General features: G+C 42.3%; 1 long non-coding RNA gene across 3 annotated transcripts; it reads left to right on the plus strand.

Annotated features, from left to right (window-relative positions):
- The first annotated feature begins 12803 nt into the window (after positions 1–12803).
- On the plus strand, positions 12804–52919 carry LOC118881218. Of its 3 annotated transcripts, XR_005016472.1 has the most exons (5): positions 12804–13172; positions 19453–19562; positions 45348–45405; positions 46876–47127; positions 52814–52919. It is a non-coding gene; the product is annotated as an uncharacterized LOC118881218 (long non-coding RNA). The 3 variants fall into 3 exon arrangements; XR_005016470.1 differs by lacking the exon at positions 52814–52919 and having other exon boundaries at positions 46876–47257; XR_005016471.1 differs by lacking the exons at positions 19453–19562; positions 45348–45405; positions 46876–47127; positions 52814–52919 and adding exons at positions 14553–14718; positions 16008–16397; positions 16782–16973.
- Positions 52920–72089: the final 19170 nt, after the last annotated feature.

Below are 72089 nucleotides of genomic sequence, written 5' to 3' on the forward strand. Positions count from 1 at the left end.
AGTTTGTTCTGTGAGTCTGCTTCTTTGTTTTATTCACTAGTTTGCTGTATTTTTTAAATTCCACATACAAGTAATATCATATAGTATTTGTCTTTCTCTGCCTGACTTATTTCACTTAGCATAATACCCTCCAAGTCCATCCATGTTGCAAATGGCAAAATTTCATTCTTTTTTATGGCTGAGTAGTATTCTACTCAGGGGGGAAGGGACAGAAAACGAGATCAGAGGTGTGATGAGACCTCATTGGCAGACTTTGAGCAGGGGAGTCACATGACCTAACTTTACATTCCTGAATGTCACTCCGGCTGTCGTGAAGAGTAAACAAATGAAGACATTCCTTGTGACTCTGAAAGTAACAGAATCATGGAAGAAATGGCCAGAACTGCCCCATTCAGGTCTAGCACAGCAGGTAACAGAAAGCTTCCATGTTAATGGTCTGATTTTGAATTACACTTTCATCTCCATGACTATTTTTTAATGCCTGTCCCCCAGTAAATGGTTAGCTCTGTGAAGAAAGAAGTGACTTGCTTGTAACTGTCTCTCTAGTGCTTAGAACTGTGCCCGGCACATATTAACACTGAATAAATATTTGTTGAGTGAATTAGTATTTTTGAAGCCAAAGTTTTTGTTGTTGTTTTCTTTTTGTTAATTGTAGTAAAATAGACAAAAAAATTTACCATTTTAACCATTTTTTAGTGTGCATGTCAGTGGCATTAAATACATTCACATTGTTGTGCAACTATCACCACTATTCATCTCTAGAACTTTTCACATTCTAAACTGAAACTCTGTACTCATGAAACAATAACTCCCGTTATCCCCTCCCCTCCTACCCTGGAGGCTCAGAGAAATTGTAACCTCCCAAGGTCACACAGTGTGAAACGGCAGTTTGGGATTGGAGTGCCGTTTGGTTGGTGGAAGGAAGGTATAAGAGATGTGAACGATTTGCTTTGCATCTTTCAACACACTCTTGGCATTTCATCAAGAAGGAGCTTCTTTCTTTTATAAACTTTGTATCCTTAAATCATATGTTGACGGGATTTGGCCAGGCAAGTAGGACAAAAAAACCACATTTACAGGACAGAGGTGCTAAATAGCACATATTTTCCCTTTAGAACATGAAAATAATAAAAATCAGTAGGCATTAATTCCCTCCTTCCTATGAGCAAGAATCCTGGAATCCTGAGTTCATTTTTACCTAACAGCAACTTCAGGGGATCCAAAGAGTCATCCAAGGCCACCAAGACTGTAAAACTCCTCTGAAATGCACATTAATTACTCAGACTCACCAAGAGTTGTTGACCAAATTAAGTAAGACAGACAATTAAGCAAACTGAGTTTTCAATAAGTACAAAAACAATTTGCCAGTGCTTCACAGATAAGTGTCGACTGGATTAACCAACATTTATTTGGGTGCATTTTGCCTTTGTTTACTTGCCATCCATTCATTCCATAAATATTTATTGAATGCCTGCTGTGTGCCAAACACTAGGTACCTTACGTACATCTCAGTATATCTTCCCAACAGTCTTACAATGCTATTATTATTATCATTATTCCATTTTACAGATGAGTAACCTAAGGCTCAGAGAGATAAATGCCTTTTCTGAACTGATAATTGGTGGATACCATTGTACCTATATGTGGCTGAACCACACTGACTCCATTCTGTCAGCTCCATCTTAGGCCCCCAGTCCTACCGCCTCCCCTGTCTGCAGGACTGTTAGCCTACTCCTAAGGAATGCGCCCAAGCCAGATAAGTTCCCTATCAACTTTTACCCTTGCCTCCATCTGATATGAGAACTGGAAGAATACCTTTGCTGCACAGATGGTTAATGGTCATGAGACCCCTCCCCACCCTTTTGAGAAGAGAAGTCCCTGGTTCCTCGGTTGTGGAACCTGGGATTCCAGGTTGGAATCCCTTCTCACTTGGTAGTCAGATTCTATTTTTAGCTTTGGCCCCTTTAAGTCCCCCTGTACCCCTTTTGGTGGCGTGCGGTGCAGCTGCAAATGCCTCTGGATCTTCACCACCCCTTCCTGCCTGTATGTAAGTTACCCACAATAAACTTCGTAATCGCACCTTATGGAGTTGCCTGCTTCATTTTTCAGTCTCAAAGTTCCTTCCCAGTTCGAAGGATATTATTAAATATCTCCACCTTCTAATAAACCCATAAGAACAATGGCATAGGACATTTGTCATCCAGAAAGTCTCAGAAAAATCTACAATATGTAAAATCCACTAATATCAAAGCGAGTTCTCTTTCAAAAGGCAAGGAAACTAACACACTTGAATCACATAATCCTTCAAACACACTGCGGGGAGATGTTATCCTCTATCCCATGCAAAGGAGGCATCTGAGCCAGAGAGGTTCATTTGTTCATTCCTTTCTTCCTTCACTCATTCATCCAACAAATACTGAGCACTCCCTATGGGTCAGGATTGTTCAGGGTGCTAGGGATACAGTGGTGAACTCAGGAGTCCAAGTCTCTCATTTCATGAAACTCAGTTTTGTCTTTCAGTCCTCCCAGCCCAACTCCAGCCTCCCTGTTCTTACTTCCTCCCAATCCCACAGTAGCCCCCCCAGCTGGCCCCAAATTGCTAACGGTATGGGTGTGTTCTTCCCTCCCTGGCCTCACTGCACTCTTCAGGACCAAACATTAGATTTATGATAAACATGTACTACTTCCAGTGATTTGACAGCCTGTCACCTCCCCACCACCCTGGAGGAATTTCACTAACTTCTTCAAAACCTAATTCAGAGCCCCAGAGTCTGACCTTCATGGTTTGAAGAGTTCAAGGAGATTGTGTCAGTGGAGAAAAAAAATAAGTTTTTAAATTTAAAACACTTTGGGGGGGGGGGGGGATATGGGGATATATGTATACATACAGCTAATTCATTTTGTTGTATGGCAGAAACTAGCACACCATTGTAAAGCAATTATACTCCCATAAAAATAAAAAACAGGGCTTCCCTGGTGGCGCAGTGGTTGAGAATCTGCCTGCCAATGCAGGGGACACGGGTTCGAGCCCTGGGCTGGGAAGATCCCACATGCCGCGGAGCAACTAGGCCCGTGAGCCACAATTACTGAGCCTGCACGTCTGGAGCCTGTGCTCCGCAACAAGAGAGGCCGCGATAGTGAGAGGCCCGCGCACCGCGATGAACAGTGGCCCCCACTTGCCACAACTAGAGAAAGCCCTCGCACAGAAACGAAGACCCAACACAGCCAAAAAAAAAAAAAAAAAAAAAAGAATGAGCGAGACAGGCGGGTGTGTGTGTGTGTGTGTGTGGTGTGTGTGTGTGGTGTGTGTGTAAAAAAAAATACAAAAACAAGTACACCTGCAACTAATATAACATTGTAAATCAACTACACTTCAAATTCTTAAAATAATAAATAAATAATACAAAACAATATGAAAAAAACAAAAATAAAAAACTGAGATATTAAAAAAAAAAAACACTTTGGGAGTTGTCTCCTCAATAAGTTCATGGCATAGGAAAAGGGCAGAGGGAAAGTAAGGACTCTGTTACTTTACAAAGATTCAAGAAACACAATAGCCAAATGCCAGGGTGTGGACCATGTCTGGATCCCGATGGGAAAACCCATTATAAAAAGATATGATGGGGACTTTCCTGGTGGCGCAGTGGTTAAGAATCCGCCTGCCAATGCAGGGGGCACGGGTTCAAGCCCTGGTCTGGGAAGATACCACATGCCATGGAGCAACTAAGCCCGTGTGCCACAACTACTGAGCCTGTGCTCTAGAGCCCTCGAGCCACAACTACTGACCCCTCGCACCACAACTACTGAAGGCCGTACGCCTAGAGCCCGTGCTCCGCAACAAGAGAAGCCACTGTAATGAGAAACCCGCGCACCGCAACAAAGAGTAGGCCCCGCTCGCCGCAACTAGAGAAAGCTTGCACTCAGCAAGGAACACCCAACGCAGCCAAAAAAAAAAAAAAAAAGATATGATGAAGACGATCCAAAAACTGAACTATAAACCAGGTGTTACATGAGATTAAGGAATTATTGTTGATTTGTAAAATGTGATGATCACGGTAGTGATATAAGAGAATGTCCTTTACTTTGTAGAGATGTCTCTTGAACTGTTTAAGGGAGAAATATCATGCTGACTGGGATTTGCTTCTTTTTGTTCTGTTTTGTTTTGTTTTTGGCCATGCTGCGTGGCACGTGGGATCTCAGTTCCCTAACCAGGGATCAAACCCGTGCCCCTGCAGCGGAAGTGTGGAGCCCTAACCACTGGGCAATCAGGGAATTCCCAGGATTTGCTTTAAAATAGTATAGCAAAATATAAAGGTGAATGAAATATGCAAGAAATTAATAATTGCGAAATCTAGAACAGCACTATCCAACAGAACCTTCTGCAGCGAGGGAAATGTTCTATATCTAAGCTGTATGATATGGAAGTCAGGAGACAAAGGTGGCTGCTGGGCCCTTGCAGTGGCTACTGAGACAAGAAACTGATTTTTTTTTCCCAAGTAGTTTAAGTTTAGATAGCCACCTGTGGTCTATGATGGCTATATGAGGTTTCATTTATGCTCTCTACTTTCATGCATGCTTGAAGATTTTTATAATAAAAATTTATAAAAATGACTTAGCAAAAGACCACATTTTGTCCCTGGGTAACCTTGGGCGTGTGGCTCATTCTCTTTTAGTTTTCTCATCTGTAAAATGGGTATTCTTAACTGCTGCCCTCCTCATGCTCTATTGTAAAGCCTGAAATTTCACGTGCTGCCTTGGCCTGTTTGAGCCTCACAGGGCCCCAAAGGCCTTACTGTGGGTTCCCCTGCTGTTGCCATATATGCCCTCTTCCAGAGGGAAAGGCTCCCCACCTTGTCACTCAGGGCAGCAACCCAAGGGTCCCTAACCCACACCTAAACTGTCTCTATAAAACAAGTACACCTGTCTTAGACAAGGAGGCAAGGAAGCCCCCCAGTTCTAATGAAGACCTCCAGGCAAATTTGCAGAAAACCAAAACGGACTGTATCTTCTAGCTGTGCTTATATGACAGGAACAAGAAGGCTTAACCACAAGAAACCAGTATAAGCTGCCTGAACTTCAAAATTGGGACAAAGTTTGCTCTACATATCACTACCATCTCATTGTGATAAAATCTCCACCTGCTGGTGCCACATTGGTTCAGCCTGTTTGGACCCAGATACCAAATGGCCAGATAAGGCAGAAAAGAGGTGTGAACTGCATTCTGGGAAATCCCCACTCATTTCCACGAATCGGATGACAAAAGACTCCCGCCCCCAATAACCTCCTTCATCCTTTCCTATAAAAATCTTGTCCCTGCTTGTAATCAGGAAGAAGTTGTCTTTAGGGCATGAGCTCCCCTTCTCCATTCTCTGGCCATTGAATAAAAGTCTGTCTTGCTTGCACCAAACTCAGTTTCCTTATTGGCAGTTTGAACCTGAGCAAGGAAGAACTCCCTGACCGAGCCAAGAGGGGTGTCGGTTCAGCTAGGGCCGCACAAGGAGGGCCTTGCACTCATTCGGTAACAACCTGCCTAGTTCCCCTGTTGCTGAGACAGCTGCACCACACTCAGTCTGCTGAGTGAAACCCTAATGGGTTTCACTTCCCTGCTAGCCCAGGAAGTCAATCACATCCTCCTCAGGAACCAGGGATCACCTTACCGTCCTGTTACTACCCAATCTGCCCACCATGGTCCTTGCTTGTTCACTCAGAGAAAAACCCCCCTATGGCCCTGCAGGGCATGCAGGGTCCTCCTGCCCCGGGGCTGTAAGTACATGTGTGACTCATAAACAGCTGTCCATCTCATCTGTGCAGTGTTGCCTTGTTCTGCGTTCAGGCAATTTCATATTATTTAGGGTGGGAGATTCCCTCCCTCACCAGTGGAGTGACTAGAAGACAATCAGAATACCCCTCCCCCATCTAAGAAGGTATTTTTGAGGATTACTTGAAATACATACACAAAAGTGCTGTTTAAATCTCAACACATGAGTTAAATGCAAGGCATTATAAGTTAGAATGCAAGGGATTGTAAGTATTGCTCTTGGTTTTGTTAATTCTCTGGCAATTGAAAAAAGAATTCTCAGACTAGTATAGTAATACTAACTGGTGGGTGAATAACTTGCCCAAGTTTATTATTTACACTTTATTATTTAACTTTTTGATGGTCAAATAGAATTGTATCACGCATTATATTCTCGAAGCCGTGGTTTTTTTCATGCCACAATAAATCATAAACATATTTTCACTGCGGTTTAATCCCTCTTAAGAGCCCTACAATGTTCCAATGCGTAAAAATATCTTAATTCAACCAACTTCCTAGTCGATCTCATTCATTTCCAGGACTTTAAATATCATCTAAGTGGCGCTGGTTTATGAATGTATGTCTCTATCCCATTCATTCCTAAGTTTGAGATTCGTACACGCGACTGCCTGATTGCCCTCTCCACTCTGATATGTCATAGGCATCACAAACTTATTGAGCCCCAAACAGAACCCCTAATTTCCTCCAGTTTCTTGTATCCAACTGTTTCATTCTGCGTTTTCCCTCATTAATAAGTTAAATGAAATTCTCACACATGTTCACTATGCATTTTATAAAAACTATGCTTTTCAACATTTTGAGAATTACATTTTAACAATCATCATGAAGATATGGTAATCACCACTCTCCTATATGTTACTTTTTGTACTTTTCAGATTATTTCTGGAAAGGAAGGCGTTACAACAGTCCATGACTCCCTCCTTCCCAGCCGGGGAATACCTGGAAATGAATGGCCTCCACCATTCATTTCAAGACTTCCTTGAAAATAGGCTAATGGTATTTACTAGAAGAAAGAGACCAGGGAGAGCTTATCTCTAAAATAATTTTAGCAGGATGTACCTGGCTTGTCTAGATTGCTTACTGAGAGTAAACCTGGAATTTGTGGGCAATGACTGGCTAGAGAATAGGAAGTCATCATGCAGACATTTCTACCTATGTAATTAATGGAGGATAAAACTGGGAAACCACAAAGCCAAAATTGCTTCACCTGAGGACAATGATCCATACCCATCACTGGGAACTCACTGATTAATCCAAAACTAACCCAGAACAACTAGGAAGCTGTAGCTGACAGATGTGAGCGCCTTCATAAAAGGAATGCAATGTTTGTGCCTACATCTTGCTTGCAATCTTTAATCACTAGTAAGGATAAGCATTAGATTAGATGTATGATTCACTTGAGGTTGATTTGACTCGTCAGTTCTTTGTGCTAATATAATTTCCTTAAGAAAATTTCCCAAAGTGAGAATTACTTAAAATTCTCACTTTGAAAGTGAAAACTTTTTAAACTTGAAATTGATTTTTCGGAAATAGAAATTTTGACAGTGGGAGAAAAGGCATGCACCATGAAAATTCTGGTCCATGCTGTGATGTTATCCCCACTTCAGAGAGTCTTGTCCACTTTCAATGATACCAACAGAGCATGAGTGTGCCCCCTTCACACACACGCACACACCAGCTCCAGGCTCAGTATCACCTTTGCCACCATGATCAGGGGAAAACAAAGGCGTCTCATTTCTGGAATAAGAGTGATCAGACAGTCTGGGGAAGAGAACTCAGCCAAGTCCCCCCAAATTATGATGCCATTTCCTTGGAGGGGGTCAGAAGAACACATCAACAGTCTATCAGCCATTTCCCTATATCCGCCTTCCCAAAGGACCTAACAGTAGGCACCTGTCAACTGCTCACCTCAGTCACACCTGGCAACAACTCTCGGAGAAACCAGACATTCAACAAGAGTAGAAGCCTTTGAACCAAGTGTAAGAGACGTAGGCACTGTAGATACCAGAGCCCTGGAATACGGGCTGGGGCCCTGGAGCTCTCTTGGGCGTGCCATTTCACTTCTCTGGGATATACAATTCCAGGGACTGTTGGTCAGAAATGAAATGAACTTCAGAGACAACTCTGCCAGCTCTCCGATTTTATAGGAGAGGAAATCAAACCTCAAAGCACTTAAGGTTCTTCTTTTCTTCATTCAACAAGTATGTGTTGAGTGGCTAATGTATTCAGTGCCGGGCTTTGTGTTAGGAGGTGGGGCTAGAGAAGAAAACAAGACAGGATTATCCCTGACCTCACAGAGCTTAGTCTAGTGCTGGGGATGGGGAGGTATTTCTTCACATAATTTCAGGGACCACTTGGAGAATCTAATGAACTCTCTTCTCAAAAAAATAAGTAACTGGGGGCTTCCCTGGTGGCGCAGTGGTTGAGAATCTGCCTGCCAATGCAGGGGACAGGGGTTCGAGCCCTGGGCTGGGAAGATCCCACATGCCGCGGAGCAGCTAGGCCCGTGAGCCACAATTGCTGAGCCTGCGCGTCTGGAGCCTGTGCTCCGCAACAAGAGAGGCCGCGATAGTGAGAGGCCTGCGCACCGCGATGAAGAGTGGCCCCCACGTGCCGCAAATAGAGAGGGCCCTCGCGCAGAAACGAAGACCCAACACAGCCATAAATAAATAAATAAATAAATAACAAAAGTGATTAAAAAAAAATTAAGTAACTGTACATGCACATGCCCCCACATGAACACAGTTCAGCCTATACATTCTGGTAGATTCACTGACTCCTAGAAGCCAGCCCATCCACGGATCCCCCAATTTAAAAATCGTTCATTAATGCACAACACGCTGTCATTGCACTAAGCCATTATATTTCGAATCCTTACACCAGTCCATCAAATAGAAATTAATAGTCTCATTTTACGGAGGAAGAAACCAACATGCCAGACTTAACAAACATGCTCAGACCGCACTGCACGCCTCTGTTACATCACATCGGTTCTTTGTGCGCAGGTAACAGAAATTTGCTCTGGCAAATTCATGAAGAAAAGGAATGAATGGAGAGGATGTTAGGTAACTTTAAGAACCAAAAAGAAGGCTATGGAATTGGCCTCAAAACAGTAGTAATTCGGGCAGCTCCGCAGCTTTACTTTCTTCCCCCAATCTCTGAATGACTGTTGTTAAAAAACAACAGGCCAAAATGGAGTCGCTTATGCTTTCCCACGTCACCAAACCAAGGCTGACCTTAATCACAGGTTCCGCTCTCCCAGAAATGGAGTCTTAAACCAGCCACTCAGGAATCGCCTGGTCAGCACTAGTGCTATCACCGGCAGACACTGTTAACAACTTCCGGGAAAGAAAACTAGAATCTGGGTAATAAAATAAAGTCTAACCTTTTGTTTTTCCTTTGGGCTTAGTCTAGTTTCACTTGCTCACAGGGTGCTGCGTGCAGAGGCCTCACGCCCGGCAACTCCGACCAGCGTTCCTCACGGGAAATGGCGGCGCCCGCCCCTCAGCAGGACGGACCGTGCGCAGAAGCGCTGCACACGGCACCTCGACTCAAGATGGCGGCTGCGGGCTGTGCGCAGAGAGGCTTCGCCCGGCACTGGGACCTGGAGCCGTGAGCAGCGCGCCTGCGTCAGACCTGGGGGAACCCCGCCCCCTCCCGGCTCCAAAGCTGCCCTGCCCACAGCCTTCTGGGGAGAGTATGTACTCAGAGCTCAAGTCTCTCCTTTCTTTGCTCCACGAATAAAGCTTTTCTTTGCTTCTGAACCAAACTTGGTCTCGGTCTCATTCTATTGGCTCAATGGACACTGGACAGAAAGAACGCTTGTTGGGGACCGATTCAGGAGGGTAATAGGTCATCTGCCTGATAGACCCCCGTCATCCCCTAAAGAAAAGTGACCTCGCAATAACCAACCCACTTTTTGCCTCGTATAACTTCCTTGTTCCTGCTCCCTTCTGCCTATAAAAGTCTCTCATTTTGTACAGCTGCTCAGAGCTCCTTTCTATCTGCTAGATTGGATGCTGCCTGATTCTAATTGATCTTTGTTCAAATAAACTCTTAAAATTTTTAATATGCTCTAGATTATCTTTCAACACTGTCCTCAAAATTTAGAGCCCTGAAGCATTGACAAAGACTCTCTTTTTTTGGTATTTTATTGAAGTATAGTTGATTACAATGTTGTGTTAATTTCTGCTGTACAGCAAAGTGATTCAGTTACACACATATATATATATATATATATATATATATTCCTTTTCATATTCTTTTCCATTATGGTTTATCACAGGACATTGAATATAGTTCCCTGTGATATACAGCAGGACCTTGTTGTTTATCAAAGACTCTCTTCTTCACCAAACTTGTCAGGCTCCTCTGACCGCTCTTTTCAATGAGGTCTCAACCTTCCGGGCTCTCGTGCTCATTGCATTGCCTGGTTTTAGCAGAAATCCTGTCAAGTCAATTTAGCCAGACTCTCCACCCTCAAAATCTGATCAAATTCCTCATCTGCCACCATTCCCCAGGTACTATCTGATCACCTTGGGCTATCTTCAGCAAGATTACTGTTAGGTCAGTTTAGCAAGAATTACCCTACCCTCTTTAGTAATTTTCCATCCACTGACCACTCCCCTCCTTAGCTCCTTGGCTATAAATCCCCACTTTTCACGTTGTATTTGGAGTTGAGCCCAATCTCTCTTCCCTACTGCAAACTCCATTGCAGTAGCCCCTTGAAGAAAGTCTTTGCTATTCTTCTTTAGTAAGTGTCAGAAAAATGTTTTTTCTTTGACACCATAGAGTAGATTCCCCCGGGGTTGGCTCATGTGACCACATGTGGCCAAGGGACAGTCCTTGCAAGGCTGTGTACTGTGGGAGAGCAGATTTCTGAAAGAAGTGGGATGCATTAACTTTTAAACCAAAGTAGGGAGGCCAAAAATGCCAACAAGTTTATTGTAAAAATGGCAGGTGTAGAATCATGGTTTGTAAGCAAATCTGACCAGGGTATCTTCACCCTCTTTTCCATTTTCTGATTTGAGCAGAAGTCAGGCTCATTGGTAATCAGTCAACATAAATAATCAATGCTTCTCTCTGTCCTGAATTTGTGATTCAATTATCCTAATGATGTGCCAGAAATGTTTAGCCATCTCTGACCTGCGAGCTCTCAGAAAGTAAATATAAAGCCAAATGGATTGTTAGGCTGTGTCCCCGGCCTTGGATGAGTCTAATGAGTATGCAGGTGTCATGGAAGAATGTAGTTTTGCCTTCCCAGCATCAATCCCTCCTTCTTCTGATAACAGCATCCTGACTCCCCTGCTCTGTCCTGACTCCCAAGAGGGAGTATAAGACCCAGACTTGGCCAACCAGAAATACTCAGCATTAGTCCCAGGACTGAAAACATTTGGGAAATTATTGGGAAATACATATTTTTTCCCAGGTTTGCTAGCCTGGAAAGGAAAGACTTGGGCTAATAGTTGTTTATTTCACCACTTAAGCACCTAGATCCAGCCAGGCCTGAAGATCTCTAAACTTTTCAGTTAGGTCATTCAATGCTATTTGTGTGTGTGTGTGTTAATATTAAGTTTATCACTTGGAAACAAACAAAAAAGTCTAGTATAAAGGTGTTCTACCATGTCTAATCATGTAGTGATACCAATGACTTTTTGGTAGTAAAGGTGTTTTGTTTGCTTTTTGATTAACCACATAATATAACATAGACACAGAGTAAGAAGAAAAACACAAGACAGCAAAATGACAAAGACAGCCACATTTGTACCCCAGCTGACACTTTCCCTGTTCCATCCCTCTCTGTTTCCAGGCTCCGTTTATATAGTCACCCGATATTATCAGGATACTGGGTTATGTACCATTCACAACTTTGAAGCATAGGAATATACCACCTATTTTAAATAAATTAACAAAATTAAATAACTAAGGACCCAGGACCTGAATGTATTTTTGTCAAATACAAATGATTTGCATATTAAGAGGCACCTTGAAAGAAGGTGATGCAAAACCCAGTGGAATAAACTAATAATGGTGGAACTTCAGGTGTTCATCTAATACAATGAACTGAATGTTTATGTCCACCCAAATTCATATGCTGAGATCCTAACTCCTGATGTGATAGTATCAGGAGGTGAGGCCTTTGGGAAATGATTAGGTCATGAGGGTGGAGCCCTCATTAATGGGATTGGTGCCGTCATAAAAGAGACCCCCACAAAGCTCCCTTTCCATTATCCATCATGTGAAGATACAGCAAGAAGACGCCATCTATGAACCAGGAAGCAAGTCCTCACCAGACACCGAATCTGCTGGCACCTTAATTTTGGACTCCCCAGCCTCCAGAACTGTAAGAAAGAAATGTTTGTTGCTTAAGCTGCCCAGGCTATGGTATTTTTGTTATAGCAGCCCAAACAGACTAAGACATGTAATATAGAATTATTGCGCACCTACCATGTGCCAGACAAGATGCTGTGACACAAAAATATACAAGTGTTCTCTTCTCTCAAAGAATTTACAACTTCAGGAAGAGATAAGTAATAAAACTGTTACACAGCAGAAAGGTAAGTAATAAAATGAAAACATTTCTTGGACACCTAACCTCTGGGGAGGGAGACAGCCGCCAGGAGAGGTTTCCTCTGGGCCCAGCACATTATTTCTAGCCCTAGCACAGTGTCTATCACAAAGTGATTGCTCTGTAAATATTTCCTATGCAACGAACAAGCTGGGATGACACCTGGGCCTTTCGGGACCTTGGATCTGCCTCCTTGGATGCTGCCCCCCGCAGCTCTCTCCAAAGGGCGCTCCATCAGCCTGAGAGGGGTGCCAACCTGCCCGCTTAGCTTACTCAGCTGTGGTCTCTCCGTGGATCATTAACATCCTATTTTCAGGGCAGTAGGCTCCTGACTCCTAGCAATTAGTCAGAGAGTTTTGCACAAGATAAACAAACACAGGATTGCTTTAGGACAAAACTCAGGTTCTAGATGTTATAGTCTAGGATTTTTGAAGGCTTGAAGAGTGAAGGCTGGGAGTGGGGGTGTGCTCTGAGCCTGGCTGCAGCTATCCTAGAACAATTCCAAAGGAAGCTGAGAAGGTAGAGGCATCGACCAGTGACCCCCTAACTGTGTTGATCAAAGTGAATGAATTACGGTGAAAAGCCAACTCCAGGGGCTGGAGGACCCAGCGCTGATCCACCTGGCAGCACACGTACGTCCAAGAACTCAGCCCGCACATTATAAAGGGTGGGCTTGAGCATTATCAGCCAAGCAGAGAAGGGAAGAAATGGAGTAAGCAAGAGGGGACAACAGCTTAGAGAGGTGAAAAAGCAGAAAACTCTCACGGAACTGGATAGTAGCTTCAGGTATGTAAGTACTGTGTGTGTGTGTCTGTCTGTCTGTCTCTGTTTGTCTGTGTACATGTGTGTTCACTCTTCATGTCCCGGTCAGGGCAGAATTCCCATTAGGCACAGTGGGCACAATACCTAGGGCCCATGACTCTTTAAGTATCTTTTTTTTTTTTTTGGCTGTGCTGCACGGCTCGCGGGATCTTAGTTCCCCAACCAGGGATCAGGGATTGAATCTGGGCCATGGCAGTGAAAACACCCAGTCCTAACCACTGGACAGCCAGGGAATTCCTAAGTACCATTTTTTAATTTTATTTTAAAATCAGAAGAAACAAATGAATATGACAACAATGATTCCAGCCTGGGTTTTATTCACCTCTATACCAACACAGCTATAAAATATTATTTTTATATTTTTTTATGGAGGAAGAGGCCCATGATGGCAAAAGTGCCTAGAACTCATAAAGTGGTAAGGTGCCCACGGCCCCAGTATCTAGAACAGCACACGAGTTGGCAAAACTCAATAAACTGCTGAATGAAGGAGTGAACTGTAAGTGGTCCTGTTTGACTGGAAAGCAGGACAAGCGTTGGATAGAGAAGAACTAGTGGATGACCTTGACTGCTGGTTAAAAAGCTTGGACATGATCTTACGGGATACAGGGAGTCCTGAGAGGTGAGTGACAGTCCGGCTGGAGCTTGCAAAGCCTCCTCTGGCTGTTCTGGGGGAAGGTAGAGACTGGAGGCAGGGCCAGCACTGAGGTGGAAGCAAGGAAGACACTCAAGGTGCAGAAGGCCCTTTTGGTAAAGCATCACTTCCGGCCAGTGTTTCCCAAAGTGCAGCACCCAAACCTCTGCCAGCACTTGGACAATTTTGGGTAGCAAGTTCCCATGGCATCAGACAACCTCCCTGTTCACTCATCTCCCAGTGCCGCTTGTTCCATCAAGGGAAAAGTCTGTTTGGTGAAAGTTTATCTTTAAACCCTCTCTAATCCTGGCTCATATCCCTTTGTAACCGTGGGAACAGGACCAAGGTCTTCGGGGGCAACTGTATCTGGTTATTACTTGATAATGTTATTTCTGTTTTCATCGTATTTATTTGCCAAGTTGTCTTCCGTTTATACCAAGCAATCCTGGATTTTCCATTTATCATAGTGAGATCAAGTTTCTTGCTAAAAGAATTATCTGAATAAATAAAAGGGCAAGTCAATTAGAAGTAACATTATGAAAGCAGTTATGGAGTCTGTAGACAGATATGACTAAAATAAACATCAAGGTGGTACTCAAACGTCTGGAGTTTGGGGAACGTTTTTCTGTGCAAAAGGCGAAACCTGACGTATCGTCCTATGTTGTCTCTCGTTTTCCGCCTCACCAATTGTTCCAGGAATGCTTTTTCTGCAGACAGACTTGCAGGCCTTGGAGCAGAAAGAAGGCACTCCCAGGGAGGCCCCTGGCACACACTCAAGATTCGGGAAGAGGAAGATTTGCCCTCCTGTTTCCACCTCTTCTCTCCTCTCTAGATGACAGCAGACATCCGAGACCAGGACAGTGTCAAGAACTGCAGAGGGTCAGAGATTTTAGCCCTCCTGCCTGCTAACAAGTTAGTCAATCATAGTTTTATGGATATTGGTAAAAGACATGAGACTCCTGCATCAGAAAAAAAGGACAGTTTATTCCTCACAGAAGTAGCCAGAGTCTGAACATTTTTGGTGCTGGTTCCCCCAACCCAAATTCTGACAGGGCATCATGAAGAGGGTCAGATTACAGCTGCACACACGGTGGGTTGCAATATAGGAGAGGACCCCTTGGCTTAGGGAGCCTGAACCTATTATAACAGGCAGTAAGCAAGCCAGCCCTTTGCTCCAGAGAGAGGCATTATCTTAATTATGTTGGACAGTAAGCATGCCTGCCCTTTGACCTGAGGGGACATACCATCTCTATCTTCATTACACAAACATGCTTGAAAAGTCCAGAGCAAAAGGCAGTTAGTGCCTTCTTCATAAGCTGTGAAAAAGAGGCCCATGGAGAAGAGCCTCCCAATAGCCAGCAGCTCGTACTTCATCAGAGCCTTAGCTACCCTCCAAAGCTGGCCCTGTGTAGTAGGCGTATTGGGGTTTGTAGCCAGACACGCATTGTTAACATTTATTGAAAACTTCTCAGGCCCTTCAGGTGCATTGTCTCATGGCAATAGCTCCTTTAGGTGGCTATTATTCCCATTTTACAGATGAAGAAGCTAAGGTAAATAAGGTGTCCAAGATCACTCAGTTAGAAGTGGGAGAGCAGGATTCTAACACAGCCCGGTCTGACTTCAGATTACGGATATCCCTGCTATACAAACATTTATTTCCCAAATAAAGTTAGAAAGCCAGGAATATTTATGCTTGCTTTTTACCCACTACACTCTCCTGCACTGCACTTTTCAAAGGCAAGACTAGTCCAGGGAAAGGCTTTCCTACATTCCAGCTGGGCCCTGGGCCAGCTCCAGTGGTGATCCAGTGGTCTACCTCATCTCCTTATGGATCCTGGCTACTTGAAAGTCAAGGTTCCAGCAGAGCCACAGCCTCTGTTACCACCCCTGGAGCCAGGGATGGTTTTACTTTGGCTCAAGATCAAGGAAAAGACCTGGGTGGGAGCTGGGCATGAGGGTCATAACTGGGGGCAGGCAGAGAAACTGGGGTGCATGGTTGCCTAGCAACTGAGTGAATAAATGAGACTGATTCAATGAGTCATAAATAAAAATGCCTAAATGAGGGAAGAAGGACTAAGATTAATGATGACAAAGCTTCACTCAATCACTAAATACTAATTATGATCCTTTGTTACCTTAATATTCATTTTCTTTCCTGGCAATATCAGCTCCACTTCACAGATGGTGAAATTGCTTCCCTGAAACAGAGCCTGAGATGATACAGCAAGCTGGTGATAAAACAAGTAGTAGAACCCAGGTCTCCCACCTCCCACTGCAAGCTCTTTCCAACAGGCTGCGCTGCCTGTCAGAGCCCTGAGTACAAACCGCTGATGGCAAGAAGCACGGCTAAAACTCAATGGCAACAGGTTATGTGAGATACACCTCCATCATTTCACCTCTCAAGTGATCCAGGCATCAACCCTCTTGGGTCCTTCTCAGCCCTGCAGTGGCTTCTCCATCCGATGCTTACCATCCCCAGAACCCGCCATCACCTTATATACCATCTTCAGCTAAAGACAAAAGAAGATGCTGAGGGTGGGGAGAGTCAGTTCTAGGAGGTGAGCAGGAAAAGCACCGTAAACAAGGGTAAGGTTGTGATGATTTTTAAGCCATTGCCTTCTCCTTAGTAAGAGTTTCTAGAGATTTGGTCATCCTCCCCTCCCAGGTACTGGGAGGGAGACACCCTTACAAATAGAGATTTTTCCCTTGCAAATGTAAATATTTGTTACAAAAGGGTAACTCCTACTTGGTTTTCAGAGTTTTTCCCATGGCTGCTGCTTCTTAGAAAATAACCAGCTTAAAATAGTTAAGATGCCAAAGAGACATATTTTGGGGTGGCAAATTCTGCTCCCCTACATGATCATATTTCTGCCTTATTTCCTAGTTTTAGATGGTTCTCCCTAGCAAGTCTTACCCTTCATATTATTATGTTGTTTTTGTAGATGGTGATGAGGCCCTGTTCCTTGGTCCTCTCAAGGAGTTAAAACCAAGCAGGACCCTGTGGGGCTCCTGGACAGAGAAGACTTTCTGTCCCCCACTTCCTGTTTATAGGGAACAGCCTCCATGACCTCCGTTGAGTTCCAAAGGGCAGGTTCAAACAGTTGCTAATCAAGGGAGAAGCAGCCAAGAAACCACCTGAGGTAAGATTAAAGAGACCAGAGAAGGGCTTCCCTGGTGGCGCAGTGGTTGAGAGCCTGCCTGCCAATGGGGGACACGGGTTCGAGCCCTGGTCTGGGAAGATCCCACATGCCGCGGAGCAACTAGGCCCGTGAGCCACAACTACTGAGCCTGCGCGTCTGGAGCCTGTGCCCCACAACAAGAGAGGCCGCGATAGTGAAAGGCCCACGCACCGCGATGAAGAGTGGACCCCGCTTGCCGCAACTAGAGAAAGCCCCCGCACGAAACGAAGACCCAACACAGCCAAAAAAAACCCCAAAAACTAGAATATAGCATTTAAAAAAAAAAAAAAAAAAGAGACCAGAGAAGCTCATCAAGATTAGGAGATGGACCACCTGAGACGAGATTAAAGGAGTGCAGACCCTGCACACACCCTAATCTTACCAGAAACCCCACCCTTGAACCGCTGCTATAAAACTCCTCATCAAATTCTCCTGGGTTGGGACACACAGTTTCTGGGGCAGGAGTCCGCTTTGTCCCCCTTTGCCTGGCAAAGCAATAAAGTTATTCTTTTCTACTTCACCCAGAACTCTGTCTCCAAGATTTGATTCACCACTGGTGCACCGAGGCCAGACTTTTGGCATCAGAATCCCCAACTATCCCTATCCTGGGCCTTTTCTGTGGTCCCTTTTCCCTGCTGCTACCAAGTCTGTTCAGGATCAAGATGTTGAACTATCACCCCAGTGTCACTGAAAAATTAATTAATAGTCAATTTAAGGGCTTCCCTGGTGGCACAGTGGTTAAGAATCCGCCTGCCAGGGCTTCCCTGGTGGCGCAGTGGTTAAGGATCTGCCTGCTAATGCAGGGGACATGGGTTCGAGCCCTGGTCTGGGAGGATCCCACATGCCGCGGAGCAACTAGGCCCGTGAGCCACAATTACTGAGCCTGCGCGTCTGGAGCCTGTGCTCCGCAACAAGAGAGGCCGCGATAATGAGAGGCCCGTGCACCGCGATGAGGAGTGGCCCCCACTTGCCGCAACTAGAGAAAGCCCTCGCACAGAAACGAGGACCCAATACAGCCATAAATAAATAAATAAATAAATAAACCCAAAGTTAAAAAAAAAAAAAGAATCCACCTGCCAACGCAGGGGACACGGGTTCAAGCCCTGGTCCGGGAAGATCCCACATGCTGCAGAGCAACTAAGCCCGTGCGCCACAACTACTGAGTCTGCGCTCTAGAGCCCATGAGCCACAACTACTGAAGCCCGCGTGCCTAGAGCCCGTGCTCTGCAACAAGAGAAGCCACCGCAATTACAAGCCTGCGCACTGCAACGAAGAGTAGGCCCCACTCGCCGCAACTTGAGAAAGCCCGCGTGCAGCAACAAAGACCCAACGCAGCCAAAAATAAATAAAAATATAATAAATAAATTTTAAAAAATAGTCAATTTAAGAAAGAAATAGAAATTTTTATTAGAGCCAATCTGAGGATTATAACCTGGGAGACAGTCTTTCAGAAAGCTCTAAGGACTGTTCCGCCTATTAGAAGTCAAAGCACAGTTATATACATTTTTGAGATAAAGGGTTATACATTAAATGACATATTGATGGTTTACACAATCCAGATCCGCATGTGCAAAGCAAGTAATGAGTCATCTTGACCCCTTACAAGATTAAGAAGGAATGTTATTGATAGGGACAGAGTAAAGGGACAAAGTAGGTAAATAGCTAATCCCACTAGGGGATTGTAAGTAAAGAAAAAAAAAGCATGGGAGACACCTGTAAGTTAATGATCACTCAAGAAAGCAGGTTTGCTTAACCATAAAACCAAGCAGGCTTGCTTAGCAACAAAACCATGCAACAGAAGCATGAGACATGCCCCAAAACAATAAAACAATTGTGGCATGAGACCCACATCCTGCCCAGTGAGCTCAGTAAATTAATGACCCCTAGGACACACTCTCTGCACACATTAAAAAAATAATAATAATTTATGGAAAGGTGAAAGACCCTCTTTCAAAGTGAAAGACCCTCATTGTACTGAGACCTGAAATAATTTTTCCATAGTGCCATGACAGTCCCAGCTTGACTGTGTAGAGACAAGAAAACTCCCCCACCTGACATGGAGGAGGAACTGATGATGGAAGTGTGACATCTACTCAAGAATGAGGAAGAAGGTGGTCTTCTCCCCCTCCCCACTTTTCCTTTGATTATAAAACTGTGGCCCACTAAGTTCTTGGGGCATGGCATCCTCTCGCCCTCCCACTTGTAAGCCTCATAAGTGTCCTATTCTAATAAATCACTTTGCTTCTCGCTGAATTCTTTCTGCACTGAGACATAAAGAACTGGAGCTCCTTGGAGCCCCCCAAAATGCCACTTAGTGGTTTCATTATCTCCTAGGGAGGTCTGGTAAATGCAGGAGAGCCAATGGGCAGAGAAAAGTTTTATGTTTAAATTCTTCTTGCCTTGCCATACAATATGAATTTTCTTTCATCCTCAGGCAATAAGTCTGATGCTTGGTCAGGAGCTGGAGACCGCGAGAGAGCTTCCTATCAGCTTTCAAGGACGTGACTCCTGATGCAAACAGACAACAGAATACTTAGGTTCCAGGTAACTTCACTCTCCTCTTTTGCCACTCTTGTATTTAAAATGTCTTCTTCTCACTGCCTTTCTTTTTTTTTTTTATAAAGTCTCTTTATTCTTTTTTTTTAAATTAATTAATTAATTAATTTATGGTTGTGTTGGGTCTTCGTTTCTGTGCGAGGGCCTCCTCTAGTTGTGGCAAGCGGGGTCCACTCTTCATCGCGGTGCGCGGGCCTCTCACTATCGCGGCCTCTCCTGTTGGGGAGCACAGGCTCCAGACGCGCAGGCTCAGCAATTGTGGCTCACGGGCCTAGTCGCTCCACGGCATGTGGGATCTTCCCAGACCAGGGCTCGAACCTGTATCCCCTGCATTGGCAGGCAGATTCTCAACCACTGCGCCACCAGGGAAGCCCTCACTGCCTTTCTTTATTAACCTCAGTTTCTGTTGGAAAGTCAAATGCCTCCAAGGAAAGTCATGGTGTTCAGAGGCAAATGAGCAGAAAATCTGCTTATGGCTAATTGGGAAATGTACCATGAGCAAAAAGTCTTCTATTCAAAGGGGACCCTGTGGTCCTGCCCTTGTTTTCAGGGGAGGAAACTAAAGATGAAGTTGGGGGGAAAAATTGCTTACATGTCTCTCTTTCTCCCCTTGTTGATGTTCACATTTTTTCCCTTGTAATTAACTTCCCCAGAATAATTTTAACCAACATGGTAAAACATTCATAACGTAATCCTGGTCCTTTGTTTCAGAAAAATGGGCCTTTGGACAGGGAAATAATAACTTTTAAAATATCTTGAAATAATGTCTTATAATAAGTACAGACACTCGCCTGTGTACAGAAGAAACTCCAAATAACGGTGTCTTATAAGAGCAAAGACAATAATATATTTCTCTTTCTTCCCCTAAAATGCAAGTAGTTTTGGTGGTTCTGCTTTGCAAAGCTGTCAGGAGCCCAGGAGCCTTTCACTTTATGGTGTTTTCATCTCTAAGATGTTGTCCTTGTTCCCATGGTCCAAGGTCCACATTCCAACCAGTAGAAAGGGGAAAATGACAAAAGGAAGGACCACACATTACATTATAAAGCATAATTTAGAAGCTGTCCACAACACTTCCTCTCACAGTCCTTTGGACAAAGTGCAGTCTTATGGACATACTTTATTACAAAGGAGGCTGGGAAATGTAGTTTTCATACTGGGAAGACTGTACAGAAAAAAAAAACAACTTCTGGATCTCTTAATAGAGAAAAGGAGAATGGCTTTTAGAGAATGGAAAGCAGTTTGTACCATCGCTAGATAGCCAAGTATTTGACAATTTACAGACCTGATTGATGATTTTACTGGTTTTTTTTGTCAGAGGCTCCTTTAAGAGACATTTATCCAAGACAGAGTTATTAAATACTTGGAATTCTTTCCATTGAATTATGTAACAAGTGAAAAATGTGAGTTCCTTTTGTGGATATATATGTGTGTGGGTGGACATATATGTTTATCTATTTAAATATATATATTTATTTGCCCTGGAAATTTCTTCAAGGATACTCAGAAGACTGTTATAAATAATTAACTTTGAAGAGTAGAACAGGTTGTGAAGAGGAGGGAGGCTTTACATTTCATTTTATTCCTTTCTGTATTGTTAAATACACTTACCATGTACATATATAATAATGAGAGCTAGTTAATTAAAATAAGGGAGATTCTGGCTTTGATTCAAAAGCATACAATTTAAAGTTGGAAAGGAATTTAGAGGAAATTCAAGTCAAGATATACTATCAAATAAGAAAGAAAAAAAAGGCAGTTGAAGATTCCTTTGACTACTATGATCCTGTTTGGGTTTTTTAAATTATATATAATGATGTAATAAAAAATTCACATTTTAAGGCAACACAAGAAAAATTTAAACATAAAACTTTTTCTCTGCCCTTTGGCCTCTTCCCTCCCCTCTAGTGTGCATTGTGCATCTGCATTATGCATTAACCAAGCCTCCCCAATGGCAAAAATACCTGATCAACCATAAAGATCAATTTTTCTTCTTCTGGCACCAGTTATCCTTAGAAGATAACATTCCTTTCTCAACCCTGTAAGGGGTCATGATGACCCGCCACTTGCCTTATATGTGCAGACATCTTTGGTGAACTTTATGTACAATGCTAATATATCATTTCCCTTAAAGACAGCGATTGGTGCAGAACAGACTGGTCAGACAACCTGGGGAGATACTGGGCCACACGAAATGGAAGTTCTTAGCTTAACTACTTATGACCTTATTAATGTTACTAGCTGTATTACTTGTATTCTGCCTATTTTACAAGACTATTGTTTCTTGCATTACCAAATGTGTGACTGAGTCTTAGATAAAATTAGTGATGATTAAGCAACTTGAAAGATCAATGATTGTAATAGTGTAACTCCAGATATGGGAAGAAGCAACAAGAAGGAACTATTTCCTGGACCATAACAGACTAGTAAGACAAGCGGTCCAGAGGTTTTGGCTACTGTTAACAGGGTCCAGTCCTGCAACAGCACATTTAGTGACCTATCAACACAATCCTCCCTGACCTGGGGCTGAGCGTTCTTAGCATCACGGGACAAACTGGTCCCTAAATGCCTCCCAAACCTTCATAAAAATTAAGACCAAAAGGGAATGGTTTGTAAAATAATGTTGCCCACTATCCAGTTCGACACGAGTCAAGTCTGTAGCCACTGCAGTCACTGACCTACAATACACCCTGAAAGGAATTCAGGGCAAAAGTCAGGATGAGGCACTTTGTGCTCTAGGAAAACTGGCAGAACTGGCCCTCAGATCGTCAGATATTTTCAGGAGAAAATTTTTTGAATCCAGTTTCTCACATCTTCTCATACTTAGAAAAGCACTAACGCCATTCACTAAGCTATCTGTTCCTTGTGAATAGCAGTAACCTTTTACCAAGATGTGTGCTTGACTGCACGTACCCCTTTGCCAAAATCACATATATACTGGCCTCTTTGTTTACCTCTTCAGACAGTCCTCAGAGCTTTCTAAAAGACTATCTCCCGGGTTATAACCCACAGGTTGGCTTGAATAAAATTTTCCACTTCTCTCTTAGATTGACTATTAATTTTTTCATTGGCAATAGGATATAAATATACACATGTAGGTGTGTATATGGATAGATAGAGCTACATAAAAAAAGAAACAAATTGGAGAAGTACACATCATATTGTGAACTCCATTTATCTCTAGAGATTAGGGATGTGAAGGAGTTTCACTTTCTATTTTATTTATTTGTGGAGTGATTTTATTATTATGTTGACTCATTTGACTCCTTCTTTAGCAGGAAAAAAAAAAAAAAAGATAAAAATGGAAAGATTCTGCTGGGAAGGAAGACATTTTCCTCTACCCTCCAGGTTCTTCTGGCTGTTCTAAGAATTAAACTGATATGAAACAGATTAACAGGAGAAAATCAAACAAAAATTGAATAACATGTATACATGGGAGAGACCCAGGAAAACTGAGTAACTCTTCCAAATAGGCAAAACCCTCACCTTAAACACCAACCTCAGCTAAAGACAAGAGGTTGTTAAAGGTAGGAGACACAGTTTTGGGAGGTGACCAGGAAAAGCATAATAAACAAGGGTAAGCTTGTTATGGAAATTCAAGTCCTTGCCTTCTCCACTGATAAGAGTTTCTAGAGATTTGGTCATCCTCCTCTTCCAGGTACAGAGAGGGAGACACCCTTACAATTGGAAATTTCCCTTGCAAATGTAAATGTTTCTAACAAAAGGGTAACTCCTACTTGGTTTTCAGAATTTTTCCCATGGCTGCTATTTCTTAGAAAATAATCAGCTTAAAATAAGTAATATGCCAAAGAGATATATTTTGGGTTGGCAAATTCTGCTCCCCTAAAAATTCCAAGGCGTTTTAAAATTCCTTCTGCCACAGCTCTACCATCCAGGCTCTGATTAATTCTAGTGAAGGAGAATTCATTTATTCATTACAGAATAATGTATGAAATATGGCCCACTGTGCTGAGCCCTAGGAATACAAAGATGAAATAAATCTAGAAAGGTCTTCTAATTGGAGCCCCAAGTAGTGAAATGAGGGTAAGGATGGAAGAGGAGAGAAGCAGAATATAGGAGAGGGTGAAACTGAGCAGGAACCTGTCCGGCGCTCCTGGGTACAAAAGCCTTTCTGTGTCCCCCATTTCTAGTTTGTAGGAAAAAGGCTTCAACCTCCTAGACCTTCCCTGAGTACCAGAGGGCAGATCCAAACAGTTTGCTTATCTGGGAAGGGAGGGAATGCAGAAACAAAGGAGGAGCAGTCAAGAAACAATAGTGCAGCAATGGGGCCTGTTTTCTCCTCAAGGAATATATATAACAATATATCTTTGAGTTCTTTTACAGGAACTAACGCCCCCACCCAGGTGGAGGATGGTAATTTCAGGCTGAGCACACGATTTCTGAAACACCACCCTGTTACCTTAACAGCAAGCAATCAGAAGAAAGCCACACGCCCTGCAGCCCTCACTCCAAATTTTGCCTATAAAACTTTTCTCTGAAAACCATCAGGGAGTTTGGGTCTTTTGAGCCCAAGCCACCGGTTCCCCATGTGTGGCTCTGCAGTACATCTCTCTCTGCTCCAAACTCTGACATTTCAGTTTGTTTGGCCTCACTGTGCACTGGGCACATGAACTTGCATTTGGCAATAAGGGAAGAGGAGAACATTGTTAGGATGGATCCTGCCAGGCTTGTTCGTGGTTGCGAAACCATGCAACTCAGATTGGGACTTGAACCCACAGTCTTTTAACTGAGATCACACACCTGGTCTCAGGACTTAATGAAGCTCAGGTTCTTGATGTCTAGTCGCAGAGAGAATTCAGTGAGAGACAAAGTGATGGGTAAGAAGTGATTTATTAGAGAGACACACTCCACAGACAGAGTGTGGGCCATCTCACACACTGGTGAGAGGCACCAAGGTACAGGGTTGTCAGTTTTTATAGGGGTGAGTAATTTCATAGGCTAATGAGTGGGAGGTGTATTCAGCTATATTGGGGAAGGGGTGGGGATTTCCAGGAATTGGGCAACTGCCCACTTGTTGACCTTTTATGGTCGGCCTTGGAACTGTCACGGCACTTGTGGGTGTGTCATTTAGTGTGCTGATGTGTTACAGTGAGCCTATACTGAGACTCAATGTCTAGTGGAAGTCGATTTGTCAGCCATCTTGGACCTAGTTGGTTCTAACAAGTTTATGCCATTTCCTCAGGCTATGTCATTCTTTTAAAGGTTGTGCCCTGCCCCCTTCCCTGCTGTTTCACTTGTAGCCCCAGCTCCTAGACTAGTGGTGATGCCAAAACTGGCCTCTGTACACTGACACTGAATTAAATCTCAGAGACAGAGTTTTGGGTGAAGCAGAAAAGAATAGCTTTATTGCTTTGCCAGGCAAAGGGGGCCACAGCAGGCTAATGCCCTCAAAACTGAGTGTCCCGACCTGGAGGGGGTAGTGAGGGGTTTTATAGTAATGGTTCAAAGAGGAGGGTGTGATCAGCTCATAGACTTTCTTCTGATTGGTTGGTGGTGAGGTAAGTGGGAGTCAGCATCATCAACCTTCTGGTTCCAATAGGTCTGGGGTCTACGTGCTTGTGGGCAGCATATAGTTAACTTCTCCCACCTGGTGGGGGTTTCAGTATCTGCAAAACAACTCAAGGATATTATGTGTGTCCCTTGAGGGGGAACCAGGACTCTGCCCCAAGGCTGCACTATTGTTTCCTGACTGCTTGCTCCTCCTTTGTCTCCCCATCTCCTCCCTTCCCTGATTAGCAACCGTTTGAACCTGTTGGTTGGAACTCAGGGAAGGTCATGGAGGCTGGATGAAGCCTATTTCCTGTAATCAAGATTGGGGGATACACAGAAAGTCTTTTGTGCCCAGGAGCCTCACAGGGTCCTTCTGGGTTTCAGGGGATGGCACAGAAAAATGCTCAGCAAATATTTGTGGAGCAAATGAGTAGCAGAGGAGGAAGAAATGGCAAACAATCTGACTTGTCAGATGGAACAGTTCTATCAGCAGTGTAATTAAGATTCAGAGATAGGATAAACTAAGGCAGTTGTGATGGTCCATTAGTGGTGGGGTGCAGGGAGTGCAGAATTGGATCTCTGAAAAAGGGAATTAAAAGAGCCTAATCCTTAGGCTACCCTTTCTTCTGTGACATCTTCCTCCTGTACCTTCCACTCATTGGCATTTTGTTACATAAATGAAGGTGTTGTGCTGGTATGATGATTAGAAAGTTAATGATAATTATAATCGCTTCCTTTGGTTCTCCTGCCATTAGTCTAGATATATTTTGTTTGGTATACATTTTATTCAATTATACTGAGCTGGCTTTGATGATGGAAAAATACAAAAGAGTTCACTGTTAATTATAACAGAATATTTACATAATTCCCAAGCAGTCCCAAATTTAGTTCATCCTTTCATAGTGAACCTCAAAGGGTGATTTTGAGTTTCCTTATAATGTTCTTTACTTCTGCAATTTCTTTACAGTGAAATTGTGTTACCTTTATAATAATACTTTCTGGGGGAAACAATAGACCCAAAAAAAGTAAAACAACAATAAATTTTATTTCTTCTAATCATTCCAAAATTTTAGCGGCATTGAAAATTACCTGTAAGGGGCCAGTGTGGAGGTGGGAGAGGGGAGAATTTTCCAGACTGTTGAAATGAAAAGAGATCATTTCTCCCTTCCCCTTGCCAGAACAGTGCCAGGAGAAACTTAGTGGTTGTAAATCCTCTCCCTAACCTTTTGTTGTGTCTATAATCTCTAGAGGGAACTAAGCCTCTGGCCAGTTTTACAACCCAGAAATATTTTTCAAAGGTCTGGGATTTTTCCCTTTTGAAATGTAAACTTCTGAAAAGATAATATCCCAGCCTCCCTGTCACTGAGGGCACCTTATCTGGGAGCTAGCAGGAGGGGATAGAGAAGTTCAACTTTTCAGTGCACTCAGGGAAGCCCAGTGCCTTCACAATTAATCCAAATAAAAGACAACTCTTCGGCCCCTCAATATACCATCAAACTCCCATATCCTCAGTGCCATCTGGATATGAATGGGATTCTCTACTTTGCATCTAGAAGTTGGATCTTTCAGGCCAAGCCAGGGAAGCCCTGCAGCTGAGATTTCCTAAATCTGAACTGGGAGCCTTCAAGTGTAGTCTCAGCTCAAGCACTGAGAAGCAGTTGGAAAAGACCCTCAGGGATTAGCTCTCAAAGCTCTTCCATTTCATCCTCCATCAAGGGGAACTGGTTAATCCTTTCCATTTAAATTGCCCTGAGATTCATTCAGCCTTTGCTGGGCAGCCTGTCTCCTGTCTGCTATCTTTTCCTCCCACTTCATGGAGACAATGGATCAAATCCACAACCAACATGAATATCCTACAAACCTCTGCCAATAATTTGATTAATGTCTGCCCCAAAGCACCACAGACAACTGATGCAAAAAGTATGCCTTGGAGTGTTTGAGCAACTCTAATGTATCCTCCTACTCTGGAAAATGGCTTTTTGAATACACTGAGTAAACGAGGGCTTTATGCCAAAATAAGATGGCAGTTTTTCTTTCTTGTCCAAAACCCTAGATGGAAATTATTGGCCAAATGACTCAAAAAGAAAGAGTGAAGTGTAGCATCATCCAGGCCATGACTGCAAAGCTGGTACTTGGTGACAGGTGAGCTGGTTAATGGTGTTATAAATATACATCGTGTTTCTGGAAAATTCAATCTAGGAGAAAACAAGTACAAAAGAAACATAGTTTCTTAATTTTTTTATCTCTTATCTCAGTTCAGTGGTCTTTGTAAATAAAGAATATAAATTGGCCAAAGGAATAAACTCCAATGTAAAGAGTGAGGTAAGATGCATCTTAACCAAAGAGGAAGACTCAGAGTTGTCCTGGGATGGGGAGCAGACCAGGCCTTGGATGTCATTGGACAGTGATATCTGGAATAATGTCAAAGAAATACCAGGTCTATAAGATTCAGAGTTAATTAGATTTGGCCAGCATGTATGCATTCAACAAATATTTATTAAGCATGTGCTTGGTGCTGGCGCAAAACCAGACATGATACCTTTCCTCAAGGAGTATATTGTCAAATAAAGAAGACAGATATTTATCAGACACACAAAAACAACGTTTCACCTCATATGTACTGAATGAAAGGGTCTCAGATAGGTGGTTTTAACCCAGAGGGAGCAGAGGAGGCTCCCCTGATGAAATGATGCTTAAGAAAGATGAGAGTACAGAGAGGAAGGAAGAGTGATTAGGAAGAGGGAACTGGCATGTGCACAAGTTTGGCCGGAGGGAGAGGGGCAAGTATCCGGAACAGAAGGAACACAGGCATGGGCAGAGCAGAAAGATGAAGGAGGAAAAGGACATCCGATTTGCATCTTAAAAAGACATCTCAAATGAGCTATAAAGCTATGAAAAGACATGGAGGAAACTTAAAGGCTAAGTGAAAGAAGCCAATCAGAAAAGGCTACATAGGGGACTTCCCTGGTGGCACAGTGGTAAAGAATCTGCCTGCCAATGCAGGGGACACGGGTTCGAGCCCTGGTCTGGAAGATCCCACGTGCCGTGGAGCAACAACTGTGCACCACAACTACTGAGCCTGCGCTCTAGAGCCTGTGAGCCACAATGACTGAGCCCATGAGCCACAACTACTGAAGCCCACGCGCCTAGAGCCTGTGTTCCGCAACAAGAGAAGCCACTGCAATGAGAAGCCTGCGCAATGCAAAGAAGTGTAGCCCCCGCTCGCCGCAACTGGAGAAAGCCCGCGTGCAGCAACGAAGACCCAATGCAGCCAAAAATAAATAAATAAAAATTTTTTTAAAAAGGCTACATATATACTGTATGATTCCAACTATATGATGTACAGGAAAAGGCAAAACTATGGAGACAGTAGAAAGATCAGTGGTTGCCAGGGGTTGAGGGGAGGGACGGATGACTAGGTGGAGCACAGAGGATTCCTAGGGCAATTAAATTATTCTGTATGATACTTAAAAAAAAAATTATTTATTTATTTATTTATTTGGTTGTGCCAGGTCTAATCAATGAATTTGGTAAAATAGCAGGATACAAAATTAATGCACAGAAATCTCTTGCATTCCTATCCACTAACAATGAAACATCTGAACGAGAAATTAAGGAAACATCCCCATTTACCATTGCAACAAAAAGAATAAAATACCCAGGAATACACCTACCCAAGGAGACAAAAGACCTGTATGCAGAAAACTATAAGACACTGATGAAAGGAATTAAAGATGATACAAACAGATGGAGAGATATACCATGTTCTTGGATGGGAAGAATCAACATTGTGAAAATGACTATACTACCCAAAGCAATCTACAGATTCAGTGCAATCCCTATCAAACTACCAATGGTATTTTTCACAGAACTAGAACAAAAAATTTCACAATTTGTATGGAAACACAAAAGACTCCGAATAGCCAAAGCAATCTTGAGAAAGAAAAACGGAGCTGGAGGAATCAGGCTCCCTGACTTCAGACTATACTACAAAGCTACAGTAATCAAGACAGTACGGTACTGGCACAAAAACAGAAATATAGATCAATGGAACAGGATAGAAAGCCCATAGATAAACCCATGCACATATGGTCACCTTATCTTTGATAAAGGAGGCAAGAATATACAATAGAGAAAAGACAGCTTCTTCAATAAGTGGTGCTGGGAAAACTGGACGGCTACATGTAAAAGAATGAAATTAGAACACTCCCTAACACCATACACAAAAATAAACTCAAAATGGATCAAAGACCTAAACGTAAGGCCAGACGCTATAAAACTCTTAGAGGAAAACTTAGGCAGAACACTCCATGACATAAATCACATCAAGATCCTTTTTGACCCACCTGCTAGAGTAATGGAAATAAAAACAAAAACAAATGGGACCTAATGAAACTTAAAAGCTTTTGCACAGCAAAGGAAACCATATACAAGATGAAAAGACAACACTCAGAATGGGAGAAAATATTTGCAAATGAAACAACTGACAAAGAATTAATCTCTAAAATATACAGGCAGCTCATGCAGCTCAATATCAAAAAAACAAACAACCAATCCAAAAATGGGCAGAAGACCTAAATAGACATTTCTCCAAAGAAGATATACAGATTGCCAACAAACACATGAAAGGATGCTCAACATCACTAATCATTAGAGAAATGCAAATCAGAACTACAATGAGGTGTCACCTCACACCGGTCGGAATGGCCATCATCAAAAAATCTACAAACAATAAATGCTGGAGAGGGTGTGGAGAAAAGGCAACCCTCTTGCACTGTTGGTGGGAATGTAAATTGATACAGGCACTGTGGAGAACAGTATGGAGGTTCCTTAAAAAACTACAAAATAGAACTACCATATGACCCAGCAATCCCACTACTGGGCATATACCCTGAGAAAACCATAATTCAAAAGGAGTCACGTACCACAATGTTCATTGCAGCTCTATTTACAATAGCCAGGACATGGAAGCAACCTAGGTGTCCTTCGACAGATGAATGGATAAAGAAGATGTGGCACATATATACAATGGAATATTACTCAGCCATAAAAAGAAACGAAATTGAGTTATTTGTAGTGAGGTGGATGGACCTAGAGTCTGTCATACAGAGTGAAGTAAGTCAGAAAGAGAAAAACAAATACTGTATGCTAACACATATATATGGAATCTAAAAAAAATAAAAAATAAAATGGTTCTGATAAACCTAGGGGCAGGACAGGAATAAAGATGCAGACATAGAGAATGCACTTGAGGACACGGGGAGGGGGAAGGGTAAGCTGGGACGTAGTGAGAGAGTAGCATTGACATATATACACTACCAAATGTAAAAAAGATAGCTAGTGGGAAGCAGCTGCATAGCATGGGGAGATCAGCTCGGTGCTTTGTGACCACCTTGAGGGGTGGGATAGGGAGGGTGGGAGGGAGATGCAAGAGGGAGGGGATATGGGGATATATGTATACATATAGCTGATTCATTTTGTTACACAGTAGAAACTAACACAACATTGTAAAGCAATTATACTACAATAAAGATGAAAAAAAAAAAAAAACCAAACAAACAAACAAAGAAAAAGGTGAGGAAACTGAGGATAAAATATATATATATATATATATATATATATATATATATATTTAGTTAGTTAGTTATTTGGTTGTGCTGGGTCTTAATTGTGGCAGGGAGGCTCCTTAGTTGAGGCTCACCAGCTCCTTAGTTGTGGCATGCAAACTCTTAGTTGCAGCATGCATGTGGGATCCAGTTTCCTGACCAGAGATCAAACCCAGGCCCTCTGCATTGGGATGGTGGAGTCTTAACCACTGCGCACCAGGGAAGTCCCTGTATGATACTTTAATGGTGGACACGTGTCATTATACATTTGTCCAAACCCGTAGAATGTACAACGCCAGGAGTGGACCCTAATGTAAACTAAGGACTTTGGGTGATGATGCTGTGTCAATGTAAGTTCATCAGCTGTAACAAATGTACTACTCTGGGGGGGGATGTTGATAATGGGGGAGGCTGTATATGTATATTTGTGGAGGAAGGGTACAGGAAACCTCTGTACCTTCTGCTCAATTTTGCTTTGAACATAAAACTACTCTAAAAAATAAAGTCTAAAAAATATTTTTAAAACTGCTCTAAAAAATATTTAAAAATAAATAAAACTGCTCTAAAAAATATTTTAAAAATATATCTCTAGCTTCACAAGAAAGAGAGGATGGCAGGGGGTGGGGGCCATGTGCAGAATGAAAGTTAGAAGGGTATCTAAAGCAATCCAGGCAGGAGATGGCCATGTCTTAAAACCGAGCAGGACCCTGCAGGGCCTTTCCAGGTATAAGCTCCCCCATGTCCCCCGCTTCTTGTTTGTAGAAAAAAGCTTTAGTCTCCTAGGCCATCCCCGAGTTCCAAAGAGCAGACTCAAGCAGTTAATAATTAGAGAAATGAGAAAATGTAGAAACAAAGCAAAAGCAGTCAAGCAAAGAAAGTAATAATAGCCTGAATAGCAATTCAGCCATAAATCATTCACAGGACACTTAGTTCCTCCTCAAGGGCTATAGATAATATCTTGACCTATATCCTTGGGTTGTTTTACAGAAACTAAGACCCCCACCAGTTTGAGGGTGTGGACTACATGCTGACCACAAGCACATAGACCCCAAAATGGTTGAAGCCAGAAAATTGATGATTGAAATTCCTGGAATATCACCCTGTCACCTCATCACCAACCAATCAGAAGACTGTCCATAAGCTGATCATGTACCCAGCAACCCTTACCCCCCTAATGTTGTCTTTAAAAACACTTGCATGTAAGCCAACAGGAAGTTTGGGTCCTTTGAGCATTAGCTGCCCATTCTCCTTGCGTGGTGCCCTGCAAATAAACACTGTATTCTCCCTTACCAGAATCCAGTGTCACTAGATTGGCTTTGCTGTGCATCAGGCAAGCAAACCAGAGTTTGGTAACAGTCTTGGGCCAGGAAGTTGGTCATGAAGATGGAGAGAAATATTTCCTGGTTAGAGGAAATATTTAGGAGGTAAAGTCAATAGGACTGGGTGATGGATTGGATATGGAAGTGAGGGAGAGGGAGGTGTCATAAGCAATTGTTTGCTGGAGCTGATTCAAATTGGTTCACAGAGCTGATTGTTAAATTATCAGAAATTTTGCAACATGGTTAAACATAGTCACTATTAGATATTATAAAATTATAAAAATTACATGTCACATTAAAAAACAAAGATAATATCAAAATTTATCACTTTCTAGTTGCTTCACTACATTTTATTATTATCTATTCTTTCAAGATTATTTATACCTCTAATGGAAAAACTCAGCTTTTTTCCTTCTTAAGTAGTGAAAAACCCAGTTCTTTCCTACTATATCTGTCTTTCCTGTGAGTCTCCTATACTATTCACACAAAACACTTCATTTCTGGTCACCAAATGTGTGGAGGTTTTCCCCTACACCACCAAGCAATTCTCAGACACCAGCAGGGTGTCCAAGAATTCAATTCAATTCTGATACTAACTACCTGTAGACAGCAGCAGATTCCACAGGTTAAGGGCTCAATCCTATAAGACTGCTCCCACCCAGGCTTCAGACGCCAGTCACAAGCCCAGGTTATCACCTGCACTTCTGACCAACCAGCTATAGATTGGGGGTTCCAATGACCCCCTCCTTGGGTTCAATTAATTTTCTAGAGCAGCTCACAGAACTCAGAGAAACATTTTACTTACTTAGATCACTGGTTTATTATAAAAGGTATAACACAGGAACAGCCAGATGGAAAAGATGCATAGAGCAAGTTACAGGGAAAGGGTGCAGAACTTCCATGCTGTCTCCAGGAGCACCACTGTTCCCAGATCTCCACGTGTTCATCAACCCAGAAGCTCCCTGAATCCTGTATTTTTGGGATTTTATGGAGGCATCACCATGTAAGCATGATCAATTATTAACTCCATTTTCAGCCCTTCTCCCTCTCAAGAGAATGCAATGTGGAGCTGAAAATTCCAAGCTTCTAATCATAAGTTGGTCTTTCTGGTGTCCAGACCCCATCCAGGAGCCACCCAGGAGCCCACCCAGAGTTGCCTCACTAGAACAAAAGACACTCCTATCACCCAGGAAATTACATGGGGTTTCAAGGCTCTGTGTCAGTATCAGAGGTCAAATATCAATATTAGAACAGGAGATGCTCCTACTGTTCTTATCACTTAGGAAATTACAAGAGTTTTACGAGCTCTGTGCCAGGAACCAGTGATAGAGACTGATGTATATTTTCTATTATCTCACAAAACCTATAGTATTTACGTTGTGGAAATACTATAAAATGGGCCGCTATTACACATTTCTTCCCAACTCCACGTTGCATGACAGCACGTAGGTAGCTTGAAATTGGCTGTGGTAAAATATTTACACCACAGAAACTGCCAGATGATACAAACCAAGGCTTTATTTTCCCTAACACACCACTGGTCGTAGGTTTGCCACAAGAAGAAACTTGGCAAATAGGGTTTCTCATCAAGACAGAAGATCATTTTAGGGGTCTTTGTATGAGAAACACATGATTACTATTATGAATTATGATCATTCTACCACCAAACCTTTACCAAGCTCTTGCCATGTGCCAATGGTGTGTTCATTGCTCAACACGGAGGTTCTGTTTTAATCCTCACCAGCAATCCTATGAGATTGGTACTCTCAATATCCCCACTTCACAGATGAGAAAACGGAGGTTCATATAGGTTAGGTGACTTGACAAAGGCAACACAGGGAGTAAGCAGCAAAGCCAGGATTGGAGTCCAAGTCTGTCTGTCTGAATTCTCTGTTCTTTCTCTTCTTAAGAGTATTAGAACCACCAAGGCTTACCTGATCCTGAGACACCTTGAAAACTCATGACAAATCAGAGACAAGGTGAATTCTTGGGTCTTCTACTCCCTCTCTTCGTCTCTCCCCACTCTGTGTCTTTCCTTCTCTTCACTCCCCTCTCCCCAATGCTTCCCTGTCTCCCCCCATCTCTATCTCTCCACCTTATAAAATAGCTTACAATTTCCTCATGGAGTAACAAAGAAATAAATGCAACTATCCTTCTTTCATTCAATTAATAATGAACATTACAGCTATAATTATCAATGCAAATAACACTGAGAACAACTAAACATCACAGAGGGTCAAGTTTACTTCTGGTGAAAAATTGACAAAAGAATCCAATTTTTCTCCACAAAATGTGTATCTTTGCTAAATTTATCCCAGGAAAATAGGACTTGGCAGAAATTATGGTGGCAAAATGGAATCAATAGTAAGTTATAATCAAGATATGCAATATGGGGAAAATAGTACATTAAATAAAATTTGTTGCAAAATTTAAGTGGAAAACAATTGATTCCCGTGCCACTAATTTTATCAAAATTATAAAAAGAAAAGTTTCAGGGAAAATTAGAAGAGTTTAATTGACTCATGAAGATAATTGGTCATGGAATTAAACTGGCTCAATAGGGTTCACTTTGGATAATGCATTCTCATTCACAATTCATCCGTGTTGATAGAATTCTGATCCAAACATTTTTATTCAAACATCTGCATCAAATTGGTATGTGAGAGACAGTAAAAACATTTTCAAGCCCCTGAGGCCAGCTCTACCCTCAACCATCCTTACTTTTTCTCAGTCTTTTTCATCCCAAAGTGTCCTGACTAACCCAGAACTTAATGAGGACCTTGGAGTTCCCTGTAAAGGGATGTTTCCAAGGTCATACACTAGGTAGGAAGGTCAGACCACCCCAGAGTCTTGGAAATCAACTCTGAACCAGTGGACTTTTGAAAGTTGAAGACTGCATAAATGTTCTGCCCTTATATATGTAGTACCTGATAGACAGTAGCTATTCAAAAATATTTATTGAATGGATGGATGGTTGGATAGATGGATGGATGGATGAATGGATAAATGAATAAATGGATTTACTGGGAAAAACAAGTCCTTATATATCCAATTTTTATCTTCTATCCTTGGCTTACAGTATAGTTATAGGGATCAAGTATGAAGGTTCTTAGATCATCCAATCTAGTCAATAATATAGAACTTCTGAAGATACTATGTTAGCTGGGATGTCTAGGCTGCTGACCCTCCAAACACCAAGAGAATTTAAGAGAACATTTATTACTCACATAAAGGACTCCTAGGGAGAGTAGGGTGGGCACAGACAGGTCTAGACTGGCTAGAGGGAGGCAGGGAGAGTGGGTGGAGCTTTATAGTGGCTAAGGGGTGAGGCTAGAGATTTGTGACCTTTGAATTTCCCACCAGCACAGAGAAGGAAGAACATGTGGGCTTTCTTATCTGCCTGCCTTGACGTGGGGCCAAAGGGGAAAGGGAAGATGAGGTCAAAAGAGATCAGCAATCAAACATCAAAAACTGCAGTCAGACTCCACACAGGCTCTCTTAAGGATGAAATGAGAGAACGCAGGTAGCTTTGATTTTTTTTTTTTACGAAAAATGTTTTGATTTCATTTTTTGTTGTTGTTAAATTAATTTATTTATTTTTGGCTGTGTTGGGTCTTCGTTTCTGTGCGAGGGCTTTCTCTAGTTGCGGCAAGCGGGGGCCACTCTTCATCGTGGTGTGTGGGCCTCTCACTATCGCGGCCTCTCTTGTTGCGGAGCACAGGCTCCAGACGCGCAGGCTCAGTCGTTGTGGTTCACGGGCCCAGTTGCTCCGCGGCATGTGGGATCTTCCCAGACCAGGGCTCGAACCCGTGTCCCCAGCATTGGCGGATTCTCAACCGCTGCACCACCAGGGAAGCCCTTGATTTCATATTTGTGTGTGACTTCATCATCATCAACAATGTGATAGAACAAGGGTCACCAAACTTTTTTCTGTAAAGATGGTAAATAAATATTTTAGGCTTTGCAAGCCATACAGTCTCTGTCACAACTACTCAGCTCTGCTCTTGTGACCCCAAACCTCCAAATATAATATGCCTACAAAATGGGCATGGCTATGTCCTTTGAAACCTCATTCATAGACACAGAAATTTGAATGTCATATAATTTTCACATGTCATGAAATATCCTTCTTCTTCTTTTCAAACCATGCCCCCTCCCAAAAAAGTAAAACCATTCTTAGTTCCTAGGCCATACAAAAACAGGTGGCAGGTCAGATCTGGCCCACAGGCCATAGTATATCAACCTCTGTGATCAGTTATCGGTATATTATTGTTGTTTAAAAATATTCTCTCCTGTGGCAGTGAGGGTTTGAGGAGGCTGCTCGCGGGGGTGAGGCGTTTAGGGTGAGGTAACACAGACCCTGGGGCCAGATTTGCTGGATTTGTACCCCAGCCCCAACATTTAAGCGCTCTATGGGTTTGGGCAACTCAGGTAGCATGAATCTCAACAACACAGGGAGAAAGCTTCACTAAAAACTCACTTCAGAGCGGGTGGGGGAAGCCAGATTCCATGAGGGCAGCAGCAGGGTTCGTGGCACAAATCACGGCTTGCAGGCTGCCCCAGGCGGTCTCATCTTCCTGCAGCTTGTAGACCCTCAGGCTTAGGAGCTGTTTCAAGAACACAACCTTGAGAGAGTAAGGTGTTCTTGAGACCATCTGTACAGAATCCATGACTGAACCCAGTGAAGACCTCTATATAAACATTTAAGATTCTGGCAGCACATGAGGAGACCTACTCTTTCAGCCACTGGCTGCTGCAGACAGCCTCGTACACAAAGTGCTACCAAGTCAACCTGTACTAGCTATTGTAGACCCTCATAATCTGACTTCATAATGGAAACCACCACATTCACTGCCATGCAGCTGACAGGGCCTTGGTGTTCCGGCCTGGTGTCAGGCCTGAGCCTCTGAGGTGGGAGAGCCAAGTCCAGGACACTGGACCACCAGAGACCTCCCGGCCCCATGTAATATCAATCGGCGAGAGCTCTCCCAGAGTTCTCCATCTCAACACTAAGACCCAGCTCCACTCAATGACCAGAAAGCTCCAGCACGGGACACCCCATGCCAACTACTAGCAAGACAGGAACACAACCCCACCCACTAGCAGAGAGGTTGCCTAAAATCATAATAAGTTCACAGACACCCCAACACACCACCAGATGCGGTCCTACCCACCAGAAAGACAAGATCCAGCTTCATCCATCAGAACACAGGTACCAGTCCCCTCCACCAGGAAGCTTACACAACCCACCGCACCAACCTTACCCACTGGGGGCAGACACTTAAAACAACAGGAACTATGAACCTGCAGCCTGCAAAAAGGAGACCCCAAACACAGTAAGTTAAGCAAAATGAGAAGATAGAGAAATACACAGCAGATGATGGAGCAAGGTAAAAACCCACCAGACCAAACAAATGAAGAGGAAATAGGCAGTCTACCGGAAAAAGAATTCAGAGTAATGACAGTAAAGATGATCCAAAATCTTGGAAATAGAATGGAGAAAATATAAGAAATGTTTAACAAGGACCTAGAAGAACTAAAGAGCAAACAAACAATGATGAACAACACAATAAATGAAATTTAAAATTCTCTAGAAGGAATCAATAGCAGAATAACTGAGGCAGAAGAATAGATAAGTGACCTGGAAGATAAAATAGTGGAAATAACTACCACAGAGCAGAATAAAGAAAAAAGCATGAAAAGAATTGAGGACAGTCTCAGAGACCTCTGGAACAACATTAAACACACCAACAGTTGAATTAAAGGGGTCCCAGAAGAAGAAGACAAAAAGAGAGGGACTGAGAAAATATTTGAAGAGATTATAGTTGAAAACTTCCCAGTATGGGAAAGGAAATAGTTAATCAACTCCAGGAAGCACAGGGAGTCCCATACAGGATAAATCCAAGGAGAAACACGCCAAGACACATATTAATCAAACTATCAAAAATTAAACACAAAGAAAACATATTAAAAGCAGCAAGGGAAAAGCAACAAATAACATACAAGGGAATCCCCATAAGGTTAACAGCTGACCTTTCAGCAGAACCTCTGAAAGCCAGAAGGGAGTGGCAGGACATATTTAAATTGATGAAAGAGAAAAAACTACAACCAAGATTACTCTACCCAGCAAGGATCTTATTCAGATTCGACAGAGAAATTAAAACCTTTACAGACGAGCAAAAGCTAAGAGAATTCAGCACCACCAAACCAGCTTTATAACAAATGCTAAAGGAACTTCTCTAGTCAGGAAACACAAGAGCAGGAAAAAACCTACAATAACAAACACGAAACGATTAAGAAAATGGCAATAGGAACACCCATATGGATAACTACCTTAAATGTAAATGGATTAAATGCTCCAACCAAAAGACATAGACTGGCTGAATGGATATAAAAACAAGACCCGTACATATGCTGTCTACAAGAGACCCACTTCAGACCTAGGGACACACACAGACTGAAAGTGAGGGGATAGAAAAAGATGTTCCATGCAAATGGAAATCAAAAGAAAGCTGGAGTAGCAATTCTCATATAAGACAAAATAGACTTTAAAATAAAGACTATTACAAAAGACAAAGAAGGACACTACATAAGGATCAAGGGATCAATCCAAGAAGAAGATATAACAATTGTAAATATTTATGCACCCAGCATAGGAGCACCTCAATACATAAGGCAAATGCTAACAGCCATAAAAGGGGAAATGGACAGTAACACAATAATAGTAGGGGACTTTAACACCCCACTCTCACCAATGGACAGATCAACCAAAATGAAAATAAATAAGGAAACACAAGCTTTAAATGATACATTAAAGAAGATGGACTTGGGCTTCCCTGGTGGCGCAGTGGTTGAGAATCTGCCTGCCAGTGCAGGGGACACAGGTTCGAGCCCTGGTCTGGGAAGATCCCACATGCCACGGAGCAACTAGGCCCGTGAGCCAGAATTACTGAGCCTGCGCGTCTGGAGCCTGTGCTCTGCAACAAGAGAGGCTGCGACAGCGAGAGGCCCGTGCACCGCGATGAAGAGTGGCCCCCGCTCGCCGCAACTAGAGAAAGCCCTCGCACAGAAACGAAGACCCAACACAGCCAAAAATGAATAAATAAATAAATAAATTAAAAAAAAAAAAAAAAGAAGATGGACTTAACTGATATTTATAGGACATTCCATCCAAAAACAACAGAATACACTTTCTTCTCAAGTGCTCATGGAACATTCTCCAGGAAAGATCATATCTTGGGTCACAAATCAAGCCTTGGTAAATTTAAGAAAATTGAAATCGTATCAAGTATCTTTTCCGACCACAATGCTATGAGACAAGATATCAATCGCAGGAAAAAAACTGTAAAAAATACAAACACATGGAGGCTCAACAATACACTACTAAATAACCAAGAGATCACTGAAGAAATCAAAGAGGAAATTAAAAAATACCTAGAAACAAATGACAATGAAAACACGAAGGCCCAAAACCTATGAGATGCAGCAAAAGCAGTTCTAAGAGGGAAGTTTATAGCAATACAATCCTACCTCAAGAAATAAGAAAAATCTCAAATAAACAACCTAACCTTACACCTAAAGCAATTAGAGAAAGAAGAACAATAAAAAAAACCCCGAATTTAGCAGAAGGAAAGACATAATAAAGATTCAGATCGGAAATAAATGAAAAAGAAATGAAGGAAACAATAGCAAAGATCAATAAAACTAAAAGCTGGTTCTTGGAGAAGATAAACAAAATTGATAAACCGTTAGCCAGACTCATCAAGAAAAAAAGGGAGAAGACTCAAATCAACAGAATTAGAGACGAAAAAGGAGAAGTAACAACCGACACTGCAGAAATACGAAGGATCATGAGAGATTACCACAAGTAACTATACACCAATAAAATGGACAAACTGGAAGAAATGGACAAATTCCTAGAAAAGCACAACCTTCTGAGACTGAACCAGGAAGAAATAGAAAATATAAACAGACCAATCACAAGCACTGAAATTGAAACGGATTAAAAATCTTCCTACAAACAAAAGCCCAGGACCAGATGGATTCACAGGCAAATTCTATCAAACATTTAGAAAAAAATTAACACCTATTCTTCTCAAACTCTTCCAAAACATAGCAGAGTGAGGAACACTCCCAAACTCATTCCATGAGGCCACCATCACCCTGATACCAAAACCAAACAAAGATGTTACAGAAAAAGAAAACTACAGGCCAATATCCCTGATTAACATAGACGCAAAAATTCTGAACAAAATACTAGCAAACAGAATCCAGCAGCACAATAAAAGGATCGTACACCATGATCAAGTGGGGTTTATCCCAGGAATGCAAGGAATCTTCAATATACACAAATCACTCAATGTGATACACCATATTAACAAACTGAATGATAAAAACCATATGATAATCTCAATAGATGCAGAAAAAGCTTTTGACAAAATTCACACCCATTTATGATAAAAATTCTCTAGAAAGTAGGCATAGAGGGAACCTACCTCAACATAATAAAGGCCATATATGACAAACCCACAGCCAATATCATTCTCAATGGTGAAAAACTGAAATCATTTCCACTAAGATCAGGAATAAGACAAGACTGCCCACTCTCACCACTATTATTCAACATAGTTTTGGAAGTTTTAGCCACAGCAATCAGAGACGAAAAAGAAATAAAAGGAACGCAAACCAGAAAAGAAGAAGTAAAACTGTCACTGTTTGCAGATGACATGATACTATACATAGAGAATCCTAAAGATGCTACCAGAAAACTACTGGAGCTAATCAATGAAGTTGGTAAAGTAGCAGGATACAAAATTAATGCACAGAAATCTCTTGCATTCCTATACACTAATGATGAAAATTCTGAAAGAGAAATTAAGGAAACACTCCCATTTACCATTGCAACAAAAAGAATAAAATACCTAAGAATAAACCTACTCAAGGAGACAAAAGACCTGTATGCAGAAAACTATAAGACACTGATGAAAGAAATTAAAGACAATACAAACAGATGGAGAGATATACCATGTTCTTGGATGGGAAGAATCAACATTGTGAAAATGACTATACTACCCAAAGCAATCTACAGATTCAGTGCAATCCCTATCAAACTACCAATGGTATTTTTCACAGAACTAGAACAAAAAATTTCAAAATTTGTATGTAAACACAAAAGACTCCGAATAGCCAAAGCAATCTCGAGAAAGAAAAACGGAGCTGGAGGAATCAGGCTCCCTGACTTCAGACTATACTACAAAGCTACAGTAATCAAGACAGTACGGTACTGGCACAGAAACAGAAAAAAAATCAATGGAACAGGATAGAAAGCCCATAAACAACTGCACATATGGTCACCTTATCTTTGATAAAGGAGGCAAGAATATACAATAGAGAAAAGACAGCTTCTTCAATAAGTGGTGCTGGGAAAACTGGATGGCTACATGTAAAAGAATGAAATTAGAACACTCCCTAACACCACACACAAAAATAAACTCAAAATGGATCAAAGACCTAAACGTAAGGCCAGACGCTATAAAACTCTTAGAGGAAAACCTAGGCAGAACACTCTATGACATATATCACATCAAGATCCTTTTTGACCCACCTGCTAGAGTAATGGAAATAAAAACAAAAACAAATGGGACCTAATGAAACTTAAAAGCTTTTGCACAGCAAAGGAAACCATAAACAAGACGAAAAGACAACCCTCAGAATGGGAGAAAATATTTGCAAATGCAGCAACTGACAAAGGATTAATCTCTAAAATATACAGGCAGCTCATGCACCTCAATATCAAAAAAACAAACAACCAATCGAAAATTGGGCAGAAGACCTAAATAGACATTTCTCCAAAGAAGATATACAGATTGCCAACAAACACATGAAAGGATGCTCAACATCACTAATCACTAGAGAAACGCAAATCAGAACTACAATGAGGTGTCACCTCACACCGGTCAGAATGGTCATCATCAAAAAATCTACAAACAATAAATGCTGGAGAGGGTGTGGAGAAAAGGGAACCCTCTTGCACTGTTGGTGGGAATGTAAATTGATACAGGCACTATGGAGAACAGTATGGAGGTTCCTTAAAAAACTACAAATAGAACTACCATATGACCCAGCAATCTCACTACTGGGCATATACCCTGAGAAAACCATAATTCAAGAAGAGACATGTACCACAATGTTCATTGCAGCACTATTTACAATAGCCAGGACGTGGAAGCAACCTAAGTGTCCACCGACAGATGAATGGATAAAGTAGATATGGCACATATATACAACGGAATATTACTCAGCCATAAAAAGAAACGAAACGGAGTTATTTGTAGTGAGGTGGATGGACCTAGAGTCTGTCATACAGAGTGAAGTAGGTCAGAAAGAGAAAAACAAATACCGTATGCTATTACATATATATGGAATCTAAAAGAAAAAAAAAAGATTCTTATGAACCTAGGGGCAGGACAGGAATAAAGACGTAGACGTAGAGAATGGACTTGAGGACACGGGGAGGGGGAAGCATAAGCTGAGATGAAGTGAGAGAGTGGCATGGACATATATACACTACCAAATATCAAATAGATAGCTAGTGGGAAGTAGCTGCATAGCACAGGGAGATCAGCTCGGTGCTTTGTGACCACCTAGAGGGGTGGGATAGGGAGGGTGGGAGGGAGATGCAAGAGGGAGGGTATATGGGGATATATGTATACGTATAGCTGATTCATGTTGTTATACAGCAGCAACTAACACAACAATGTAAAGCAATTATACTCCAATAAAGATGTTTAAAATTTTTTTTAATTTTAAAAATTCAAATTAAAAAAATAAATAAATAAGTAAGTAAAATAAAATATTCTCTCCCTCTCCACCATTCCCATTGGTGGAGTATATTTCCCAGTTCCATTGATGCTTGGCTAAATGACTTGCTTTGGCTTATGAGATGTCAGTAAATATGATCAATGTACACAAAAGTGTGATATTGTGATTTCTAATAAGAAATACATATTGTGGTCATCATCCTCATTTCTGGCACAGAGCTCCTAAAACCCTTGCAATTTCCTAAGCTATAAAAGCCATAAAACTGTCTTTTGTTATTCATAACAAGCCCTTTCCAACCTCACCTGACTTTTTTTTAATGAGATAACTTTTAGAAAGCCCCTAAGGATGAGGGCTGGTTGCCAGGGGGACCAACCAGGATTAGAAAGTTAGAACTTTCAGTCCCACACCCCCCTCCCCACACATGGGGAAGGGAGAAGAGTGGGAGGTTGAATCAATCACCAATGGCCAATGATTTAATCAATCATGCTTATGTAATGAACCCCCAAATTGTGGGGTTTGCAGAGCTTCTGGATTGGTGCATACATAGTGATGTAGCATGGACATTCAGTCAAAATAGGCAGTTGGTGAGCACAGGGAACAACCCGGACTTGTGATCAGAGTTTTTGGGGGTGGGGTGGGGGGGTGAATCTTGTGGGTCTGAACCCTTAACCTGTGGGATCTGATGCTATTTCCAGATAAATAATGTCAGAATTGAGTTAAATTGTAGGACATCCAGTCAGAGCCTGCTAAGAAATGGGGACTTGCTTGGTGATGTTGAAAAAACACGTCAGAAAATATTTCAAAGGCAGTTGCACCATTGGGCTCACCCTCTTGCAGTTCTGCCAACACCTGAGAGGGCTTCTCATGAGTAGCTGTTGCCACTTCTGCCTGGGCCCCAGAATGAACACACATGAAGCAGACCTGAGACCAAATCTCAGCTAGGAGCCAGGCCCAGCTAGACCAGCCCTTCAGCCTGAAGCAGAGCCACCCAGTCAAGTTCACCAACCCCCAGCCAAACCTTCAGATGCCTGAGAGATAAATGCTTACCACTGAATGCCACTGAGACTTTGTAGCTGTTTGTTACTCGGCAATTGCTGACTGACACAAAAAACATCATTATTTTTTAATAGTATCTCTGCTGTGCCTTGATTATTATCAGGCACCGCATAGATTGCTTAATCTTATTTAATCCTCATTTTAGGGGATAAGTATTATTATTTCTCCCTTTTATAAATCAGGAAACTGAGGCTCAGAAGTTCCCAAGAGGCTTAAAGAACTAGGAAATAAACCCAAGTTTACCTGACTCCAAAGCTACTGCCCTTTCCATTATGGTTTCAACTAAGAGTAGTGCCACTAACTTGCTAACTAACACAACCTCTCCGTGCCCCAACTTTTGCATCTGAAAAACCCAGGTAACTGATACAAACTTCATAGGGTTCCTTTGGTGACTAAATGAGAAAATGGCTATAAGCCATTAATTTCAATACCTGGCACATAGTAAGTGAGAAATGGAGTAGCTATTATGTTGTTAATAATTAGTAAATTATTAAATATCAATAATATTAATTAATTGATATTAATTAAGCATTAATATACTATTATTATTAACAGTAATAGTATTGTCTACAAGTGTTGTCTACACTGCTTCCTTTTACTGCAGTACCGTTCCTCCACATTCTTGAATGGAATAACTCATTACTTGACCTATAAATTTCAATTCCTCTGAGTTCTCCTGGCTTTCTGGACTGCCCACCTCACAACTCTCACAACTCTCTTGTACTTGTGCAAGATTCTTTCTGACACCAACCAACTCTCTGGCACCAAATAGGTGTCCAACAATTCAAATCAATTCTGACACTATTTGGAATTAGTGTGAGATCCCACAAGTTAAAGGGGCTCAATCCCACAAGACTGCTCCCCTTGCAGATGTTGCAGATGACAGTCACAAATCCTGGGCCACCTGTACTTCTGACCAATTGCCTATAAATCAGAGGTTCCCATGACCCGTCCTCAGGTTTGATAATTTGCTAGAATGACTCACAGAATTTTACTTATGTTTATGGGTTTATTATAAAGGATACAACTTAGGAACAGCAAAATGGAAGAAATGCTTAGGGGAACATGTGAGAGAGGGGAGCACAGAGCTTCCAGGACCCCTCTGGGCATGTCACCCTCCCAGCACCTTGATGTGTTCATCAACCCAGAAGCTTCCACAATCTCCAGTTTGACTCCCCTCCCTGGAGGTCTGTAGTTGAGGCTGAAAGTTCCATCCTTCTAATCACTTGGTCTTTCTGGTGACCAGCCCCATCCTCAGACTGTCTGGGGCCCCAACCTAAATCACCTCATTAGCATAAACTCAGGTGTGTTGGTGAGGAGTTCATTATGTATAACAAAAGACACTCCTGTCACTCAGGAAATTCCAAGGGTTTTAGGAGCTGGTGGGGTGGGGGGCAACGACAAAAAACAAATACTTTTCTTATTATACCACAACTTGTCTATTTGTTCTCTTTCCCCCTTAGATTTGGAATGCCCAAGCGATAGGTCTAGTCACTTCGAATTCCTACTGATTGGCACATGGTAAGAGTCAATACACAATGGCTGGTTTTATTAATCTTGTCATTATGGTTGTTGTTTTGTTACAGTGTAACATCTACCTCATAGAGTCACTTAGCTCATTCAGTGACATGAGCTGTGTAAAGTCATTGAGTGGATGATTTAACGAATATTTTTCAGTATCCCCTCCCCCTAAGTCCAGAGAAGGCTACTGTCTTGTCCAAGGCAACTTAACTCTTTAGAATAGAACTTAAGTTTCCTGTTTCTGGAGTGTTCTTTCCATTCCATCCTCAAAGATACACCAAGAGCCCTTTAGCATAATTGTAACTGAGCAGGAACCTGTGGGGCCTTCCTGGGACAGACCCTTCTGAAACAGGAGGGAAGGGGACAGGGCACAACTTTAGAAGAATAACATAGCCATAGGACACGACAAAAACTGGTTAGAACCAACTAGGTCCAAGATGGTGGAAGATTTGACTTCCAGCAGACCTTGAGCCTCATTATATGCTCGTTGTAATACTTTAGCATATGCTAAATGTCACACCCACCAGCGCCATGACACTTCTGAGACCGACCATCAAAGATCAAAAAGTGGGCGGTGGCCCAATTCCTGGGACCCATCCCCAAAATAGTTGGAATAATCCTCCCACTCATTAGCATATGAAATTACCCAGCCCATAAAAACTAACCACCCCATATTTTGGGGCCTCTCACCTCCTGAGATGGCCCACACTCTGTCTGTGGAGCGTGTTTCTCTCTAAATAAATCCACTTCTTACCCATCACTTTGTCTCTCACTGAATTTTTTCTGCCATGAGACATCAAGAACCTGAGCTTCATTAAGTCCTGAGACCAGGTGTGTGATCTCAGTTAAAAGACATGGTTCAAGTCCCAATCTGGGTTTAGGCTGGGTTCAAGGCCCAGCACATGGGTTCAAGTCCCAATCTGAGTTGCGTGGTTTAATTTCCACCATATCCTCTGCTGTAGCTCCTCTCTGAAGTACCCAGATAATAGTACCTCATGCATTTTTCCTGAATTTTTCAGATGCTAAAACCCATCACCAAATGGGAGAAATTAACTACTTGACCATGAGCACGTAGTCCCCAGACCTTCTGGCACCTAAGGATTGATAATGTTAACCTCTGTGACACCGCCCTGTTACCTCAACATCAACCAATCAGAGAACTGTGCATAAGCTGATCACATACCCTGGGACACCCCTCCCTCACCTGGCCTTTAAAAATGCTTTGCTGAAAACTTTCAGGGAGTTAGGGGTTTGGGGGGGGCTTGAGCCACCTGTTCTCCTCGCGTGGCCCTGCTATAAACCTTTCTCTGCTCCAAACTCTGATGTTTCAGTAATGTTTGGCCTCATTGTGTGTTGGGCACACAAACTTGCATTCAGTAACGTATTGGTGATGGAAACAAAAGAATTTCCAAGTCTAGAGATAGATCTCAACTCTGGCTTCCTGACTCCCTTTTCATATTGTCCTCCTAGGTCATCCTTTCCCCATGGCTGCATAAAATAGATTGAATCAAATGGACCCCATCATTCACGCTGCTTCTCTCTGCTGGGGCCAGGAGCAGCCCGGCTGTGCGGCACCAGCTGAGCGAAGACAGACGGCAAAGCACTATGCTTCTCCTTCCCCGAAAAACAGCCGCTCAAGGTCACAGAGAGCCTTTACAGTGGGTGACTTTAAAGTTACCAGAGTAACTTTACAGTGAGAAACCTGACAAACCCTGTTTCAAGGTCAGCATCCACAGTGATAAGACGTGATAAAAATGGTACTTTATCCCTGCAGTCCTCCTCTCCCCAAGCCCAAAACCCTAGTCTAATCATGAGAGAAACACGAGACAGATCCCAACAGAGGGACATTCTACAAAATACCTGACCAGTACTTCTCAAAACTGTCATCAAAAACAAAGAAAATCTAAGAAACTGTCACAGTCAAGAGGAGCCTAAGGAGACATGACAATTAAAGGCAGTGTGGGATCCTGGAACAGAAAAAGGACACTATGTAAAAACTAAGGGAAACTGAATAACGTATGGACTTTAATTAATAATAATGCATCAATATTAGTTCATTAGTTGTAACAGATATACCATACTAATGTAAGATACTAACAGGGAAAACTGAATGCAGGGTTTATGGGAATTCTCTGTACTATCCTCACAGTTTTTCTTTAAATCTAAAACTATTCTTAAAAAATTAATTTTATTTTAAAACAAAAAATTGACCAGTTTTCAATCTCTCAAAAATATAATGTTAAGCTTCTAAAAAAAAAAAAAAAAATATATATATATATATATATATATATAATGTTAATGTATAATATTTCTTAAAATATTTGCATTCAAGAAGGAGCTTCAGAATAGACCACATGAATAAAATACAGCAAAATTGATTTCTCCAGAGAATAAGAAGATAATGCCCAGGTATTCAATGATACAAGGGATCAAAGGAAGAACAAGCTGAGGGAAGGGAAATTATTCCAATCAGTCTCCTGCTGCAGAAACCATAAATATAAAGATGAAACTATGCCATGAATCTCTCTTTGAGAAAGGGGAGGTGATCAATAGCATGCACCTAGTTTCACTGCCCCACTGAGATGACACTCTTCCCAAAGGGGAAAAATGAGCTGCCAATGAGAAATCGTTTGGATAACTAAGAAAGACACCTTCTCAGAAACTTCCAAATCAAGTTTGATGGTTGGTCAATGTGCCAAGCAGTGGTTATATGTCATTTCTTCTCCAGAAGATGGAGCTTTAGTCTAAAACATGAATGCAAAGACAAGTTGGCAAACAGGGTCCAGAATGATAGAGTTCAAAGAAAATGCATAAAATTGGGTCCGTATCACAGAGGGTTTCAAAAGCATTTTATTTTATTTTTAATTTTTTTAACATCTTTATTGGAGTATAATTGCTTTACAATGGTGTGTAAGTTTCTGCTTTATAAAAAAGTGAATCAGCTATACATATACATATATCCCCATATCCCCTCCCTCTTGTGTTTCCACCCTCCCTATCCCACCCCTCTAGGGGGACACAAAGCACCAAGCTGATCTCCCTGTGCTATGCAGCTGCTTCCCACTAGCTATCTATTTTACATTTGGTAGTGTATATATGTCCATGCCACTCTCTCACTTCGTCCCAGCTTACCCTTCCCCCTCCCCGTGTCCTCAAGTCCATTCTCTTCGTCTGCGTCTTTGTTCCTGTCCTGCCCCTAGGTTCTTCATAACCATTTTTTTTTCTTTTTAGATTCCATATATATGTGTTAGCATACGGTATTTGTTTTTCTCTTTCTGACTTAACTTCACTCTGTATGACAGACTCTAGGTCCAGCCACCTCACTACAAATAACTCAATTTTGTTTCTTTTTATGGCTGAGTAATATTCCATTGTATATATGTGCCACATCTTCTTTATCCATTCATCTGTCGATGGACACTTAGGTTGCTTCCATGTCCTGGCTATTGTAAATAGAGCTGCAATGAACAATGTGGTACATGACTCTTTTTGAATCATGGTTTTCTCAGGGTATATGCCCAGTAGTGGGATTGCTGGGTCATATGGTAGTTCTATTTTTAGTTTCAAAAGCATTTTAAATCTCCTTGGAGATGAGTTCATTTGACCTGATTCTCCCACCTATTATAAACATCCATTGCTTCAGCTGTTTTTAGCCAGGCAAAAAAGAAAATTTCAGTGGGAGTCCTAAAAATGATTATGTATCATCTTGTTTTAGTGTGGTCCAGAAGTCCAAAGGCTGACCATAACTTGTCACGCAATTTGTATGTTGAGGGAGGTGACATATAAATTCACTGTTCTGGTAAATTTATTACACAAAAATGAATTTTGTCTAAAATATTCAGACGTAAAATTCATCTCTCATGCTTTATTCTAAAACAGATCAATCGGTCTTAGCCCCCATCTCAGGCACATTTTTCTCATTTCTAACCTCCATATATAAAACTGTAGCGAAGAATTCTGATGGGGATACTGTTATGGACTGAATGTTTATATCCCCCCATACGTTGAGATCTTAACCTCAATATAAAGGTATTAGGATGTGGGAACTTCGGGTTGGGATTAGTGCCCTTATAAAAGAGCACCCCAAAGAGCGCCCTTCTGCCATATGGGGACACAGCTGTTCATGGATGAGGAAGCTGACTCTTACCAGACACTGAATCTGCCTTGAACTTAGATGGACTTCCCAGTCTCCAAAACCATGAGAAATAAATGTTTGTTTTTTTAAGCCATTCAGTCTATGGTATTCTGTTTTGACAACCCAAACAGACTAAGACACGTATCTTGACTCAGATGCTCATCTTTGACTCATCATAATGACCATAGCAATGTCTCATGAGGAGCCAGGATGGCTCATGTGCCATCCCTATTTGTAGCCAGCAATGTGGCATAATGTAATTGGCCACTGCCTACCTTTTCCCAGGTCAAGGAATCTGAAAAAAATTTACACTCTGTTAGCTGGGAAGAAGAGAGGGAGATATGTTTTTAGGCAATAAACAATGTCTGCCACAGTATATGTATCCATTGAATGGCGGGGATATTGAATAATATCCTATGAACTGAGAAGGAACTTTGAGACCAAAAAACCAAGCAGGCAACTCCATGAAGTACAATTATGAGGTTTATCACGGGTAACTTACATACAGGCAGGATCAGGCAGATGACAATCCAGAGGCATTCACAGCTGCGCTCCGAGCCACCAAAAGGGGTACAGGGAGATTAAAAGGGGCCAAAGCTGAAGATACAATCTGACCACTAAGGGAGAAGCACATACACAACGATGGGAATCAGGGATTTTTTTTCCTACCCCAGGGGTCTCATGACCATTAACCCTCTGTGTCAGCAAAGACATTCTTGCAGTTTTCACATCAGATGAAGGTAAGGGTAAAAGCTGATAGGGAACTTATCTGGCTTGGGCACATTCCTTATGAGTAGGCTAAAGCTCAGTCATGCAGAAAGGGGAGGGGTAGGACTGAGGGCTTAAGATGGAGCTGACAGAATGGAGTCAGTGTGGTTCAGCCACAGTATCAGTTAGCTATTGCTGCATAACAAACTAGTCCAAAACTCAATGACTTAAAACAATAGGTATTTGGAGTCTGTAGGTCAGCTGGGTGGTTCTCTTGGTCTTAGTGGGCTCATACATACATCAGTGTTAGGTGTGGTTTGGGTAGGTGGCTCTGCTGATCTAGGCTGGGCTTTCTCACATGATAAAATGTAGGCTGGCTGTAGGCTGAGGTGGCTTGACTAATTTCCCAACATGGTCTTTCATTCTTCATCAGGCTAACTTGGGCTTGTTCATATGACAGAGTTGGGATTCTAGGAGAAGCAGCAAAAGCTGGAAGATCCTCTTAAGGCCTAGGCTCAAAACTGACACACCTTCAATTCTGCTACATTCCTTTGGCCTGAACAAGTCATCAGGCCAGCCCAGACTGAAGGGCTGGGGAAACAAATGGTTCTATCTCTTGATGGGAGGAGCTGCAGAGTCACATTATAAGGGGTGTTGTTACAGGAAGAGATAAAGAGTTATCGTTTTTGCAATCAAGCTGCCACACGTTTTTAGTATCGAGTAAACTTTGAGCGTGCTTGTAAGGCTAGATCATGTTTGTAAGTGTAGATGGATCACAACTGAGATGGAAAAATTGATCATACAAAAGGGAATTTCATTATCCTTGCAATCACACAACCTCACATTTTATGCCATCAGATCATTTGGACCATTGCATTTTGGTGGGGATTTTATCACATTTACACACCACAGACACACAGTATATATAAGTTGGTGACTGACTCTCCAAGGACCTCTGATAAAACCTGTTGACCAAGCAAAGCTGTTGATTGGATGCACTACAGTAGAGGAGAGCATCATCTTAACAGAGTCTTGGTAGTATCTTAAAATGGGGAAATTAGTGTTGGGGAGGAAAAACTTTTCCTCTGTCCTCTTAGGCTGTTTATCTCAGGCCCCATGAATTACACTAGCAAAAGACAAATTTAGCGGGAAAAAAGTCACACAATTTTTACTAATATTTAAGTGCATGGGAGTTCATAGAAAAGAAATGAAAACTTGGAAAAGTTGTTCAGGGGTTTATGTACCCTTCTAACAAAGGAAAGAGGGCTTGGGCTTCAAGAGACAATAAATTATGGGGAAATTACTAGAAAATATATGGAGAGAACTAATGGGAGAACGGGAGTCATTTTAGTAAGGTCTATGTATGCAAACTCATTTTGGTACAGACTTCCCACATTCAATGACAAGAGTCACTTTTCTCTTGTTAGTAGTGGGGAGAGGGGGAGGGCGCCATCCTCAAAGGATAATTTTTGTCCTGCTTTCAGTCAGATAAGGGGAGGGCAGAGAACTCTTCCTGCATCTATTGACTCTTAACTGTCTTCAGGGCAAAGTAATCCTTACACCAAAGTGGCATGTTTTGGAGTGGCATATTCTGATCCCCTTTATTAGCAGAGAGTATTTATAGGACTTTAGGGCCTAGGCTGGGTGATTTTAATGTGGGTTTTGCAAGGTAGGGGACCATCTAGGATTGGGCATAGCTTATGACATAATAGCTTTGGGTAAGTGGGCCCAGTGATTCTAAAGTCTTAAGAGCAGATCTTGATGACCACCCTATTTTAGCTGGTTCACAGTCTTATCTTCTAAGAGCAAGTATTTCCTGAAATCAACAGCTAACTGTTTTAGGCCTGGTTTCTGTGTTATTTAATATAAGCATGGAAACATATTCCTGGTCCCAGTATGGTTTAATTCAGACACAGGAAATTATGTCAGTTTCCGTTCTCATATATATTCAACTTGTTTTATTTATCCCCTCCTTTTCTCCAACTCCAGCTGTCTCTGGGTGAAATGTTCCATGACCTTACTTCTTAGAAGTATGAAATGATTTTGAACTGCAAACAAAGTGTGTTTAAATCCAGGCAAAACAGTCAACACAACACTGAAAAAGCTAGCTCAATTCTAGCTAGGGAATTAATTGAAAGGCCTGATTTCACTATTTTTGCAAGCAGGACACAGACTCCCACACAACCTCTTTTAAAAATCACTTTATCTTCAGTAAAGCTAGTTTTCTCAACCAACATTCAGAACATAACACTGTAAAAAGCTCTGACATTGACGGATTCTGAAGAAAATAAGGCAAGATATAAAACTTAGAATACTACTCACTGAACATATGGCTAGACGCTTTATTTAAAAGAAAGGACAAGGAATCCAGAAGTGCTATAATTAGAAAAACTTCATGCACTGTTCACAAGAACAAGTAGCTTTCCTGGGACCCAAATGTTTAAGATAATGGCCTCTGACATTTTGAAAAACGGCCATATTGTACCAAGTGAATAAACGTGAAAAGGCATGGTCTGTGAGAAGAAAATTGTGTGATGTGACATATTTTTGGTTGTCTATTGACAGGGATAAGATGATGGACTGTGAGTGTTTTCTTTGTTGCCATGACAATCATTTCCCTTTGTAAGATGGACAGCTGCACCATGATTTGGTGAGTTCGGCCAATGCCATAACAAGCTGAGGTAGGTGGAAATCAGCCTCCTTTTGCTGATATGATCAGGAAGGCCTTCTACTCCCACCCTGCTCCATTCCATTCTTCACACAGCAACAGGCACCATCACACCCCTGTATACAAAACCCATCAATGCCATCTTCCTGTATCAGCCTTAACTCCATACCTGCCCCCTGGCTCTTTCAACAATTTTACCTGGTACCAGTCTCCCCAAAACCAGTTTCTCATCTTTGGAAGGCTTTTGTCTACCTCTGCATAGCTGCTCCTTCCACTTGGAATGCTCTCCCCCCAGATCCCTATATGGCTGACTTCTAATCCTTCCTCAGGTGGCAGAAAATCTTACCTACAGAAAGACCTTCCTTGCCACCCTGAATACCACAAGTCTTCCCAGCCCTGTCCCTTTTAACTCTCAGCTCCTCATTTGTTTTCATCATAATTACCCCAAATTTTAAGTATATTAGGTCTCTGTCCATTCACTAATCTGCTGTCCTTCTTTCTAACAGAACATGACTCCCACGAGAATAGGGACCCTGTCAGTTTTGTTCATTGAAATATTCCCAGTGCCTGGTACATCTAAACTCAATAGATATTTGTTGAATAAAATGAACCATAAAGGTCAAGCCAGCCAAGAAATCAATGGAGAAAGGAGGGAGGAAGGAAGAAAGACATCTGATCACACCATTTGAGCACCTAGATCCAGCTGTGCCTGATTACACTAAATAGACTTTTCAATTATGTGAGTCAAAAATTCTATATGTATTGCTTACGCCAGTCTGGCTTGTGTTTCTGTCCTTTTCCATTGAAAAATCACTTCAAATATGCTTGGTGGTGGTGGTGGTGGTGATGGTGTATACACTTCTATTTGAATATCTTTCTATAGACTTTGTTTTTGAAATGGCCACTACTAAATTTCTATGTGCAGGCAAGTGTTTTGTCTGGTAATATGGTCTTTCCACAGAGACTCTCCAGAACTGGTTATTGACAATGGTCCTAACTACAGATTTTTGTTAATTCTGATGTTCTCTGTACAAATACACCTGTAGTCAAGAACAGGGGTTGCTGGGGGAGCGGAGGGTGGCACTCTGGTGAGGGGAGAGAAATCAGTGACCCTGTCGGCCCTGAAAACTCAAAAAGGAATACAGAATTGTTAAAAGTTCTTGGCTTTCCATGTGACCCCGGATTTTGAAGATGTATTTGAAGGGGTCCCCAATTTTGTATTTTCTCAGTCCCCCCTTCTCTCAAGCCTCTTTCCTTAAAGTTGCATGAGAATTTAGTTACTTTACTTAGGGGCCAGCTGCTCTGCCCAAGGAAAATGGAAAACAAGCATGTCTCTGAGGATAACAAGTGTGGTTGGCCTTGGGTGCAAGGGAGTGGAGCAGATAAAGGTCCTTGAAAGACGAATAAGGAGCCGAAAAATATCACGTGTCTCTGGGAAAGTAAGAGGTCATTATAGAACAAGATAAGTAAACACTCCGAGCCTGTGTTGCGATAGAAAACAGGACCCCTCAACCCTTGGGCAGGGAGAGGAGGAGGTGGTGGGTCTGAATGGCCCAGGGAAGAAATGCTTAGAGAGAGAAGGGAGGGGTGGTCAGGGAGCTGTAACCCAAGTCTGCAGCTGCTTCTTGGACCTCAGTAGCAGGGATGTGTCTTTATTCCCATCGGTTGGGAAACTGATGGAAAAGGCTGCAAAATTCATAATAAAGCTAGGACTGTGTGCGAGGTACCATTCTAAGTGTTTTTCGTACATTAAACCATTTAACCCTGTCAAAGAAAACTCAGAGCTGGACAGTAAAGTGGCAAAAGCAGATTTACTCAGAACTATCACAACGGGGGAAAGAGACTTCTGGGTGGAACCGGGTTCAATTCGGAATACAACAAGGACAAGTGGGGATTCATAGCCCAGGAGAAAGTTGAGGGTTGGGGGATGGAAAATCACTAAGAGGAAACATTGGGGATTCTGGCTAAACCAGCCTAACAGGATTCTCGCTGCAAGTGGGCCGAGCTGATCAGACATCACCTGAGGGACGGTGGAGGCGGAGAGGAATTTGGTCAGACATTGATGGTGATCAGAGGTTGAGGGTCAGGGATTCTGGCTAAGCTGACTTGACAGGATTCTCGCTAAAACTGGGCCATGCGAAGAAGAGCGTGGAAGCCCAAAAGCTGAGCCCTAGCTGGGAAGAGAGTTCAGAGAAGCCGGATTAAAGTTTGGTTAAGGAGAGGGCCTTTGTCAACCTTAAAACAACTCTATGAGATAGAGAGTATTATTCCCGTTTACAAATGAGAACACAGGTATAGAGAGTCCGGCCAGCCATGGATTCAGCACTCCGTACTTAGGCAGCGTACTTTACGGAGGGCACGGTGTGGATACGTTAATCTGCTGCACACGTGGCTACTTCTTTCCAATCAGCGGTCACAAGATCCTTTCCTTGTATCTCAATTTCAACCCCTTGGAGAATGACTAATTACCTCTTCGAGGTAATGCTCCAAGGCCTCCCGAAATGAAATCCACATTTTTCAAGTGAAGGGGATCAGGATAGGCCACCCCAAAATATACCACTGTGGCATAAGAATCATTTTGAGCTGAAGGCATGTGCGTTCTTGAAATCCGTTATCTACCTAAAAGCAGAACCTCCTGAAAGAGCACAGCTGTCCTAAGTCCCCTCTCCAGGAGCTGCTCTAATCTCCTGAGGTGAGACGTCACTACCCCACCCAGACAAACATTGTCACAAGACTCTCCTATCTCCCATCTAGTCTTTCAAGGGCTCACTGAGCTTTCCAAAACATTGTTTGCTTTTCTATAAATACTCTTTCTCCCACTTCTGTTTCCCCTACTAAGTTAGGAGTATAGGTCTCAAATTCTAACCACCCCTTTGACCTACTTACCTCTCTTCCATGTATATGTGCGATGCACATGCTAGCAGACTTCTGTTTGATTTTCCCTTGTTAATTGGTCTTTTGTTGGGCTCGTTCATAGGGCCCCAGCTGAAGACCCTTAAGATGGGTAGAGGGAAAAGATTTTTTTCTTCCCCTACACAATTCAGACGGTCTTAAGCACACCCTCCCTCCATCCAGTCTTTTTTGCATGGTGAAGCAACAAATAATTTGACACCTGGTTCTGTTTATACAGAAGACCACTCTCGTGGTGTGGTCACATTTCCTGATGTCTCCACTCTGAGGTTTGGAGCCTAAAGGGTTGGGAGAATGCATTATACTGGATAGTACGCAGTTTCTTTCTTCAGATTTTTTTAATATAAATTTATTTGTTTATTTATTTATTTTTGGCTGCGCGGGCTTTCTTTCGTTGCAACGAGCCGGTGCTACTCTTCATTGCGGTGCGCAGGCTTCTCATTGCGGTGGCTTCTCTTGTTGCAAAGCACAAGCTCTAGGCACGCGGGCTTCAGTAGTTGTGGCACGCGGGCTCTAGAGCACAAGCTCAATAGCTGTGGCACACGGGCTCAGTTGCTCCGCGGCATGTGGGATCTTCCCGGACCAGGGATCGAACCTGTGTCCCCTACATTGGCAGGCAGATTCTTAACCATTGCACCACAAGGGAAGTCCCCATTTCTTCAGATTTTAATAGCATCTGGTATCCAAACTTTACAATGCCTTTGCTTTTTTTTTTTGGCCGTGCCAGATGGCATGCAGGATCTTAATTCCCCAACCAGGGATCGAACCCACGCTCCCTGCAGTGGAAGCGCAGAGTCCTAACCACTGGACCACCAGGGTAGTCCCCTGCCTTTACATTTTAAACAGACTTCTCAGCAGAACTGATCTGGAGAATTGCCTTAGTTATTTCTTATGTCTAACAAGTCACACCAAAACGTAGTGGCTTAAAACAGCCATTGATGTATGATTTTTCATGATTCTGTGAGACGGGTGGGCAATTCTTTCTGCTGGTCTCAGCTGGGGTCACTCATGTGGCTGCATTCAGCTGGGGGGTCAACTGGGCTGGATGGTCCACAACGGCCTCACTCACATGTCGGGCAATTGGTGCTACTATTGGCCGGGTCACCTTCCCTGTGTGGTTTCACATGGCCTCTCATCCACGGGCTCCACGGGCTTCCTTACATGGTGGGCTCAGGCAGCGTTCCGAGACAGCAAAGGCAGAAGCTACAAGACCCTTGAGGCCTGGGCCCAGAAGTTGCACAACATCTCTAGAACTGAAACAGGAGGGAAGGGGGCAGGGAACAACCCTTAAAGAATGACAGAGCTGTTGAGGACACAATAAAAAGTGGTTAGAACTGATTACTCCCAAGATGGTGGAAGATTCAACTTCCAGTAGACCTTGAGCCTCACTATATGCTCATTGTATTCATTAGCATATGCTAAACGAGACACATCCACAGGCGCCATGACAGTTCCAAGGCTGACCATAAAAGGCCAAAAAGTGGGTGGTGGCCCAATTCCTGGAAATCGCTGCCCTTTCCCCAAAATAGTTGGAATAATCCTCCCACTTATTAGCCTGTGAAGTTACCCAGCCCATAAAAACTAACCACCCCATATTTTGGGACTGCTCTCACTTTCTGAGACGACCCCATGCCCTGGGGGCTGCTCTTGCCTTCTGAGACAGACCGAATTCTGTCTGTGGAGTGTGTGTCTCTCTAAATAAAGCCACTTCTTATCTCTCACTGAATTCTCTCTGCGACGTGACATAAAGAACCTGAGCTTCATTAAATCCTGAGAGCAGGTGTGTGATTTCAATTAAAAGACGTTGGGTTCAAGTCCCAATCTGAGTTGTGTGGTTTCAGAACCATATTCTATTGACCCAGGCAAGTCAGAGGCCAGTCCAAACTCAGGGGCAGGTGGAGAAATAGACTCCACCTTTAGATGCAGAGAGAATCCTGCTGCAAATGTGCATATATACGGGGTGAGGGGGAAGGAGTAGCTGCAGCTACTCTTACAAACTACCACAAATCACATGTCAACTTTTTAACAGAAGGAACCAACAAAAGCACGAAGAAGTTGACACAGTGCTTTTCAAGAAGGAGGTCTTGATACAAAAAAAGGGGGAGGATTATATTGCAAGATTAGGTTCTAGAAAGAACTACCTGGTTAAAGATTGTGAGTCTCGTCACAAACTGGTTAAAGATTGTTAGGTAATAAAACTCATGACTAAGTTGTTTGGGGTAAATGTTAATTTCATAGACTGGGCCATTAATCAGATATAACCACCAATAAACAAAGACATCAAACAACAAAATTCCTCTTCTATCGACAAGTTGCTCAAGTTTGTTAGCAGTTATCTGCACAGTGGAACTTGGCCTTATCTCAATTTTTGGACAACTTTTATCTTCTCCACACATAATCCTCTTTACATCCCCATCCACTTCCCACACCCTAGCTTCTTGGATAAAGATACCATTCTGAAAATTAAAGCCTGTTGAACACATAACACATAAAATTTTTCTTACCAAGAAACTCAATTTGCAGTATTTCTGGACCCTTAATATCACACAGATATAAATATTACACACATCAAAATTTGAATCATAATATCCTTGCCTCTCTGGCCTCTTTCTTGGCCTGTTTTGAATGGTTTTCTTGTCATCACATCAGTCGTAATGGCAATATCTGTTACGATCCTCTGAGTAGCAAGCAATGGAGATCCATGTTCACTGTCTTGAACAGTAATGAGAATGTATCACCCCACAAAATTCATAAGCCCAGCAACAGAGCAGACTTCAGCAGCTCAGCCATGTCACCAATGACCTAGTTTCTCTTGGTTATCCTTCGATTTCTCTAAAGTTGGCTTCAAACTAAAGCTGTGAAGAGGCGTGGAACATGCCAACCCCAAATACGCCGCTTTGACGTATCGATTATCTTGAGTTGCCGGCACTTGAGAAACAGCAGATGCAGGAAGGGCTCTCTGACCTCCCCTTTCTACCTAAAAGCAGGTCATAAAATTTCCCATGAGAATGGTGCCCTCCCTGCACCAGGGAGAGAAGAACATTCTTATTACCAGAGACAGGGAGTCGACAAAATGGACCTGTGCAAACCAACCTACTGTCATAACCCTTATCTTCCATTAGTTTCCCCATATATTTCCTAGTCACTGCCCCACAATTTACTGACCCTAGCCCAGGCTCCTTTGTCTCTTTTCTCAACCCCACAATTTATCGTCATTTGTAAGCTTTTGGGTCTATCGGATTCTTCGGGTCTTCATTTTCCTTCTAAAGATTCCCATGTTCACATAAAAATATTACATAAAATCTCTATGCTTTTCTCCTAGTAACCTGTCTTACGTGAGTTTAGTTCTTAGGCTCAGCTACAGGACCTAAGAGGGTAGAAGGAGGTTTTTCTACCCTACATCTGCCTCCCAATGTGGTCCAAGGATGCCTGCCAGGAGCCCCAGGGCTACATACTTCTTTTCCTATTAGATGAAACAACATCTTTCCCAGAATTTTTCTCAGAAAAGGAAGGAAACTTCTTTCCCAGAATTTACCAGCATCTCATTGTCACTTCTCTGCCCAAATATGGTCACGTGGACAAACATTCTTAAGACAATTGTGGGTCTTGAGAAATGAAACTGTGTTTGCTGATTGCCTTAAGTTGCTCAGGTGCCACCTCCAAGTCTATAGGTGGGGTCAATCCTACCTAAATTGTTTGGCTAATTTTGTTCAAGGAAATCCAGTGGACTGATGCCAATGAAAAGGGATGGGTGCTAGGCGGCAAGCAATAAGGTTCAATTATGATGGCTTAACTTTTACTTGTGAAATTCTATAGACTGTATCTCTACCTTCTAAAACATATTGGGATAAAAGATTTAAACATTGGTGGAAACGTCTGTAAAAGTGCTTCTGTTCAAAAACAGTATGGAGGTTCTTCAAAAAACTAAAAATAGAACTACCCTGTGATCCAGCAATTCCACTCCTGGGTATATAGCCAAAGAAAATGAAAACACTAACTCAAAAAGATACATGCACCCCGATGTTCATAGCAGCATTATTGACAATAGCCAAGATATGGAAGCAGCCTAAGCATCCATCAAGAGATGAATGGATACAGAAAATGTGGTATATATATATATACAATGGAATGCTAAAAAAGAATGAAATTCTACCATTTACAACAACGTGGATGGACGTAGAGAGTATTACACTTAGTGAAATAAGTCAAGAGAAAGACAAATACTCTATGTTATCACTTACATGTGGAATCTAAAAAGTAAAACAAACTAATATATATAACAAAACAGAAACAGACTCACGGATACAGAGAACAAACCAGTGGTTACCAATGGAGAGCGGGAAGGGGGGAGGGGCAATACAGGGGTATGGGATTAAGAGATACAAACTATTATGTTTAAAATAGATGAGCAACAGCACAGGGAAATATAACCATTATTTTGTAATAACTTTAAATGGAGTTTAATCTATAAAAATATTGAATCACTACGTTGTACACCTGAAAGTAATATAATATTGTAAATCAACTATACTTCAATAGAGCACATGGGATGACAGTACACACACCAAGCCTGGAACAGTGTTTATTGGAGGAAATAATAGAGATAGAATAGTAGCAGGTGTGTGACTCCACTCCCCTCCAACGTCCCTTTTCATAAGGGGCAGAAAACAGACTTTGCAGAGTCAGATGAGAGTCCAGGAGATGAACCTAACCTCTGGGCTCACTAAGTCCACAGCTAAGGTTGCAACAGCCTCCCTCCCATGTGACCTTGGTCTGTGGTCCAAGTCTTTCAGATATAGTCATTTGATATGACATACCACCTCAGCTCTTTTCCACCACATCAGCATGCTTCCAGAAAGGTTATTCTTTTCACTCTGAGCTTTAACTAGTTTCTGTAACTGAAACAGACTCTTTCCAGAGGAAGCCAAGTTCCTCCTTAGGAGGCCAGTCTGCAGGGAAGCAACATCTGGACAAGTTAATCCTTGCCTCTCGGTCCACCCCTTGATTTTGAAGGATAGCTTCTACGTGTCATAGTCTGTTCCACTAGCAGACTTGTACCTGTACCCGTTGAACCCATAGGATTGTAAAGCTAGTCTCTGGCTTTGCTGTAGTAGACACTGAAGGATGGTTAGAACAGCGAGCAGGAAAAGGAAGGTCAAGAATAACACCTGAAGTCCTCCCCAAAACCAGGGACCAAGGGATGCCGGAACAGACAAGAGAAGAGGTTCTAAGCTGCTGGTCAGGGCACATTACTCAGCCATGCTACCTGTTTCTATATACAGGAGTCTGATTGTTCTACCTTGCCACCAGCGTGAATCTAAACAACACAGTTTGGTCAGGGTACAATCCATCCCTTATCTGGTTTGCTAGGACACTGGGACTTGAGCCACTTCACTTGTTATTTGGTCTAGCAGTTGAGAGATCCCATATGGATCTCACCAGTTCATTAATCCCCCAACCCAGAAATGAAGCCCCATGTGAAGCTGTAGTTTCATGTACTATGTACAACAACCACTTCCAGGCCCAAGGCTGGTATGGATCCTGGGAGTCTGGAAAACGTGGATGGCTACCCCAGAGTGAAGATCATATTCACTGAAGGCAAACAAGAGATGGCTATCTGTTTAGACAGTTAGAATAGCCCAAGGACACACAGTCTATTCCAAGGGGTCATAGTCATTCATGGTCATTGTCAGAGGTGTTTCTACTGGTAGGCATAAGCCTTGAGTAATTAAATGAGACTGAATCTGTAGCTGTGACTGGGGAGTGTGCATGGCCTGGAGAGAAGACAAGGTGCTTTGTAGGCCCTGGGACCTGGGTCTCTTCTTGGTGGTTTCACTGGCAGGCATTGGGTAGGGTAACACAATAGAGTATGCCAAGGGGCCAGGAGTGCTGGGAGCAGACGTGGCATTGTGACCACTCTCCCCTCCACATCTGATTCTAGACTAATGTCCCACCTTGGAGACTATCAGGGATGAGGAAATTTTCCTCTACCCTTCTAGGTTCTTCTGGCTGGTCTAAGAATTAAAATGACATGAGACAGATTAACAGGAGAAAATCAAAGAAAAGTTTAATAACATGTATACCTGGGAGAGACCCAGGAAAACTGAGTCAATCACCAAAAGGGTTAAAAACCTCACCTTAAATGCAAAAGAAGAGATTAGAGACGGAAGAGAATTTTAGGGGTAGTGGTTTAGGACTTCAAAAGTGAGGAAGGCAATTGACATTGAGATGGAAAAGCAAATGTTTGTTTGCTGGGCCAGGCAGTCAATGGGACACAGAGTGGATTCTGGTCTCGAAGAGTTTCCCCCATAACACCTACTCCATATTCTTTTCAGATATCTCTGGTGAGAGCTCTACTCTGGGAATAGGCCTTCTATCTAAATTCTTTTAGGCAGTTAGGGAAAAGGTCAAAGTTTCTTCCTGAGTCTTTCGGGCCTTGGATGTTTTCAGTTCTAAATAATCCACATGCCGAAGAGACATTTTGGGGTGGCAAGTTTTGCTCCCTTACAAGTTTTGCTCTCTTCTCAAAACAATCAACGTAGTGAGCCTTTTCTCCAACTTTAGATTAGGTTGTACCTTCACGAACACCAGACTAAGTACTCGGCTTGTGTTTGGAAGCATGCCAAACAGAAACGGCTGCTTTTCACATACTAGAATCACATTCATGTCGATGAGATAGATATTCATTCTATGACAAGCACCACTTCCAAAGTGAGGTCTGGGAATTTCAGTAGATTCCTGTCTCCCATTCAAGCTCAGGATGGACAGGGACACAGGCCATTGAGTGCAAAGTGGGGCAGAATCATGGGCAACAGTTATAGTATTTTTGCTGGTATCAGTTGCTCTCTCTCCTGAGCTTTATTCATTTAAATTGAGTATCTATCACGTGACTTTACCTGACAGTCTGTTTTGTGTGTGTGTGTGTTTGTGTGTGTAATTAGCTTATTTTGCAGTTTGTCTATAAATTCAGGGAGAAATAAAACAATCTTGCCAACCAAAGAAACTTCCATACCAGTTTAATATGAAGTAAGCCTTACAGTATTTACGCACATGCAAGGTAGCACAAAAGTGTCTACAGTCTGAACAGAATTTCACACCACTGTATATAGAAAAGTAGAGGCAAAAATAATTAAAACTACTCTCATCTCTGGGATTGTCTCCATATACCGTCAAAGTTAGCCCCGGAGGCATGTGTGTTTACAGCTCAAAGGATCAGAAAGCACAGATTTGCACTGCAAAATCAAAAGGTTGGCCCTCCTATGGGGCCTATTCTGTTTCCAGGAGACATCCCAAGGAGAAGAGGATGAGGTGTCAGGGAGGGAAAGGTTTCCTGGACCTTCTTAGAGACTCTAGGTCTAAAAATTTAACCAACACAGACAGATTAACAGGCGAAGAGCATACAAATTGATTTAGTACAAGTTTTCCGTGACACAGGAGCCTTCATAAGGAAATGAAGACCCAAAGAGACAGTTAGACTAGTGTACTTTTATGCTGGGTTTGAGGAAGAGTGGACAGTCATGGGGGACAAGTTAAGGAGTGTGAGGTCTAACAAGTAAATTGGAGGAAACTTAGCAAGGCTGGTTGGTTAGGATTCTTCTTGGTGTCCCTTTATCTTCAGAGATAAGAATGCTCCTTTCCCAGGTATAGGGAGGGCACCTCTCACCTGAGGGTTTTATGGCCTGTTTCTGGAAAGGAGGGCCAGAGGGGGAAGGAGGTCAGAGCGATTTCCCTTCTGCTGTTTTCTCAAACTTCTTCAGCTTAAAATATTCAATATGTCAAGGTGCCATGTTTTAAGATAGCGTGTCCTGAACCCATCAGAGGCAATCACCTCCCTCCTTTTTTTTAAACAAAGGAAACTTGACCATGTCACCCTGACTTGGCCTGCTCCTGCCTTTCCTGCAACTGCTATTAATCATCTTTTAGAACAAATCACAGGAAAACTGCCGGGACCTATTTTACATTGTATACGTCTTTATATACTTACAGAAGTAATACGCAAACACATTCCTGTAAGGTTTTTCGAAAAAGACAGAAGTATATAGAATTAAAAGGTAAAATTTTCTTCCTCCTCCACCCTCCACCCACAGCCCACCCTGCCCCCACTCCTCCCTTCAGAAGTGACTCTGACCTTTTTTTACGTATATCAAGAAACAAGGACAGAAGTGGTCTGACTGGTTGGGTGGATCCTCTGTCTTCTTGGGTCTTTCGCACCTCAAAGATGTCATGGCCCTCAGAGCAAAGTCTGGGGCACTGAAGGCCATTTATTGTATGAGGTTTTTCATTTATTTATAAGGAATTTTATCTGAAAGTTAAACCTTGCCAGACATTACCCTTGACAGCTTGATCAATGAATCTAGAAGATCTGTGACGGAGGCCCGGTCTGATTAAGATTTCTGGGCTTGTATCGATGAATTTTGACAAATTAAAAGACACTGGGAATTCCTGGTGGTCCAGTGGTTAGGATTCGGCGCTTTCACTGCCGTGGCCTGGGTTCAATCCCTGGTTGAGTAACTAAGATTCCGCAAGCCACGCAGCGTGGCCAAGAAAAAGAAAAAAAAAAAAAAGGAAAGCTATTAAGAGTGCCTCTTCTCCCTCTTCTTTCCTCTCTCCCTCCCCTTCCCTTCGTTCTCTCTGGAAACATCCTTCCTGGCCTATCACACACCTGCCAAAGTCTTCAATTACCACCTTCATTAGAATAACTCTGAAGCTCTCCCCAGGGACCCAACCTACAGCCAAGAGCATCCAGATGTGTCTTAGCAAGATGGGCAGTCAAGAGTGGCTCCACCATCCACCCCAATGTCTAAACAGACACCTGAGCATCACCCCCTGATTTCACCCTCTTTCCTGTCCCCCAATCAAATCGAACGCCAAGCCCAGTGGCTTCTACCTTCTTGCTTAGTTCTTAAATCCAGAGCTTCCCAACCAGCGGGCCCTGCACACTGCTGCGCCCCATACCTGGTTAGGGTGGGCTGAGCTACCTGCGGGGCAGCTGGAGGAGGTGAGGGGTGGATTCCCAGGGCCAGCGCCTCAATCTGTGAGCAGAGTCCTCCCAGTGCCCCAGTGCACAGGATGAATAGCATTACTTTTCTGTGTGTTCTGCCACTTGGGTCCTCTCCTCTCCATCTCCACGGCCACCATGACTGTGGTCCCCACCGTGTGTCATCTCTCTGCTTCAAGCCTGCCCGTCCACTCCATGCGCCACACCAGAACCAACAATCTTCCCCCGACGATACACTTCCCTGCTTCCCTGCCATCTGCAGGATAAACTTCAGGCTCATAGCCCAGTAAATCAGGCTATAGGACTCTTCTGTACCCAGTTGTTAGGGGAAACACTGACTGAAACCGCCCACCCTGGCCAGGCACCACAGAAACCATTTGCAGGAGTTATTTTACAATAGGAGATCCTGGGAAGGAACACAGAACTAACAAGCCACCACCAACCAGAAGAATTTGGGAAAGGTCAAAAGGAGACACCAGTCCATATGTCCTACCAACCTCCCAGAATCCTTCTCACTGGAATCCGTCTTGGCTGAGCAATGTGCATGCCACCAGGAAGGACCCTGAGTCAGAATGATTGGCCAGAGACAGCCCAGAAACGAATCCCATCACCATAAAACCCAAGACTGCGAGCCACGTGGCAGAGCAGTTCTCCCGGGTTCCCTTACCCTGCTGCTCTCCGCCCAGGTGCCCCTTCCCAATAAAGTCTCTTGCTTTATCAGCACATATGTCTCCTAGGACAATTCATTTCCGAGTGTTAGACAAGAGCCCATTCTCGGATCCTGGAAGGGGGTCTCCCTTCCTGCAACACACTAATCTTCCTTGCCTTCTCTCTCCCCCACCCCGTTCCCTTCTTCCTCTACTTTCTAGGCACACCAAACTACAGGTCCATCCATCATCCTTTCAGTGCAATTCCAAAAATTAAAATCCAAAATAGTTTTGACGACTAAACATTTTCTTTTCTTTCACAGCAAATTCATTTGGTAGCAAATGACTGACTGGTGGCTATTTATGGTCTTAATTTGTCATGCTTAGTGCACGTATTTATACATTTTCCCTACAGATGAATTAATATTTTGCATTACCCACTGAGAAGTTATGAAAATATGTATAGGTACTGTATTATCATTCTAAAATTAAAAACTCTGAATTCTAAAATATAGCTCACCTTCAGGATGTTGAATAAGTGAGTGTGGACCTGTGGCAGATACTGGAATTGTCTTGGGCCCGGAATACTCACCCTGTCACCACCCTTTTTATCCAGCTAATTGATCGGTTGTTATTGCTGCTTCACAAACCATGCCAAAACTTGGTGGATGAAACAACAATCATTGATTTCGCTCACACACCTGCAGTTTGGTCAGGGTTCAGCAGTTGAGAGATCCCATATGGATCTCACCAGAGCTGGTCTCTTCTCCACCAGCTCAGCTGGGGTGGCATGACTGGGGACTGGAGGGCCCATTTCCAGGACGGCCCACTTACACGGCCAGCAAGGTGGGCTGGCTGTCGGCTGGGAGCTCAGTCGAAGCTGAGGACGGGGCGAGGGAGGGGACGACTCAGTTCCTTTCCACATGAGCTTCTCCACCAGACCCTCTCCACGGGCTGCACAGGCTTCCTCACAACATGGCGGCTCGGTTCCAAGAAAGGGACTGAGGGACAGGAAGTGGAAGCTGTCCATTTCTAAAGCACAGCATCACTTCCACCTATTCCGTGATCACGTAGTTACAGGGTACTAGTCACAGACCTTGATGGGAGTAGTGTCACAGAATTTTGAAATGTTTTAAACAGCCACAATACTCCTCCTCATTCTTCAAGTAGCAGTTCCAATACCATCCCCTTTGAGAAGTTTCCTGCACTTCTTGGAAGAGTGCAAAATGCTCCTCCTTTGTATTTACCTACAGTGTGTAGAGAATTTCCTTTTTAAAATCAACTTTACTGAGGCATAATTTACATACATAATATTCCCCTTTTGTAAGGCTATGGTTTGATCGGGTTTTGACGAATGTATACACCTGTGTAATCACCACCACAATCAAGACATAGAATATTTCCATTACGCTAAAAAGTTCCCTCCACCCGAAAGATTTCTTGAAGAGCTCTGTTGAGACTTTCGTTGTTCTTGTTTTTGCTGCTGCTCTTTTTTTGTTTGTTTATTTGGTTGGTTGGTTGGTTGGTTTGAGCTGTGCAAAGGGGAAGTGAGAGTTAAGAAAATCTATGATTAGAGTCTACTCTTCTGAACTAAGGGAAGTAGATGGAACGACACATTTGTCAGCTACTGCTAGCCACAAAAGTTTGGTAGTCCCAAGCATTGCTATGCTTTGCCTCACTAAGGAAGTTGGGTAAAGTGAGTAATGACAACTAAGTCCCCACCTCCACAGGCACAAGGCACATCATATCTCATTTCTGCCTAAGGTGCTCCAATGGCTTCATGCTGCCTTTAGAATGAAATTTAATCCCCTTGCCCCAGATGACACCACTGTGATATGGCCTCTGGGACTCTCTATGCTATGGTCACATGGCCTTCCTTCAGTTCCTCTAACTCAGTGTGTTCCTACCTCAGGGCCTTTGCACTAGCTGTTCCCCCTTTTTGGCAATCAGATAGATCTTTTCAATGTCACCTCCTCAGAGAAGCTGTCCCTAAATTCCTGACCCGAATACATTCCCTTGCGTATCACAATATCAATATGAAACCACTCCATATCTGAACAGGGAACGTAGAAAGATCTGGATCTCATGCCCCTTGTCTACAGTGTTCCTCTCCTGTGTGTTTTGGCAGTAAGCTGTATCTTAGGGCTAAGGATCCTTGGTGGCACTCTGTTAGTGAAATCAAATTTGTGACAAAACATGTGATTGTAGCATTGATCATACAGTTTTTAAATTACTGATTTACTTGTCCACCTTAATTTCAGATGACATATCCCTTGGAGGACATGAACTGTTTCTTGTTTACCATGACCCTGGCACACCACAGATATGCTCATTAAATATATATTGAATGACTGAAGAAATAAATGAATAAAACTGTTGATACAAATAATCAATAATCGATCTATAATAAGGAACAGAAGAGAGTTTTATTTGAGCCAAACTGAGGACTATAGCCCTGGAGGCGGTCTTTCAGTAGCTCTGAGAAACTGCTCTGCTGAAGCATGGTTTTCAGCACAGTTTTATATCAGAACAAAGAACATACATCAAATGTGACAGGGGTACATTCCTTCAAGATTGCAAAAGAGATAGATTTGTAGGTACACAGAGGGTCAGTATGACCCTGGGGTCTGAGAAGCGAACCTTATCTTCAAGGGAGCCCTAATATTGGATGCATAGGAAGGGAGTCATTTATTCTTATCTTCAAAGAGGAAATTCTTTACCTTAATGGTTAAGGCAGATGTGCAATGTATGTTTGACAGGACATAAGTCAGGCTGTTGAAGTTCACACAAAGTTCAGGCCAAATCATGTATAAGCCAGAATGACTTCCCCATACCTCAATATCTGAAAATTTCTTCCATCAAAACCTATAATTCTAAAACTGAGCAGTATAATGTGAGAAGCCACTGTCACTGATTGAGATTTTGAGTTACTTCCTAACAAGAATCTTTACAGTTTCCTTGCTGGTCTCTTACTCTAGTTGCTACACGTGATGGTTAATTTTATGTGTCAGTTTGACTAGGCTAAGGGATACGCAGATAGTTGGTAAGGTATTTTTTCATCTCTTAATAATCAACTTTTGGCCCCTTGGCCAGATATCTAAATATCTGGAAGTGGAATTATTGAGTGGTATGATAAACACGTTTAACTTTATGTATATATATAATACTGCCAAGCTGTTTTCCAAAGTGGTTGCACCACTTTATACTCCCACCAGCAATATGTAAGAATCCAGTTGCTGCACAGCCTCACCAACCCTTGGTATTGTGCATCTCTTCTTTTTATTTGAAGTATAGTTGATTTACAATATTTCACATGTACAGCAAAGTGCTTCAGTTATACATATATGTATATATTCTTTTTCAGATTCTTTTCCACTATACGGTATTACAAGATATTGAATATAGTTCCCTGTGCTATACAGTAGGTACTTGTTGTTTTCTGTATCTTTTACGTTTTCGACATTCTAGAGGGTATATAATGACATCATATCATGGTTCTATGTGGCATTTCCCTGATGACCAACTATGTTGAGAACCTTTTCATGTGTTTAAAGATCATTCTGAAACAGGCTGTACCTGGGACCTGAGACCCTTTGCTGCAGTGCTTGCACCTGGACAAATGTTTCCTTGAGTGACAAAATACAAAGAAACCATAGGGACTGAAAATAACTGCATACATGATCAACTGGGGCAAATTATGGACAACAAGATACAGAAAGACCAAAAAAGCCCAACAGCCAATTCTGAAGAGCCAGGAGAAAAACAGGGGCCTGGGAGCAAAAGCAGGGTACTGCATATGCACCCCGCACACACCACCACCAAAGGGGTTGGCAAGCCACCTAAGCCGCCCCTCTGGCCTGACCTCTGGACCCGCCCCTACCCTCACCCCATAGAAGGATTCAGCTCATCCCTCCTTGGGGAGCGAGCAAGGGAGCCCTTTACTTGTTTTCACTCCCTCCTGCTGCCACAGGTGTCCCAATAAAGCCTTGCCTGAATTTCTTGTCTGGCCTCTTATCAATTTCTATTAATTAAGGAGACCAAGAACCCTGACGGGTAACAATTCCTAGGTGAAATGGGATATGTGAACTTCAACCCGAAGGCAAAAAAGGAACAAACAAGAAAACACAAGTTTCCAACTCGTGTCCCCGAAACCTCTAACCAATGGGTTTAAAGGTCACTTGCCTCTAATAGCTTCGCCCACTTCCTGAAGTTCAGAGGTGTGGTGAACCCCTTCCTGCTTCCGCCATTCTTAGAAATGACTGTGTATCTTCCACCATTCAGATAACACTATGGTACTGCTACGGTCCTGCACCCAAGTTGCTTAGCAAAATGAAACCAGATGTAGAGGAAACAACTCCCTTGTTCTTGTCCTGCTGCCTCACTACCATGTAGACCAAGACTTGAAAGCAACCTCTGGAGTTTGTCCCATTGATGTGGACGTTGTGAAAATACTTCACTAATTTTATTTCAGAAACTGATATCTTTTCTTGAGAGAAACTTAAGTGCTGAGATTTTTTTTTCATGTGCTTCTTGCATTTAATTGGCTGAAGATACATCCGAATTATTATTATTTATTTTTTAAGAGAAAAGAGAAAGGGTTTTCTTAAATCTGGAAAAACAAAGCACAGAAGAACCAACAATGTTTCAAACAGAAAGTCACAAAAATTATAATCATCCTCATCAGTTCATTCAGTCCCATGTAATTAATTTTTTTTCATCTTGATCTTTTGTTAGCACTTTTATGAATTCATCAGTTTTCCATTAGAGTTCTGAAAATGCTTATTTATTCAGTTCAGCAGTACAGTCAGTTACCAGAAACCTGTACTTGTCAGAGTCTTTTCCATGAATTCCTTGAAGATGAAACCCTTTTATAGGAACATTTTTGCAAAATCATCAGAGTACACCCAGAACCGTCTGTAAATGACAAAAGACGTAAGAATGACCACGGTTAAAGATTTGAAGATACATCTGAATTCTTAAGAAAAATTTCAAATGTCTTCAAAGAAGCGGGCTTTGGTTGGATTGATAGAAGAGAGGATACTTTTGTTACAGAAAGAGGAATGGTTATAAATCAACTAAAACCAAAAGAAAACAGGAATTGCAACAGATTGATTCTTAACAGGAACTCCATGACTGCCAAATGTTGCAGGTTTTGGACAAACACAAGCCTGAGGCAGGAACCTGTGATGCAGAGCAAGTTATGGCATGATCAAACTTGCCATGTAATTGAACTTGATACATGCCTCACCTGAATGGATGCTTTGAGAGCTACCGTTTATTCCTGCCACAGGAATGACACATGCTAAGTAGGGGCCACTCCTTCAGTCTGGGTCCAAGAATGGAAAGACACATCTGGCGGCAGTAGAGCCACCACTGACCTGCAACTGTTGTGGGTTGAATTGTGTCCCCTGAAAAGATAAGTCCTAGCCCCCTGTAACTGCAAATGGGACCTTATTTGGAGATAGGGTCTTTGCAGATGTAATTAGTTAAAATGAGGTCATACTAGATTAGGGTGTGCTGTCAACCCAATATGACCGCTGTCCTTATAAGAAGAAGAGAGAACACACAGAGACACACAGGGAAGAAGGCCATGTGACAAGAGAGGCAGAGGTTAGTGATGCAGCTACAAGATAAGAACTCCAAGGACTGCTGGCATCCATCGGAAGCCAGGAGAGGGGAACAGAATGGATTCTTCCTCAGTACCTCCAGAAGAAACCAACCCTATCAACATCTTGGTTTTAGACTTCTGGCCTCCAGAACCGTGAGAGAATACATTTATTGTTTAGCCACCCAGCTCGTGGTACTTTGTTTTGGTAGCTCTCTATAGCAGCCAATGTAAACATGAGCAAGTGAGTAACAAACCTTTGTTATTGGAAATCACTGAGATGTTGGCGTCATTTTTTAAATGGTTAAAAGGTAATATGTGCATTATGGAAAACTGAAAAACACAGGGAGCAAAGTATACAAACATCATCCACAATCATACTCACTTTATAGCTTGATGTGTCCTTCTAGGTCCTATGTTTGTATACATAGAACTAAGCAAATATTTTTATGTAGTTGAGATTATACAGTATGTATCATGCATTTCCACACATCATGATCATGCATATTTACCAATTCAAAGTCCAAAAACCATGAGTATTTTGATAACCAAAAATACCCTACACCAACTCAATCAGGAAAAAATAAAATAAAATCCTTATTCTCTTGGTGTGATGGTTAATTTTTTGTGTTAACTCGACTGGTCATGGGGTACCCAGACCAAACATTATTTCTGGAGCTAATTCTAATCAATCAATCCTACTGTTTCTGTCCCTCTGGAGAACCTTGACTAATACATTTGGGGACAAAAATGTCATAAAAGACAAAAATGGCAACAGGACTCTTACATAAAGATATTGAAAGAATTGTAATTAAAATACTACATTCCCTTATGCTCAACATTGAATGAGACAAAAAGTGATGAGTACAATGCTTTTAAGAGAATTCATTATCAGATATATTCTCTTAAAACATTATCAAGAAGGTATGTTTCCACTGAATTATTTAACAATACATTCCTACAGTACAGCCAAAAGAATTGTATATATACATAAATTGCTATCATCAAAATGT

This window comes from Balaenoptera musculus, chromosome 15, assembly GCF_009873245.2.
Source record: "Balaenoptera musculus isolate JJ_BM4_2016_0621 chromosome 15, mBalMus1.pri.v3, whole genome shotgun sequence".
In the NCBI taxonomy this organism is placed as follows: domain Eukaryota; kingdom Metazoa; phylum Chordata; class Mammalia; order Artiodactyla; family Balaenopteridae; genus Balaenoptera; species Balaenoptera musculus.